The following is a 72089-nucleotide window of genomic DNA, read 5'->3' as shown; positions in this document are numbered from 1 at the left end:
GACACCCCAGGTTTTCGGAGGAGACGCTCAGGGTTATGGTGGAAGAAATCGTCCAGGTAGATCCACAGCTATTTGGATCACAGGTGCAGCACACCTCTATAGCTAGGAAGATGGAGCTATGGTGAAGAATCGTGGACAGGGTCAACACAGTGGGACAGCATCCAAGAAATCGGGAGGACAACAGGAAGAGGTGGAATGACCTACGGGGGAAGGTGCGTTCTGTGGTCTCCAGGCACAACATCGCGGTTCAGCGGACTGGCCGCGGAACCCCACCACCTCCCCCACAACTAACAACATGGGAGGAGCAGGTCTTGACCAGCATGCATCCTGAGGGCCTCGGAGGAGTCGGTGGAAGAATGGACACTAGTAAGTCAAATCTTAACTATCATATCCCCACCCTACCTGCATGCTATCACACACCTCCACCCTCACCCCCTCCCCTATCACTCCAACTCCTCACTAATGTACTAATAACACAAACCACCCATCCCAACACCAAGCCATGCATGACACAACAAAGCATAGACACCCATCACTAAAGCATGCCCACTGCACATACCCATAACACCCCCCTCAACCATCATCACACAAGCCCTCACGCAGGAATGCTAGCACTGGGGTACACGGTCACCCACCCATTGCACACCATGACACACACAGATGCAATAATCATGCTTTTATACCCCTGCAGGACCACTACCTAACGTCACCAGACAGGAGGGTCCAGACATCTCTACCCCACCCACAGAAGAGGCCCACAGTGATGACAGCAGCTCTGGCCAAGTGGATCCAGATGACCAGCCCAGACCATCGTGGGCATCGGGACAGTCGGTTCCCCTCGCACAGGCAGAGCCCAACACTGACCTTCCACCCTCCAGTAACACCCGCACAGCACCCACCCAGCGGGCCCATTCCTCCGTACCCAGGACACGTCAATCAGCTGTGTGTCCACCACTACAGGGAACCCAGGATAAGCCTCCACCCCAACAACAACAGGGACCTGGGGGCAGTGGTAGTGGGCACACGGTCTAGGGGACAGAGGCCCAGGAACACAGGGGAACTGAGAGGGCTGCTGTGCGACAGGGGGCAGACAGGCCCAGGGAACCCACTCTCCATGAGGCCCTCTCCTACATCATGGGAGCATACCACCACTCCCAGGAGACGATGGCTACGGTCCTGGCCAAGTTTCAGGAGGCCCAGCGCATGAAGGAGGAACAGTATTTGGGGTTCAGGGAGGAGATCAGAACCATCAGCTCCACCCTGGGCACCATCGTAGGGGTGCTGAAGGACATACAGAACACCATGAGGGACACCGTGGCACTCCAAGGGCCCCCTGACACTAGCCTGGACAATGAACTGCCCACCACCTCTGCCTGCGCTAATGGACAGGACGTCCCGCCACAGGACCACCACATTAGCACCCCACCCCCTGCAGACGGAGAACCACCCCGCAAGCTGTCCCTGAGATCCAGGAACAGGACAGAGCATGATGGCAAGACCCCCGCCAAGAAATGAGATCACCCTGATTGTCATCCCACTGTCCCACTTTGTTACCCTGTCCATATTCGAACTGCCCCAGCTCCACTTCCTATGCCCATATGGGCAGTGCTCCTGTGAGACTAGTAGACTGGACTCTGCCATGGACATTCCTCCACCATCACCCATCACCATTTTGCCACCCCCTCCAATAGTTAGCACTTCAATAAACACCGTTGAACCACAAAACAATCTGGAGTCAGTCTGTGATTTTTAAAATGTGTATTATCTATGACAATGACATAATCCTTTCAAAAATGTGATGTCAACATACCTATGTCACACATCACAAGTCCATGAAGGATGCAAGCAGATGACACACGTTGGTAACCACACCTGTGAAACCGTAATGGAAATGTACAACTCAGTTACCAAATACTGCTTCAAATTGACAGACAGGATAGAGGTAGAAGTGTGAAAGGAAATGTACTAGTAAAGAAATTGTTCTCACCTTTGTGTCACTGGAAATATTGCTGTATGACAGAGTCCCTGTTGTCAATGTCTTCTTCCTCAGCTTCCTCCTCATCACTGTCCACAGGCTTCACAGCTGCCACAACACCGTCATCTGGACCATCCTCCTGCAGAAAAGGCACCTGGCGTCGCAAAGCAAGATTGTGAAGCATAGAGCAGGTGATGGTGATCTGGCACACCTTCCTTGGTGAGTAAAATAGGGAACCACCTGTCCTATGGAGGCACCTGAACCTGGCCTTCAGGAGGCTGAAGGTGCGTTCGATCACCCTCCTAGTCCGCCCATGGGCCTCATTGTAGCGTTCCTCTGCCCTGGTCCTGGGATTCCTCACTGGGTCAATAGCCATGACAGGTTGGGGTAACCAGAGTCACCTAATAGCCACACCCGGTGCCTCTGGAGTTGACCCATCACATAAGGGATGCTGCTATTCCGCAGGATGTAGGCGTCATGCACTGAGCCAGGGAACATAGCATTTACCTGCGAGATGTACTGGTCTGCCAAACATACCATCTGTACATTCATCGAATGATAACTCTTCCGGTTCCTGTACACCTGTTCACTCCTGTGGGGGGGGGACCAGAGCTACATGGGTCCCATCAATGGCACCTATGATGTTAGGGATATGTCCCAGGGCATAGAAAACACCTTTAACTGTAGCCAAATTCTCCACCTGAGGGAAAACGATGTAGCTCCTCATGTGTTTCAGCAGGGCAGACAACACTCTGGACAACACGTTGGAAAACATAGGCTGGGACATCCCTGATGCCATGGCCACTGTTGTTTGAAATGACCCACTTGCTAGGAAATGGAGTACTGATAGCACCTGCACTTGAGGGGGGATTCCTGAGGGATGGCGGATTGGTGACATAAGGTCTGGCTCCAACTGGGTAGACAGTTCCTGGATTGTGGCACGGTCAAACCTGTAGGTGATGATTAAATGTCGCTCCTCCATTGTCAACAGGTCCACCAGCGGTCGGTACGCCAGAGGATTCTGCCATCTCCTCACATGTCCCAGCTGACGGTGCCTAGGAAGGACAACAGCGACCACAGAGTCAAGCAACTCAGAGGTATGTACCCACAGCTACACAGAACACAAAACAAAATCCAAAAAGTTATCTGTATGTGTGTTGAGTCAAGGCCTAGGTATGTGTGACGCAGTAGAAAATGAAGCCATGTGGGCCCCTGAAATGGCAGCTGCCTGACCTCTAAACTGGGACAATGGGATGTGAGGTAACTGCGCTGGCGTTGTACACCGTCGCTGTAGGCGGTCGAAGACCTCAGCGCAATGCTGCATTGGTTAACATTGGACCCTATGGGTCCCAGGAGCCAATGACGAAGTGCGCCGGTGGTGATGATACGCACCGCTGCGGACATCACCGCCGCGGACGTGACCGCCATTTTCTATCTGTTCAATCACTCGATACCTGATCTTTGACAGGAGAGGACCTACACTGCAAGTGCTGCTGTGACCTCGGTCTGGAAGAGACAATGGCACGTGCATCTGGGGAAAGGGCCCCTCCCTTCACTGCACAGGAGTTGGAGAAGCTCGTGGACGGAGTCCTCCCCCAGTACACGTTACTCTATGGTCCTCCAGACCAACAGGTGAGTACATAGGGTGCAAGTTGTATGGGCTATGCCTGGGTGGAGAGGGCTGGATGTAAGAATGAAGGGGCCAGAGTTTTGCGAGCATGAAGGACTGTGAATGCATGTGCCACATGGCAAGGGTAGGGATGTGGGCCACTCACTTCGACGGTGCAGTTGCTAATGGCTTCTCTTCTTCCCCTGTACATGTCATGTAGGTCAGCGCCCACCAGAAGAAGGATATTTGGCGTGCCATCGCCAAGGACGTCCGGACCCTGGGGGTCTACCAGAGACGGAGCACCCACTGCCGGAAAAGATGGGAGGACATTTGCTGCTGGAGCAAAAAGACAGCGGAGGCTCAGCTGGGGATGGCCACCCAACGTGGGAGGGGTGCCCATCGCACAATGACCCCCCTGATGTTCAGGATCCTGGCGGTGGCTTACCCTGAGTTGGATGGGCGCATGAGGGCATCACAGCAGACACAAGGGGGTGAGTACACTCTCATTCTGCTGACTTTGCGCGCAGTGGAGGGGTCTGGGTGGGGGAGGAGGGCTGTGGGTTTCCCTAGGACAGGGCGAGTTCCATAGGCTAGGCCCCTCTGTCATGCAGGCCATGTGGCACTCCACCCCACCTCTGTAGAGTGCCAAGTACAGGTATGCATGACCCTGTGTCATCTATGTGTGCAAATGTCCACCATAGCCATGTAGGCCATATCCCAGGAACTGCATCTGTAGAGCCCAAGAGCGCGGCGTAGTGTAGGGGGCTGCTGTGTCTGTATTGTCCGCCAACGGTAGCGGTAAGCCATGCACTCAACCTGTCTTTCTTCTGTTTCCCCCCCCTTTTTGTGCTCTCCCTGTTCTTTTGTGCATCAGCATCATCAGTCGGAGGTACAGGGGCACCGGAGCATGAGGGGGCTGCATCCCACATGGCCATGGAGGGCCACACCACGGACTCTGAATACAGCAGTGGGACAGAGGGTGAGGGGAGCTTCACGGAGGTCACCGGATCAGCAACCAGCGACACGGACTCGTCCTCCGATGGGAGCTCCCTTGTGGTGGCGGCACCATCTGTGCCCCCCACTTCTACAGGTACAGCCGCCACCCCCCCTACCAGCACCGCCCTCCCAGCAGCCCCTCAGCCTTCACCCCGTGCCCGCTCATCCAGGAGGGTGGGCATCACCTTCGCCCCAGGCACCTCAGCCCCTGCCCCTGTCACCCCTGCTGCCCTCAGTGAGGAGGCCATTGACCTCCTCAGGTCACTCACTGTTGGGCAGTCTACCATTGTGAATGCCATCCAGGGTGTAGAAAGGGAGTTGCAACACACTAATGTATTCCTGGAGGGCATTCATTCTGGTCAGGTTGCCCATCATCGAACCCTGCAATCTCTGGCCTCAGCACTGATGGCAGCCATTGTCCCTGTGTCTAACTTCCCCCCTCCAACTTCCTTCACCCAGACCCAATCCCCTGTACCTCAGCCTATCCCAAGCACACCATCAGACCAGCCTGCACACACGTCAACACACAAGGGCAGCTCAGGCAAACATAGGCACCACACATCCCGCAGGCACTCACACAAGCATCACCCACATACAGACACAGCAACATCCACTGCCTCCACTGTGTCCCCCTCCTCGTCATCTCCTTCCTCCCTCCCAGTGTTGTCTTCACTCTCACCTGCATGCACTACCACTACAGCCACTCGGACTCGCACCAGAACACCCCGCACCACACCCCACTCACCTGCACTCACCACCCCCACTACCATTTACACGTCCCCTGTGTCCTCTCCCAGTGTGTCTGTGACGCCCCCTCCCAAAGTACACAAACGCGGGCACACACACACCCAACATCCATCCACCTCACAACAGCCTCCAGAACATGCACCTGCACCCAAAGCATCAAAAGTTACACCTCCTACAACCACCTCCTCTTCCTCCACTCCCAGACCCCCTCCAACTACCCGCCCCAGTGTTCGTCAGAAACTTTTCCTGAGCAACCTTGACCTCTGTCCCACCACCCCCCCACCTCCAATTCATAGGTCCCGTAGTAGCACCTCAGCCAAAAAAAGTCCGGTACCAGTGGTGCCTGTAAGAGGTATGTGGAGTGCACTGGGCACCAGGGCAGCCAGTGTGACACGGAGTCAAAGCACTGCCAGTCCCCCCCGTGAAGCACCAGAAGTTGGACAGTGCCCAACGGGAGAGGGTGAAGACTCCTGCCGGCAAAACCGCTCACAAGGGTCCCGGGGGGAGTGTCAAGTCAGCTATGACTCCCCCCAAGGTGGGGAAGGGGCAGAAGAAGTCGCCAAAGTCTGGGAAGAGCAGCACGGCGGAGAAGGCCGCCATCCTCCCCGCTGCCCAGGACTCCACCGCCAGCTCCATCATCACTGGTCCGGAGACCACCACCAGAGTCAGTGCCCAGGAGGGCAGCACAGTCGTCACTGGTCCGGGGACCACCGCCAGAGTCAGTGCCCAGGAGGGGAGCACAATCATCACTGGTCCGCAGACCACCGCCAGAGTCAGTGCCCAGGAGGGCAGCACAGTCGTCACTGGTCCGGAAACCACTGCCAGAGTCAGTGCCCAGGAGGGCAGCACAGTCGTCACTGGTCCGGAGACCACCGCCAGAGTCAGTGCCCAGGAGGGCAGCACAGTCGTCACTCATCCGGAGACCACCGCCAGAGTCAGTGCGCAGGAGGGCCCCGGCAGCCACAGCCCCGCTGGGCAATGAGGGACCGCCATGGCACACACCGCTGAACAGGGCAAAGACTGCCATGGCAAGCACCGCTGAACAGGTCAGAAACTGCAAAGTCAAACACCGCTGAACAGGGCAAGCACCGCTCAACAGGGCAAGCACCGCTGAACAGGGCAAAGACCGCCATGGCAAGCACCGCTGAACAGGGCAAAGACCGCCATGGCAAGCACCACTGAACAGGGCAAGCACCGCCAACTCAAGCATTGTTAGCCCATGTGCGGCAGGGGCAATGATGGAACTGGGACCATCACGGGGAGCGTGATGCACTCTGGGCACCAGTCCCCCTCCAGAACCAGTGGAGAACAGCATCCACTACCTGAGTCCTTAACAGGATGAAGCACTCTGGGCACCAGTCTCCCTCCAGAACCAGTGGAGAACAGCATCCACTACCTGAGTCCTTAACAGGATGAAGCACTCTGGGCACCAGTCCCCCTCCAGAACCAATGGAGACTGTTATCCACTTGAGAGTCTGTGGCCTTGCACTCCCCAGGATGGTCCAGTGGGCAAACCACCCACTGCAAAGACTTGTGAGACTGTGGCTTTGCACTCCCCAGGATGGTCCAGTGGGCAAACCACCCACTGCAATGACTTGTGAGACTGTGGCTTTGCACTCCCCAGGATGGTCCAGTGGGAAAACCACCCACTGCAATGACTTGTGAGACTGTGGCTTTGCACTCCCCAGGATGGTCCAGTAGGCAAACCACCCACTGCAAAGACTTGTGAGACTGTGGCTTTGCACTCCCCAGGATGGTACAGGGGGCAACCCACCCACTGAATAGACTTGTGAGACTGTGGCTTTGCACTCCCCAGGATGGCCCAGTGGGCAAACCACCCACTGCAAAGACTTGTGAGACTGTGGCTTTGCACTCCCCAGGATGGTCCAGTGGGCAAACCACCCACTGCAATGACTTGTGAGACTGTGGCTTTGCACTCCCCAGGATGGTCCAGTGGGCAAACCACCCACTGCAATGACTTGTGAGACTGTGGCTTTGCACTCCCCAGGATGGTCCAGTGGGCAAACCACCCACTGAAATGACTTGTGAGACTGTGGCTTTGCACTCCCCAGGATGGTACAGGGGGCAACCCACCCACTGAATAGACTTGTGAGACTGTGGCTTTGCACTCCCCAGGATACATCAATGGGCATGGAGCCCCATCGTGGATCTGGCATGGTGCTGTCATCTGGCTGAGGTGCCCCCCCTTCCTTTCCCCCTGAGGTGCCTGTTGTATTTCTATCTGATGCCCCTGCAGTGTTCTCTCCATTTCTGGACAAGTATCGTGTGTTGGCCTCGCCCATGCATTTTGGGCCCAGTGGTCCACAGACATTGAAATGTGCATACCTGCACTACTAATCGTGATGTATATATTTGGAATGTGCATGTATTTATGTATATATGAGCTTACTGTATTTTGGTACATTACAATGGTTGCACTGAATTCCCTTTTGTCTTTGCATTCTTCTGGGGGGGTTGGGGGTTGTTTCTGTGATGTTTGGAAATGCATTGGTGTGTGTGTTGTAGTGTGCGAGGGTTGGGGTGGGGGTGTTGCGTGTGTGTGTCCCTGACTTTTGCCTGCCCCCTCCCCTATGTCGTAGGTGCAGTACTCACCGTTGTCTTCGGCGCCCCCGTTGCTGATGTTCGTAGAGGAGCAGCAACACTATCGCAGGGAGTATTTGGAGTTCCGGCTCCATGGTGCCCTCCTTCCTCGTGGAGTGTGTTAAGGTGAGTGTTTTCCCATTGCAAAAGCTGTTTCTGCCGTGTTTTTATGCACGGTGAATCCGCCCCGGAAAAGGTGGCGGATTGGCCTGTTGTAATACTGTGGGCGGTACTTTGTCTTCCGCCTGTCTGTTGGCGGTTACCACCGCGCTGCTTGTTTGTACCGCCGTGGCGGTCAGAGTGTTAAATTGGCTGTCTATGTTGGCGGTTTCCGCCACGGTCATAATTCCCTTTTTTGTTCCGCCAGCCTGTTTGTGGTATTACCGCCACTATAACACCGTCCGCCAGGGTTGTAATGACCCCCAAAATGTCTTTAAAATTCCAAAAGGCAGAACTGCTGACATTGCACATTGTCAGCAGTGGAGAATAAGTAAAGCCAAGGTTCTCTCCATTTGCAGAAAAGAACTTGTGCCACCTCTGGATGTAATCGCCACTTGTGATCTGCTAGGCATTGATGTCTGAGTGTGTCTACTCTGGCATTCAAAGATCCTGCCAGATGGTTCATTACTAGGAAAATTCCTTGATTGTTCAGCCTTTTCCAGGTGTGTAGTGCCTCCTGACACTGTGACCATGACCACACCTCACCCTGAGTGTTGCAATACCGCATGATGGTGGTGGTCCAGTGTAGGAAATCCTCCTTTTTGCCCTGGTCATCCCCAAACATTTTGGACAGGTACTGGTGGTTACTGACTCTTGGCTGTGCTCTGGGAACTGCTTACCAGCCCCAGGGCCAGTGCTCTGTGTAAAGTGTATATGCAAATTAGGCTAATTATAATTGGCAAAATTAACCTACCTATAAGTCCCTAGTATATGGTAGGGCATGGAGGTTTAGGGATCCCAGCATAGGCAGTTCCCCCATAGGTGCACTGCTGCAGTGCCCAGTGTCATTTTAAAGGCAGACCTGCCTTGCTGGCTGCCTTTAAATTAAAGTTACATGCAAATGTGACTTTGGAATTAAAAGTAGTTCCAAAGCCTTAAACTACCTTTTTTTTAACCTATAAGCCACCTTCCAGTTGTGGGATTTAACATAACTTGTTCAGGTAAAGAGTTTTAAACTTTACCTGCAAAGTTGTCAACTTCAGTCCTGCAGTGTTTTGGCTGCTGTGCTCTGATTGGCCAGCCTCTGCCTGGATGAGGTGTGAAGTGGCCTGGCTCAGCACAAAGAGATGTGCCTGGCAGATGGTGAAGCAGGAAGGGGGAGGGCTGCCAAACTGGTCTTCAAAGGCAGAGAAGGACATTTGGAGCAACCCAGCAACCCCCTCACATCCTGCAAACCCAGACAATTAGGTACCACCTTGATTAGATTAGGAGAGGGCAGGAGAGGGGTGCATTTAGGATTTTTAGCCACACCAGTGGGTGGGCTCAGGCAGATGTAGCCTCCAAATATCACTTTCAGCCATGATGGATTTTTGAGGAATGTTGCTCCCTGGGATTGATTTTTGCCACACTTTCCAGGAAGTGGTCATCATAGGGGCAAGTACCCTGCCCCCGAATGGAGAACCAGGACCCCCTGTTTTTCACCCAGGAGAAAGGATAAAACTGGCAGACCTGCGCCCACACCTCAGATCCCCATCTGATTCTAACTAGGAAGAACTACAGCAGAAGAAGGACTGCCCTGCTGGATCCCTGGCCTGCACCTGGACCCTGCACTCTGAAGGACTGCACCAGCTGCACACTTGGGCTTCACCACAAGAAGGACTTTGCCGGGCTTCAACTGGTTCATGGAGGGACTCCCTGTTTGCTACAGGTGAAAACTTTCTAACCAGAGTCCCCTGCACCTACTCCTAAAGAAACCAACCAGCTGACCACTGTCCAGTGGCCAAAAAGGAGTTTGCGCCAGGTGCATTCTGGGAGTTGTAGTAGACACCCCCAAGGAGCATCTCAGAGCTTCTGGAACCTTGGGGTGAGCTGTGGACCTCAAAAGAATATTCAAAGAACATCTAGAAGAAGATCCAGAAGTTTGGAGAAGTTTGGAGAACTTTTGGAAAAAAGCTCCATAGAGGGACTGATCACTCTAGCCAGCTTGCCTCAACCATGACCCGGCCTTACTTGCAGGTTCATCCCAGTGAAGAAAATCTCCAAAAAAGAGACTAAGGCCCGTATTTATACTTTTTGACGCTAAACTGCGCTAACGCAGTTTAGCGTCAAAATATTTTGCGCCGGCTAACGCCATTCTGAAGCGCCATGCGGGCGCCGTATTTATTGAATGGCGTTAGCCGGCGCAAGCAGACCGGCGCTGCCTGGTGTGCGTGGAAAAAAACCACATACACCAGGCAGCGCCGGCGTTGGGAAAAATGGCGCTAGGGCGTCTTAAAAATGGTGCAAGTCAGGTTGATGCAAAAAATCGCCTCCACCCGATTTGCGCCATTTTTAACGACGCCCAGACGCCATTTACATGACTCCTGTCTTAGTAAAGACAGGAGTCATGCCCCCTTGCCCAATGGCCATGCCCAGGGGACTTATGTCCCCTGGGCATGGTCATTGGGCATTGAGGCATGTAGGGGGGCACAAATCAGGCCCCCCTATGCCAAAAAAATAAATAAAAAAAATATATATATATACTTACCTGAACTTACCTGAATGTCCCTGGGGTGGGTCCCTCCAGCCTTGGGTGTCCTCCTGGGGTGGGCAAGGGTGGCAGCTGTGGGCTCATTTTGAGCCCACAGGTCCCTTAACGCCTGCCCTGACCCAGGCGCTAAAATCCGGCGCAAATGCGGGGTTTTTTGCCCCGCCCACTCCCGGGCGTGATTTTTGCCCGGGAGTATAAATACGACGCATTTGCGGCGTAGTCATTTTTTTAGACGGGAACGCCTACCTTGCATCTCATTAACGCAAGGAAGGCGTTCACGCAAAAAAATGACGCTCTTTCCTCATACTTTGGCGCTAGACGCGTCTAACGCCAAAGTATAAATATGGCGTTAGTTTTGCGCTGAATTTGCGTTAAAAAAAACGACGCTAATTCAGCGCAAACGGAGTATAAATATGCCCCTAAGTCCGAACATAAGAAGTTGACCGGGTCCTCCCAGCAAGCATATCCGAGGAGGGCTCCAAGGACGTCGGATCAAGATCCAGGTTTGCCCCGGTCGAAGGATTATTACCTCGAAAAAACGACTAAGTCCGAAGGTAAAAATCTCCACCCAGGACGCCCGCGACGCGTATCCGAGGAAGAGTTCCAGGAGGTCGGATTGAACTGGCAGGTTCATCCCGCTGAAGAAATTCGTCAGAAAAACGACTAGGGGCCAGATGTATCAAGCCTATTTGCATTCGCAAACGGTGCGAATGCCCGTTTGCGAATGCAAAAATGCCCTTCAGTATTTATGAAAGGCATTCGCTACGCAAATTTAAGGAATCGCTAAACTAGCGATTCCTTAAATTTGCAAGCCTGTTTAGAGAATCGCAAATTGCAATTCTCTAAATAAGAAATCGTAAATAAGGAATCCTTATTTGTGATTTCGAAACCACATGTAACAAGCAATTCCTTAATGCGAATTGGGCATTAAGGAATCGCTATTACCACCAAGTTGAACTTGGTGGTAAACATGTGCAAATTTTAAAAATGCATTAAAAATGCATTGTTAAAATTGACATGTAACGCTCACATGCCCCTTTGGCATGTGTGCGCCTTACATGTCCTTAAAAAACTTCTTGGGGTGCAGCAGAGAGGGCCTTAGGCCCCCAGCACCCTGGGGTTTGCATTTCCCAAATTTATGAATTCCAGTTAGGAATTCTCAATTTGGGAAATGCAAAATATTCTCAAATATGGGCCTACAGGCTCATAGGTGCGAATGGGGCCGGTATTGCAATTTGGGATTTGGTAATAGCATTTGCGAATTTTAGGAAATCGCTATTACCAAATCGCAAATATGATACATTGCATTTTGCGAATCAGAGATAGCGATTTTTTTAAAATCGCTATTTCCGAATCGCAAATGCCTTTTTTGTTACATCTGGCCCTAAGTCCTAAGGTAAACTTTTGACTGAGGCCTCCCGCGGGCTGTAGCCAAGCCGGGCTCCATCACGGTCAGCCTTAAACTTTGACTTTGCCCCGGTCGAGGTGCGACCAGATGTCCAGATTGGCGCTTTTTGTTTCTAAGCGCTAGAAAACAATAATTCTTTAAAAATGTATATCTCTGGTTCCCCTTATCCAATTTTATTTGTTGTGGTGTCATTTTAAAGCTAAAAATATCACCTATTTTTATAAATTGATTTTGGATTTTTAAACAGTTTCCTGTGTTTTATTTAATTACTGTTTTGTGATATTTGAATGCTTTCTGCTTTGTCTCCTAAGTTAAGCCTTGTCGCTCATTGCCAAGCTAACAAGAGTTGAGCTGGGTTTAATTTACTGAGACCTAACTGGACCGAAGTGGAGGTTAGTGGCCTATTGCTAAGTGTAGGTACTTACCTGCCCTTACCAATAACCCATTTTCCAACATCTGTAAACACCTCTACCAGCCTTCTTTTGATGGATGGAAGAAGGCTTTCAATGCTCAATGGATGGCCCTCAGCCTCAAAAGGATGATACTGACCTTGGACACCACTAAAGACCAGAGGCTTCTGAACTCCACCTCTAACAGGTGGCCATTCCAACCCATAAGTGAAGTATCAGTCACACTGCCAGCTCTGGGTTGGGTAGGGAGAAGAGTCTGCTGCTGACCCAATAGTGGTCTACTCTCCACCACCTCCCATCTGTCACAGTCTCTGACAAAACCTGGATGTGGTTGGAAAGGCCCCTTGATTTTGGGCCCCCTGTGACTTACCATTCAACTGCAGAGCCAGCATATGCCACCAAGCCTGCTAACCAGCAGGATGAAGGAGGCCATCAGTCCTAGAAGCCTCAGCATTGACCTTAGTGAAATCCAGGACAGTGTCTGAAAGATCAGGATCATAGCCTGAATGTCCTGGACTCTCATTTCTGTGGGAAAGGCACAAACACAAACTGTGTGCAGAATGGAGCCACTGAAGGGGAGCATCTGAGAAGGAGTCAGGTGTGACTTCAGCACATTGATAGTGAACTCCAAGGATAACAGGAAGATCACCATAGTTTGACAGGTATGAGCATGCCTTCAAAAAACAGTCATTGAGGTAGGGGAAGACAGGGACCCATGACCTTAAAAAATATGCTGCTACTATCACCATTACTTTCGTAACCGCAACCAAGGGGCAATGGGGGAACCAAAAGGAAGCACAATAAACTGAAAATGCTCCTGTCCCATCACAAACCACAAGAAGTGTTGATGGGCTTGCAGGATGGGTATATTGAAATAGGCTTTTTGCACATCAAACTCAATCACCCTGTCTCCAAGGTTGATGGCAGACAAGCATTATTAATTTTTTCCTCAAGAGAAGGGTGTGGAGAGGGCACAAGTCTAAAATAGGATGAAGGCGTCTTTCCTTCTTTGAGGCCAGAAATAGAGGGAATAACAACCACAACCCACTTCTGGTACAGTAGGCTCCCTGTTGACAGCCTGCTTGGATGAAAGGGCTTACACTTCTTGCCTTAAGACAAGTTTATGGCCCTTTGCAGTCATTCTGGAGAAGACAGAAGGTGCGGTGGAGTGGCTACAAAGGGTGAGGCATATGCCTTCTGAACAATCTGCATGACCCACCTGTCCAATGTTATGGCCTGCTAATGTGGAAAGAATTTTGGATCCTGCCTCCAACCGGGTGGATTTGCTCCGCTAAGGGCATGCTAAAGGGATTTGGTATGAAGGGGTGGGCAGTAGTTTGTCCATAGTCAAGGGGTTGGTGGTTGCCACAGCCTCAACTATGAAACTGCTGGGAACCTCGCTGAGGCTGAAGTGACAGTCAGTGAGGAATACCAAAGCCACAAAGAACAACGAGTTGATGCCGCTGGTGAGGCAGGGCAGATAAGCTCAGAGATAATGCTGTGGCACTGCACATTTTGAATCCATCAGAGCAGAATCTGGCTTTTCTCCTAAAAAGATGAGTACTGTCAAAGGGCAGGCCCATAAGAGATCATTTGAAAAATCGGTCTCCCAATGGAATCTGTAGTATTCAGACCACAACAAATTGTAAATTCTGTAGAATCACAGCCATCCTGTATGACTTGGTTGAGGAAAGGACAGAGGCCTTCCATGACACCTAGGAGGACGTGTGCAACTGAATCTCAGAGAGTGTTGCAATAGTGGAACAGAAGGCAACTAGCATGGGCCAACATGAGAGTCAAACTAGTGGAAGATATTACTTTCTTTCCAAAGGTTTCCAATTTCTTGGATTCCCTATTAGGGAGAGAAGTCGGAAAAGCATTTGGATTAATCCAATTGGTGTAAGACAGAACCACCAAGTTTCAGAAGAGAGTGCTGAGACAAAAAAGCAGGATCACCAGGGGTGGGTTTGTGGCACCTTGCAATTTGGCTATTGACTGAGAGCCCAAAGAATGGTTTGGACTAGGCCCCCATGAGGGCATCAGTGAATGGCTCTTTCAAAGGAAATAGGCCCTCAGTAGTGGTTTTCCCTGGCTGGAGTACTTCACTCAGGACATTGGTTTTGATGTCTATTGTAGGGAGATAAAGGTAGAGGATTTCAGCCACCCTCCACATAACCACTGCAAAAGAAGCATTCCCTTCAGTGGCAGTGCCAGGGGGTGAGAGAAGGTCAGAAGGTCAAGACCACTGGCATCCAGGATCATACCATTTGTCTTCATGGTAGGGTCGGCCTATTTCATCTCCTGCATCATTGTCATCGTCAGAATCTGTCCTGAACAAGGAATGCAATGTTTGAGATCTACCTGTGGAACATTAAATGAAGCAGGTTGCACCTTAGTGGAAACCGATAGTGGCCATGGTCGAGGTGAGAGCGGTGCAAACTCGGAACGAACACTGGACACTTCATCTTCTGCCGCCGGTGAATTGACATGGGTATGCCTGATGCTCCCGAAAGTGGCATGGATCCTGCAGCTGTAGACAGAGATGGTGCAGGATCTGTTAGAGCGCCCATGATGGATTCAGAGGGTCCAACTGCCACTGAGGGCAAACCAACTGGCAGCATCCCAGATGGAGGGTGTCTTTGGTTCTTCAGGCCCTCAGACATGTCAGAAGGAGTCAGAAGGGAATGACTCACTAAGCTATTTATGTGCCTTTGTATTGCAGCCAACCTGGGAAACGTAGGTTCCACCCGGACAAGGTGCGGGATGGGCTCTGACATTGATTGACTTCAGGTGTGAGAATGAGATGCATGGCAACACCTCTGTGTCTTCTCAGGAGTGCAAGAGTAGAGAGAAGAGGTTGAGCCCCACTTAGATATTTAATGTTTTTTTCTTCAATTTACCCTATGATTTGAAAAGGGATGATGATTGGCCTGATTGGGAACGGTACTAAAACCAACCCTTGACCAGTCATAACACAGTGTCTTACAATGTTTGGTCTCACCAATCCTTATGGCCTTCGGGTTCATTGACGCGCATTCACTGCAGACATTGGTGTAACTGAAAGTCTTCTTAAACAGGACAAAATGAAAAATCAAATTAAGAGAATTGAAGAGGTAAACAAAATGATACATATATTTGAAATAATGAAACCCATGTGAAATTGAGTATCTATATTTGTTTAGCTTCTTTTCAAACCTATGGCTGTTGAGTACATTTTTATATGAGTTATGCAGAGGATTCTAAAGTCTCTCACCACTTTTCTGTGATTTTAGGAATTTCCCAGTGATCAGGATGAAAATTGCTTGGCACGCCAAGAAAGTAATGGATTGTGTCATTAGCATATCTTTAGTCTCTATAAATTGTAGCCAATTTATGTGAAGTATGTGCTGGCAAATGCACCTTTTGACTCCATTCTATTCAGATTTCCTCAGGACTAGTATCCACCAAATCCTTTTAGAAAATGTTGTGCTTGCTCAAGTGATGCAATTTGAGGTGGATACGTACACACCACCACTTTCAAACATTACAAGTTGCTACTGGCCTCAAATCTCCATCTACAGCAGGCTTCAGTGTTTCACTATTAGCAAGTAGCCCACCACAGTGTCTAATGAATTTTGTTTGTTTCACCTGTCATATACATTAAATACAACACCATTCTGGAGGTGATGACATGTAAGTCACAGGCAGCATAGAATGCCAAATAGAAGCTGGGCACAAGTCATTCAATCAGACATAATCTTTCTGGCTTATGAATGACATGTATTCATAACCTAAGTGATTAGAATATAATATTTACTATATTATCTAACAATGTTTTAAAAGATAAGTCCTGGAATTTTGCACAAGCAGAATCATGTATTCTTAATTTCAAATTGAAGTCTTAATTAGATCTAGGAAATTGACAGAAGTCCACAAGAAGCAGAATTCAACTATGAGTCTGTAATGCCTATCATTTAGCTATTCTGGTAGCATTGAAGCAATTATGTCATAATGCATATTGCTGCCGCAAACTAAACAATGAAACCTGACATTATCAGTGCATTATCTCAAATTGATGATGGCCTAACAAGTTTTGATTGTGGGGCTTGCTCAGTGAATCTCTTCAGAGGAATAAGATTTAAAGAATCAAGACTAAATTACATATTTAGATGTTTAATACTGTTGATCTAATCATTCCCCATTTACCCCCCCGCCTCGTTCTTCTCCTTTTGTTTCTTGGTGTTTCTTGACATATTTATGCGAAGGTGTATATGTAAAGCACCTTAATACCTCTCCAGAAAACAAAGCACTGTATAAAACAACTCAATTAATAGATAGCATTTGTCTGCCAACTACTTGTCTACTATATCAAACATCAACCAAATGTCTTTGCAGAGGAGATAGGAGCCTACTCAAAGTCTTGATTTACCTTGAAACTGGAGCAGCATGAACAAGGGATTTTTGTAGGTTTTCAACCACCAGAGAGGAAAAAAGTATCAAGCTGATGCTGAAAAAATAACAATTCCAGCCCTTGTGTTAGGTACATTGGCCACATATGATTAGAATGCGTATGGTTGCGTCTTATCAAATCAAATCATTTAAATGTTGCTCAAGTTTCAAGATATTGTTGATTTTTCTAGCACGTCATTTTACTTTAAGTTTGCCTCCATGTTTTAATGAGATGGAAAGGAGATCAAAAGGAGAGACTGGGCGAAGGGGAGGAAGGGAAACAAAAGAGCACCACAAGCTCTGTAATTGGAGCGGTGTAGTAAAAAAACAGAATGTAAGTCAGAATAATGTTGCAAATAACCAACAAACAGAGATGGAGCTTGCTTGTGCACAGTTTATCCACAGTTTGACCTAAGCTAAACATTGAATGAGCTGCACAAGTTTCTGGAATCCTGCAAACACTGCCTTTCTTTCATCCTCACCTTTGCTGCAACATGCTCACCAGTCAAACCTGTGTGCACTGAGCAAGATAAGATGATGGCAAACTGGTTCAATGGAGTAACATCTAGAAACAAAAGTTGCTTTTCGGGCCCAAGTTACAATGTGAAGAAGTGTAATCAGACCGACAAACCATTAGCTTCTCCTCCCTTTACCTAGTACATGATTCCAGTTTAACAGAGTAGGGGGGTGTGCTATATCAAAGCAAAGTTTTTGCATTTGCTATTCCCAGACTGTTAGCATCACAAGAGAAATTACAAGCACAAATAATTATAAGGTGCAACATTAATAGTGAAGGCTGACAATGTTCTTTTAATCAAAATTAACATAAGAGTTATGTTTGATGCTGGTGGCCAATTGTCAGCTAGCTACTCTATCTTAATGAATACCAGCTCTATTAATGGCCTGGGAATGTGAAACATGGTTTATGATTCCCTTTTCTAGAAGCCAGTAACCCAGAGATCCAGATGAAATTTTGGTGGAACTATTAGCTATCAAAATTAAAGTTAATTTTTAGAGGCATAAAGCACGATCATCCTGTTAAGCAATTGGATTTCAGTTCTTGAGGGTCTTGGAACATGCTGTGGGTCCCCTTTAACAACATAATGTAAAATAATGCAAAATCACATGCTTGAATCTGGGAACACTACCCCTTCTACACAATGACGATACTGGAATAAAGCAGCTGAGAGATCCTACAATGTCTGAGGATCTGAATTCCAAAATGTTTGGACAACCATTAACTTTGATCACATACAGATCAGGGAGGGAGAGCTCCCCTTTCCATAACTAGCAACATCTAATATGAATAGTATTGTCCAGAAAAAAACAGCCATTATATTCAATTCACTGTCAGTAGATGGCACTGCAGCAATCTTATGGTAAAAAATACCACTGGAAAAACTGATTTTTGAGGTTAGGTTAGCTGATTCAGAATGTCAGAGGTGTGGCAGGATGCTCCATATAATGGAGAAGCTCTCCACCTAAACTTGGGAAATACAAAGAGTTCCCAGCTTCTTTTCACTTTAAGCCTAAAAGGATATTGTCTCAACTGGCCGTTCCCTTGTGTCTGGTTAAGGCTAAGCCAGTCTGATGAGCTCTAATTGGAGTGAAATACATGTCAGGGGTTGCTTTTATACATTATAGGTTTCCTTGGGTGGTATTTAACCTCTCTGTACCCTAAAGGTTTCTGGTGAGCTCTAGTTAGAAAACCACATGTAACAGGAATTGTTTTTATTCATTCCACGTTGGCTTGGATAGTGTTTTTAAAATTTAAACCTGTAATACTATGCCTCGAGTCATAAAAGGCATTTGACATTAGCTATTCCAATGCTTAAAGACTTTTCTGTAAAAATGGCAAAAGGCTTTGTTTCTTTTTAGCTCAGTGTGGATGGCATTGTGCTAGTCCTATGCTTAAAAACTCTTTTGGAAAAACAGGCATTGATGTGGCAGATTCAGAGTATCTGTGGTGGATGTTGCAGGGTGCTCTGTATAAAGAAGCTGCGCTTTATGTAAACGTGGGACCTACCCAGATTTTTCCTCTTCTTTTTTTGCTTAAATAATGCAGCATTCTGAGCCTAAAAGGGTATTGTCATGACTTATAATGGGTGCTCCCTTCTGTTTGGAAAGGTATACCTCTCGGATGAGCTCTAATTAGAGCAAAATATATGTCAGTGGTTTTATTCATTTCAGGTTAGCATGGATGGGATGTAACCTCTATATACTGTATAACTCTCTGATGCGCTCTAAGTAGAGTGCAACACATATGTCAGGGGATGCTTTTATTAATTCCAGGTTACCTTGGATGGTAATTTACAAATTCTAAGTTGTAATACTGTGCCTGGAGTGGTAAAAGGCTTTTATGATTTTCCAGCTTGGCATGGATGGTCCTCAATAATCCTATGGCTAATGATTTTGCTGTAAATATGTCAAAAGGCTTTTCCCCCTCTAACTTAGCTTAGATGGTATTGGGAAAATCATATGCTTAAAAACTCTGTTGGAAAAACAAACATTTGAGGTGAGCAGTTTGAGAGTATCAGTGGTGTTGCAGGGTGTTCTATATAAAGGAGCAGCTCTCCACCTAAACTTGAGAATGAAAACTACCCAGAGTTCCATACTCCCATTTTTGTAGATATAGGTAGGTATAGTGATATAGATATAGATTACCCAGTGGCAACAGATATAGTTCCAACCACATTTCAATAGGTAAGCATTCTTTGCTTTACTTATAACTTTGGCACCATTTGACAAATCGTCAGAAAACTTTCCCCCAAAAAAGTCTAACTCTCCTCAGCTCCTTTCTGGAAAGTTTCAGGGTGATTCATCAATCGGGGCTGAGAAAAAAGGGGGGGGGGGTCTAAAATGCATTTTGCCCATTTATCTTTCTATAGGAAGACTGAACAGAGTACCTAAAAAACTGCTGAATGGATTTACACCAAATGCAGCAGAAAGCTAGATCTTGGTTGAGAAAGTATGCTTTTGTGATTTAGTAAAAATCCGTTTAGTAGTTTTCGAGAAATTAAGGATCAAAAACTTTGTATTTATCTTACCACCTGTGATCCACAAAATAAAGATCTTAAGATAATATGTGATTGGCTGCCACCATATCAGTAAAGAAGTAGTGTCATTTTAGGACTCGGAGACCCTGTCCTGGAAATAAGTTTCAAAAAGATATAAAACACCTACAAAACAAATGTTACTGCAAAGTCACAGTGAAACTGCTTTATTTAAAAAAAAAAAAAAAAATGAGTGGGGTGGGGCCCAGTGGTAGGGGGGCAGTGTTATTATAGTTCAGGGAAGGAGGACATGCAGCCCCCCCTTTCTCAAGCCTTTCAAGACTCTGGGGACCCCATTTTATGGGATCATTTGTATAATTATTGAAGGCAGCATGCAGACCCCTTTGCCGAGCCAGGTTGGCCCCTCGAGGACCCAATCCACAAGGGCCCAATCCAAGCAGTGTCCTGGGGACCACATCCCCCAGGTCACCTCCGTCTTATATCTGGGAGAGGGTGGCCACACCCTGCCTGCATTCTCCTGGGCAGAAAACAGAACTTTGCTCCTGCCCTGGCTGGAGCACAGAACACTGACAGGAGCAAAGAAGAATGGAGCCAGTTGCCACCAGCACCACAATGGGTGCTGGCCGGGGAGCCACCAGGGGTAATGGACTCATTGGGGCCCCCCTCATCATGCCCAACAAATGGGCACCCACTTTTAACAAACAAAAATAAATAGCTAGCTTCTGCCATGGTAGTAGCTGTGGAGCCGTCTGCAAGGGCCTTGATCCCCCCGCGGTTCCCAACAATAAAATCCGGCATGGGTGCCTAGATTGGGCACTGGGGCACATCAAAAAAGGAAAAAAATATTGAAATAAAAGAAAGAATAAATGAGCGGCAGTAGTCGCTCATTTATTACTCTTGACTCCAGAAAGGGAGCAGCACATAATGCCCTGCAAAATCTTTCAAATATATATTTGTGTTGCCTGGTGATACTCTTAAAATGCACAAGAGCACCACCAAACATTTTTATAATGCTGTGGTGGGGTTGTAAGGAGTGCAGCAGCCCTCCAGCAATATTAAAAACACATAGTAAGTCTCCAGGGTCATTTAATCCATGAGCCCAGGAGAGTTTACTATATCTTTTCTAGCACTCTAAGCTGGAGCTGAATGCTCTTCACTTCAGGGCCCCCTTGTGGTAGATTCTTTGCCAGCACTTTATGGCCTGAAAAATGTTTAAAAAAGACTCAAATACATGATTTTTTAATAAGGCTTTAGTACACAATCTTTATAACTAGCACTTTGATTTAACATTGCCATGTATGAATTCTTATTGTACATTTCAATATAATTAATAATGAGTTTTTGACCAAGATAATTGGTCTAATTTATACTTGTTACTATGCTGGACCCTTCATAAAGCCAACAGGTTCACTTTTTATATTTTGGAGTTTTAACTCTTTGGCATATTCAGTAGGCCTGCCTTACTGAGAATGACACTCTTTACATTGCAACATCACATAGTTAACTATGTGCATCATCGGAATATACTCAACCCCATGCCACAGATGGCGATTTACATCTTACTCTAATTTACAAAAATATCAAAAGGTTAAAGTGACTATATAGTTAGAAATTGTAATTAGGGGCCTCATTACAAAGACCGCCAGGGCTGTTTTGTCGATTTCACTGCCAACAGGCTGGTGGTGCAATCTTGGGAATTACGACCGCGGCGGAAGTGCCGCAGTCGCACCGCCGGGACCGGCGGTTTTCTGCCATGCTGGTACCGGCGGATTTAATCCTCCAGTGCAGCGCTGCATGCAGTGCTGCCGAGGGGATTACGAGTCCCCCTCCCGCCTGCCTTTTCATGGCGATCGGAACTGCCATGAAAAGGCTGGCGGAAAGGGGAGTCGCGGGGCCCCTGTGGGCCCCTGCACTGCACATGCCTCTGGCAAGTGCTAGGAAACAGACTTCCTACTTAGGCAACACTAAAAGGGTTATCACAATATGGAATTTTTATGAAATAGCCATGCAGAGAGTGGAAATTTAGCAACACTGATATAGATCTCATCAGTGCAGTATCTCATTCTTCACAATGCATGGTTTATCTTTCTCACACCTAGCAGAAGGCACATAGCGCTTCTTTGCACCACATTAGAGTCATTTTGTTATGCTAGTGTGGCAAAAATTGGTGCGCCATATTTACAAAATGGCGCAATGCTTGCATTGTGCCACTTTGTAACCCTTTGTGCCACATTATGCCTGCGCCAGGCATAATGTACGCAAAAGGGGCGTTCCCCCATTAGGGGGACTGAAAAAAATGGCGCTAGGAAATCTAACAGATTTTCTTACGTAATTTTTTGGGGCACTTTTAATACCTGCTCAGAGCAGCCATTAAAAGGGGGCCCAACATTGTATAAAATGGGTCTGTATGTATTCTGAAGGAGTAGCAACAAAATATTGGCACTACCCCTGCAGAGTACATCAATAGTGTCATAAACAATGCCTTTCTTACCACCTCTGACCTGGGTATTAATCTTATGATGATTGATAGAATCACTTCTGGAATTCCCATACTTCCCAGAACTGACTATGGTTTATGTCTAGAGATTGAATCGAAGGTCAATTTTAAGTCAACAAAGACTATGTATGAATGGCCCTTCTCTTTTATCACTGCCTTTTAGTAGAGTGTACACATACTATATGTGTGGTCCATAGTGCTTATGTTCTGTTGGAAGCCAGCTGGGAAATCAGAGAATATTTTGTTTTCCTGCACCCACTGAACTAACTTCCCCAAGATTTTGCAACAGAAACGTTTTTCCAACCTGTTAATCAAGCTGATTGGCCCGTAAATTCAGGTATCATACCAATTACTTTTTCTATATCTAGGGACTATCTCTGCTAATTGCCATGACTTTGATAAAGGGCAACCTCTCGAAATAGAATTGGATAAAAGATTTAAATAGGGTCCGCAAACTAGTGGTTTTGCAACAAATAGATCACCAGGTATGCAATTGGGGCAATGGCTTTCCCTGGAACTATAGCTTCCATGGCCTCAAGAGACTCTCTGAAATTTAAAGGATGTCCTGCCATTCTTTGGGATTGGGTAGATCCAGGCTGGTGTTGTCAGTAGGGGATGATTCCCTATCAGAGTAGAGCATTTTAAAATGGGCATCCCCATGCTTTAAGCAGGATGAAATAGTTGACAGAAGTTACTGCAAATTTCCTACCATTGGCTACAATATTCCAAAAGGATATAGGCACATATCTATACTCTGCTTGCGCCGGATTTGCGTCATTTTTACTTACGCAAATTCAGCGCAGAGCTAACACCATATTTATAATTTGATGCTAGACCCGTCTAAAGTCAAAATATCTCAGTGTGTGTCATTTTCTGGAAGCGTGAAACCGCCTTGCGGTAATGAGATACAAGGTAGGCGTTCCCGTTCAAACATTTACTAAAACACCCATGCGCCATATTTATCCAACCTTGCAAAAAGGCTGCACGGCTGGGAGGCAGAGCCGGAAAATGAGGCAAATCCAGATTTGCACCAAAAATTAATGCCTGGGTCAGAGCAGGCGTTAAAATGGGACAAACACACCAGTACTTAAGGAAAAACCACAGAAGCAACATCAGAGCTCTAAAAGGAAGACATGAAGGTGCTATTCATCCAGCATGCATGAAGACGCAGAGCACAGGAGCAACAGCAGCAGCTTCCACCACACCAACAGGGACCCCAAAGGCAATGCCGAAGACAGGAGAGGATATTCCAGACCAGGACGACCCTTCAGGGCCTCAGGGAACATGACATCATCCAGAGGTACAGACTAAACTGGCAAGCCATACAGCAGCTGCTGCGCCACATTGAGCCACAGTTGGCACCCAGCTTGCAGACACCCAACATCATTCCACCAGAGACCAAGCTGCTAGCTGTTCTGCACATGTTGGCAAGTACCTCTTTTCAAACCACTGGTGCCCTGGTTGCCGAAATCTCACAGCCTTCATTCTCTGCCTTCTTTCCCAGGGTACTGGATTCCATCATCTCCATCATACCCCATCACATCAGCTTCCCCAACACACAGCAGAAGCAGCAGTAGACCAAACAGGGCTTCTATCAAGTCAATTGTCTATCAAGACACGTGTTTGGTGCCATTGACTGCACACATGTACGGATTGTGCCACCTGCTGCAACAGAGCATCCATACTGCATAAGGAAGCACACACACTCTATCAATGTGCAGGCCATTATGGATCACCGGGGATTGATCTCCAACATCGTGGCAAAGTATCCTGGGAGTGTACATGAATCATTCATCTTCCGCCACAGCACAATCAATCTACACTTCCAGGATGGATGATATGGCAATGGCCTACTTGTTGGTAAGTACAGAAACCTAGTTATATACACACAGCAACCCTGTAGGACACAGAACACATACACCACTACATTGACACGTGGCCAGGAAGACACTGAGGTTGTGACACTACTAGTCATGTTTGTTATCCTGACCCAATGGGATACACACCTATGGACAAATGACAGATGCAAATAACAACAGATGCCACTCCAGAGCCACAAGGGACCAATTTAAAACCACATAGTGACAATGACATGGCCTTAAATGGCAGAACAACTTGGAAGATGAATCTTCAAATATCACATCAATAAAACTCAATGACACACCCTTCTAAGAAATATGTACTGTGTAAGGGGTGTGTAATGTGTTTCGCTGCAGGTCAAACACCATGAAACACATAGCATGATGATGCTGACTCTAATGAAGGTGACATGGAATCATTGAGGCAGTACCAACATCTCGCGTCACTCCTGGGGTGACATTGCCAGCTAGCAATAAGGAAGTGGACTTTGCTATGAACACATATCGATGTGACACTAATACAAAGTGCACACTGCTACACATACAAATTGAGACAATTACACATATACATAACAGATGTACAGGCACACGGACCTTCTGACACTTAAACCTTCAACCCCACAACCAAGTTAGCCAGCTTAACTGGAGCAGGTTCAGTAGTGTAGGTACAAGTTTGCACATGAGCCAACTCGGTGAGGGCACAAAAATAGGTTTGCCTAGAACTTGTCACACATGGAATATGTGTGCATTGTCAATTGTGAACACTTCAGTACTGCCAACTTATGGAGATGTGTTATACATTGTCAGCTACCCAAATCATAGGGCCACACTGTTATATTTCACATGCAATAACATACGTTGAATTGGATGGGATGTCAGGCCTTAAAGTGGAACCATGTTACCACAACAATGGAATCAATTGTGTGTGTGTGGAAGTATCATGTCACCTCCAGTAAAGGCACGTGGACACTTCTTTCACATGGCATAATGCATGGGAGATAAACAATGAACTGCAAGTTTACAAATATACCGCTGATATCAGGTCAATCAGCCAAACATTAGTTTTGATAGTTAAGCAACCGAATGCAGAAAGAACATCACAGAGGCCTAGGATCCCAAACAATAACACAATCAGACATGAGTCACAGACGACACAAGATAACAACTTCCATGCAAAGTGATAATCAAGGTGCAACCAACGTCCAAATATTTACACTCATTTTCTCTTTCAACTGATCAGGGTTACGAGATCCAGCCATGGATCATGGCCCTATTTGCCAACCCAAGCACAGCAGTAGAGCATGCCTATAATGAGGCATTTCGTAGGACATGCACCATAGTTGAGAGGACTTTTGGCATCTTGAAGTCCAGATTCAGGTGCCTCGACATCACCGGAGGCAGCCTCCTATATTCACCTGAAATGGTCTGCAAGATGATTTTGACCTGTGCCATCCTGTACAACATTTGTGTAAGGAGGAACATTCCCCTCTATGAACCAGACCCACAAATGCATGAAAAGGATGAAAAGGAGGATGCTGTCCGTGAAAATGAGGGAGACCATCCAAACACTGCAGCAGGATTGCGTTGGAGACAACACATTGTACAAAACTTCTTCTAACTATGGTCACCATCATCACTTTGTTATCATATGTCATTAAACAACTACCTTCATCACTCAATCATGCTCTGGGTAATATTTATGCATCACATGATCCCTAGGAATCATAATCAGAGTTAGGCACATGGAGCATTGCAGAAATACAGATTAGGATACTGAAAAAGCCACATCACATTTGATGGGTATGAATGTACAACCAACATCACACACAGAGTAAATGACATATATCATGTCTATTTCACATGTGAAGGGCAATATCAGAGGACCACAGCTATGAGACACATCCATGTTGCCAACATGGTCCATTGCAGCACATTGCACACAACTAAGACACCATCAATCATAAGGGAAAAAAGTGTCTCATACATGAGGCAGTGGATGTGCTATTGCACTGGTAGCAGGAATGTATGACCAGACCCTTGACAGCAGTAAGTGTGACATCAGCTATCTCTGCAAGGAGCATGTGTGACAAGAAGTCCACCTAGGCTGAAAAAGGATAGCACGAGTGCCCCAAGTATGACAAGCGTTGCTCACAAAATATGCCCCATCGCAGTCCATCCCAGGTAATACGTCCTGCTGCTGTCATGTTTTAAGTCTCTCTCAACACTTTTCTAGGGGGCCCTGAAAATAGACTATCTGCAGCCTGAGATTCCTCAGCTACACACACCCAGACTCCCATTCTGACTCCTGTGTGATTCCCACTTCAGGATGGCATGCAATAGTCATAGTTCATCAGTCTGCATGGACTTCAGGTCAAGTAATGCACTGTCTGGTAGTCGGTAAGACCTGTAATCAGCTGTTCATTGCTTCCCAGGTGGAAGGTCTACCTTGCACTTTAAACTTAATTATCAACAACACAACTTGTGAGAGACTGAAGCTTCATACACCTGTGAGCACTACCATGCAGACCAGGCATTTGACTCTGCCCTGCCCTTGCTGCTGCCTGGATTTGCTTAGAAGCTGCCATTTTCAGAATCTCCTTGTTGTGCATTGGCGTAAAAATCACTTGTGTACCAGAGCCCTTGGGGGATTGTGTAACAGTGAAGACCACATCAGAAACATTTTTTTTTGTTCCCACAGTTGTTCCTGCTTGTCCCAGTCAGAATCTGCTCACTGTGTATTTGCCTTGTTCATGTTTGTCCTTGACAGAGCCTGCATCCTGTTAACCAGACTGGTTCCAGTCTTTGCGTTAACCATAGAGGTTCCCTGTGGCTGCATTTGTCTCATAATTGCTTTCCATGCCCTATCTTTACTCCTGGGGTATTGTGTCTGGTAGGTCTACAATGCATCCTCAAATGTACAGTATAGTTTAATCATTTTACTTATTGTATTCTGTTCTGGGACATTCAAATGGCCTACTGCCGCACCCATCCCTTGTCTAGTTTTGCATATATTCATTAGTGCCAAACAGTGATGACAGTGTGCTATGGCTGTATGCATGGATTTGGTACGTGCCTACAGCACAACAAACAAGGGCTGCTAATGTGTATGTAAGGACAAAACATGTGTGTGCCCTGACGGTCCAGACACAGATTCACTTCTGCCACCACCTTCTAATGGGGCTTCCGTGGTGACTAGCTGTGAGATTAATCAGCACAGAGGCACTGATGTTCCCTGTTGCAGTGGGAAGTTTAGAGCCCACCCTGTGTACAAATGTTGTGAAGAAACCTGCCTGTTTCAAATTACTGATCTATAATGTATTTGAGCACACCAAGGTTGCTCTATCGTCAGCCTTCTAAAAGGTCTGCTGTGCCATAGCTGGGCTGTCACCTTGTGTGTCATTAGTTTTTCTTTGGTTTTAGGGCAAATCTGCTTTGAAGGATACTCTGTTAATTGAGGGAATGGCTCCACAGACTCATGACTAGACCTGCACATAACTATGACAACATGGAGGCCAATACTGACACAGGATATACATGGCCACATACTTGAACTGGACACCTTTGTGCAATGAACCACTGGAAATATGTAAACACATGCAGCATGGTCTGCTGGTCCTCCACAGCCACAGCAGAAACATAGGTCGTTTACATGACTCAAACTGTGGTATACCAACATTTTTTGGGATAGGAGTTGGGACTCTGTGCCACAAACACTGTACCTACCTAGCACGTTCAAATGCCTGACTCATGGGTAGCATACACACAAGTGACCATGAAGTGGTATCCAACATTCCATTACATGTGATGGCTTACATTTTTTATATTGCCATTCTCAACCGTCCTCTCTCTATCCTGTGTATAGTTTGTCATGGGAAATGTTTTGTCCCCAAAGCCATGGAAATTCACACAGCATAAGATGCAACAGATATGACAAACATATATCATGACTGATGTACCTCAATAAATGGCATCTGATGGTTATCCACAATTACAACACATGCATACAAGCACATTATGCAAAACACGTCTTGTGACGTTCACACAGAGGCCCAACAACAATTAAAATAGCCAATTCACAGACATAAACACACAGGCCAAGAGTGAATGTTTTAAGTTGCGTAGACTTGCTATCCTCTATTGATGCAACACCTGCTCAAACTAGGAAAGTCCAATTTTAATCCCAATAGTTTGTGTTGCTGTTGCATCATTTAAGAGTGCTAATCTGGCACAACAACATGAGTATTATGGTCCACAGTAGTGTAGTCTGCCACATGTGCCCAAACACTAGAACACACACAGCAGGCCCTAACAGCCTATCTTTTGTATAGTTATTGCTTTCAGGTATGTTAAAAAAGAGAAAAATGACATAAAGACAGTTATAGACAGATATTTTGATGCAAAAGCGTAAACAATTACGCATATGCGTCAAAATATGACTCATATGCATTAACAAATGATGCTCACACCCATTATATATCGATTGGTCCCTAGCGTTAATTCTAACTCTGCACCCCATGAAATCGGTTTTCTATGAAAAAATATATTGATCCTTGAATGCGGGGGAATTTTGAACCATATGCGTAAAAAATTATTGATGCAAAGCCCGTAAGCGTCATAAAATTCCACGCATCATAATAAAAATGCACCACATTTGAGACAGGAAGTGATGTAATCGGATATCCTGTTTACATAAATGGTACAGTGGGTGTACTTTCACTTTGCAGTCTGTGATTCTTCTAGACTGTGTGGCTGTGTAGACAGTTGTGTCTGTTAATATTGTGCTTTTGTCTCCTGTGTGCCATTTCCATTGTCATATGTTGTTTTTGTAAGTGTCTGTGTAAATCAGTGTTATTGTGTTTTTGACATTTTTTGTGCTTAAATTTGTCTTTGTACTGTTGGGAGTGTGTGGTGGGTATTGTTAGTTGGGGGATTGTTGGGCTGTTTGTGGGTTCTTTAAGTTTCATTTCCATACCTCCTTTCCCTGTATTTCCCTCTTTTCCCTTTCCTATCCCTATTATTTTTGAGATGTTGGGAAGGCCACGTCTGGGGAGAATGGGTGAGGAGGAGCTGGGGGCTTTCATTTGGCTGGTGTGCCACTTCCTCCCCCTGATGTTAGAGGCTGGTGGCAGGGTGATACAGGGGTATCGCACCTAGGTGAGGAGGCTCAGGTGGTCCAAGGTACTGTTCCACCTGAAGAGAGTATTCAACAGCCACCGCAACCACCACCAACCTAAACAACGCTGGGCTGACCTGGTGGACAGAGAGCAAGACCTGCTCGACCTCCTGGGTGTGGTGATTGGTGGCCCTGTTGGTGTAGACAAATTAGACTAATGTGTACAGCAAATGCTCTGTAGTGACAGTAGCAGATTTTGTGACATGCTGCATGCAATGTTTGTGGACATGTGGAATGCAAGTTGAACATACAGTGGCCCAGATTTATACAATTTGTGCAGCGCATTACCATCATTTGCTGACGCAAGAGCTGCACAAACTTACAAAAGACAAAACTTTATCTTGTAAATTAGTGCTGCTTTGACATCAATAGATGATCGTAATGCGGCACAAACAAAAGTATTATTCAGGGCCTGTGAGTGTACCAGGAATGAGATGCATTTCACATGCTAATGCAAGGAACCAATGTAGTCCCCAATTTTTTTAATACATGTCTGAACAGTCTTCATGGCCATACTTACAAAGATCTCCCTAACCTCTGGTAATATCTTAGGCTGATATTTCGACTTGGTTTGTGCAGTATTTAAATTAATTATGGATACCAAAGTAATACACAATTGATAATATCTAAATAATTTGTGCTACTTTCCATAGCTGTAGCGTAAAAGAATGGAGCAAATGATACACATAAAAAAAAGAACATCTGGCCCTAAGTTCATTGTTACTGTGTGTTTTATTTTGACTTGGGCACAATTGCTGGCACAGAGCTGGTGCATTTGCCATCTGTGTCACATTTTAGCCAAACAATTTTCTAAAGTTAATGGGTCATCATGGGATCCCTGAACTTTGTGAATGCATGGTCACAAATTATTTATTTGCATTATGTTGTGCAAGGGACCTCTGACTGCTTCCATCATACATTTAAAGTGCCAAAATAGTTTGGTAGTTCACGTTTGGTACACCCTGCTGATCTAGTGCAGCATATGTACAATTGTTAACTTCTCAGTATGAAGGCTATCACAGACATGGGTGTATGCTAAGATCAGCAGGCCAGCATTCCTGTGAGTGCCACCATTCCCAAGGTGCATAAAAATACAGACCTACGCCATCAAGATTGCAGAAGTAGGACATTTGCTAAACCATATTTCAATTAGGGGACAGTGTTACTTCAGTTGTATAACCACAGATCACCCAACTTGGCAAATGTAAGATAATGAATGTGGCTAACTGTGATATACAATACCTGATATAGGTACACAGGGCCCTGAGTAACACATTTCAGGTGCAATGACTACACCTGTGCCCATGCATTCTGTCACGGATGATCAAATTAGACACTGTCAGCATATATTTCTTTGTTGTTTTGATTTAGATAAATGGCCAATCCATGTTTAGTGTAACATTGTCATCAAGTAACACACAGGATCCCTGCCATCATGGTGTCATAAGGGGCATATACGGCTCTGGGTACACTGCCAATGTGGCATATGTAACCTACACACAACACAGGCACACATATACTGGACCATAGAAAGCACATTAATTCCTGAACAAAACTCAACCCACATGAGAATCACACAGTAACTCCCTTGATGCACAAGCCACAATACCTGAGTGACTGGTATTGCAGTGCACCAAGAATGTGGCTTTGCATGTCTCTCATAACAACAATGAAATGATGAAATGGAATACCCTCTAGAATTAAATCTGCACAAAATTGAACAATCATGCTTGGCACCACATGATTATTAGGGCCAGTGCATGTGTGCATATGTGTGTCTATCACTCACTGGAATGACAGGGTCAATACATGTTTGAAGTAATATGTCTGTTGGGGTGTCTACATGCCTGAGGTACTGCTCTATCATATAACATGTCACACACAGTGATGTGTTGTTCCAAGTTTTGTACAGTGAGCAGACATTGAGCACATTTCACCCTTCCATGTTTTACAGGTGGACCAGCCCCCTACACAATTGGAAAAGTGGCTCCATTTGCGGACCCAGACATCTCCAGTAAGTGTTGATATGTTATTCCTGTGTTTTGTTTGCAGCTGTTGTGTGATTGACTCATGTGTGTTGGACTCATTGCAAGGTATGATATGCTGGCACATGATCTGATATATGACTTGGCTTCAGTTTGACATTTTGCTCCATGTTTGAGTTGGACAATCAGTGGCTGAGAGTCATATATTGGGATTCTAGTGCTGCACTATAGACATGGGCAGGTGAATAGGGTGATATTTGTTGCTACATGTATGGCAATGATTACGTTTGAGGTGACCATTTTCATGATATAGTCAGCAAGTCTTATCCTGATTCACACAGACCAGTGATGCCGAAGTATCACACACAGACTTGAGCCTCCATGTTAACTAATGAACATGTAGGACTATATATTTCACTTCCTAGCAGCATCTAGCTCCACATGTTGTGCTCCGTTTATGTGGCACTTGAGTAGAATGTCATAGGTGTGCATGCAGCTCAAGGCCAGATGGGTGCCTGCATCTATGAGCTTGTTTTTGGAAGGGTATCAGTGAGATCAAATGATGTTGACAATTTGCCGCATTTTGAAACATAAATGTGGATGTGATTTTCCAATGTTTGAGTCAATCCAAGTTAGTAGCCCTCCTTATCTGTGGCGGACTGACTAAACCCATGGACAGCTGTCCAAAGCTTCCTGGCTGTCCTTGATGTTTGAAAGTATGTGTTGCATGTCCATCATCCCCTGAGGCACAGGGTTAGGGTTATGAAATATGTGTACCTAGGTGTGAGGATCCCAAAGTAGAAGACAGACAAGTAATTCCAACATTCATTTGTTCCAACCTAGGATACCCCTCTCATGATTAGTAACTGCATACCATCCAGGCAATTACATTTACAAATCACAGGTCTTGTGGGCCTTGATTGTAATCCAGAAGATAGTCATTAGTTGGCCTGTCACATGTGGAGTACTTACAGCATTTGTTATGTGACTAATAGCAGTACAATGATGCACAGATCATTTAAGTAGGTACACACATTTTGTAGCATTGCTGTGCAGTTAGATAGTAGATGTGTAGGCAGCATTGGCCTGTCATTCCTCAGGGACATTCTATGATCTGTACTGTGATTTGGGCTGTTTCAGCTATTTTTGAGGAATTGTTACACTATCATCTGTAGATGTATCACACAATGATGTCACTAATGTTTGGCTTTCTCTATTTTTACAGCTGCCAAAATGAATGCCCATGAGATCAGGGAATTCCAGAGGGGGGCAATGCGTTACCGCCACATACTAGATGTGGAGTCTGGGTTCCGCAATATGGCACGGTGTAATCGCCATGAGAGAGCCACAGGGGTCTGCAAGGCATTTGCCCAAGGGGGGGCATCCTTGCCGCCCACAACAGCTACCACCACCAGCACAACAGCTCAGACCACAGTCCCCCAAAGGATGACAGCCACTGTTGCAGGTCCATCAACCTCATCTGCTCCAGGCCCACAGAAAGCAGCTCCTGCACCTCCCCCTCCAAGCACGGCACCGGCACCAGAAGTACCAATAACTAGTGGAACACAGACAACCCCAGCTGCTGTGATAGACAATGCAGAATTTCAGTCAATGAGACGTGACGTGCAACGGATGTTCCACAGGATGGACAGGCTGCAGCAGGAGGTGTCCCGCAATAGCAGGAGACTGCGGGGGATGAAGAAGATCCTGCGGAGGGCAAATTTGTGAATTTTGGACCCTGGCCATGATTCCATCCCCTCTCTCCTCTTTCCTGGTTCTTATCTTTAGTGGGTTAATGGGGCTTAGTGTTAGGTTAGAGTAGGCTGTTAGTTTAGTTAGTATAAGTGGGTTGGGGTGGACGGGTTATATTATTACATGTGTTTTTTTGTGAGAGGGTGGGGGATGATGCTGGGATTTATGTGTATAAAAAAAGAAAAAAATAAATAAAACAAAATCCCCAAAATATATATTTGTTTAGGGGAAGATAGCATGTATTTAGAATAGTATAGCTGTCCTACATGTGTCCCGTCACATAAGAGGGGTGGGGGGTTGATGTTTAGAGTGTTTAGTTACATGTGATAAGTAAGTTTAGCTTAGGGTAGTTAGGGCAAGTTGTGGGTATTGTATAGTTAGGATAGGTTAGGTTAGTTAAGGTGTTTCCCCTTGTTTAAGTTTCCTTTATTACTGTAAAATAAAGTTTTAGGTACTCCTTTACAATATGTGTCATATGCTTGGGGATCAGGGCTTTGGCATGGGTGTACAGTGTCAATTTAGTATTTGCATTTCTGTTCCATCCTGCATTAGAATCCCATTATTGACATGTTATTCCTAATTTCAAATGAGCTGTCACATTGGCAGCTACACCAAAGATACTTCTCTATGCATCTGCCATCCATTGCACCCACCACTCAAGATTACTATGGTTCCCAATGTGTTGGGAAGTTTGGTTGTGTTTTTAAATCTGTCATCGTCTGAGACCTGAATTGGAATCTTGGGCACTGTGGTACATCTGCCTGCAGCCTGATATTCATCTGAACCCTCAGAAGCTGAGTGATGTTATAATCTTAGGTAGTATTGTATACATAAATCACACCTATCATTTCTTACATTGTACTCCCAGGTTACATATTTGTCCATACACTCAAACACGTGTGATGAAAGTTTATAGTCAGATGTCACATACATAAAGATTGTCTTGAAGGGAATGTTGGCCACATTGATTTTCATCTTATACATACCCTGAAGAGGACTTTTTCAGTCCAACACAGCATTTACTTCAGAAATAAGCACAAGAAGCGCAGATGATGATACAATCCAGACCCCAGTGCATACTTATCAGCCCATAATCTTTGTATTGACATTCTATGGCCATTGACATGTGACATACATCACTAATCTCCTACACAGTTGATGTGCCACATTACACAGAGACAAAGTGGTTGTGTAAGTGCTATTCATTTTAAAGTGCTGGAGCGCAATAATTCCATAGTCCAGGATAGTGAGTCCATTAGTGTGACACCTTCCATTGTGATGCAACACAAGTGCAATGAGACATGTCATTGGACATGCTGGGGTGAAGTATCATACAGTGCAGAGGAACATGAATCGCCGATGAGGTAGTGAGAGACAATCACAGAGCATAGTGTCAAGGTAAACAGTGTGCTGGAGAACAGTGCAGGTGACCAACTGTAGCAAGACTGGCATGTTAACAAGCACAGGATGTAGGAAATCAGTGCCCATGTGGCATGGACTGGTGCTACCGGGTACTCCTACGGGTGAAGGTGATCTGTTCCACGTCTTCATCTTCTGATGTGTGTCATCTCCTCTGCCCTTGGTGGTGGTGGGTTTGAAGGGGCAACACACACTTCAGTGTTTGAAGATGTGGAGTCAGAATTCCCGGTAGCTGCCAACTGTGGGTCTATTGAGGGCATTACTGCAGCACAGAGGAGCTGCTGTTTCTTGAGTATAGCAGCTACATCACTGTGGTAGGCAGCCAGGTCGGCCCTGAGAGGGTAATGATTGCATTCGTGCACGCTGTGAAAGGTTTGGGATGCCTGGTGTTGTGGCAAATCCCTTACTGATGTGGTGAATTCCCTTACACTTTGTTGAAGTCCTTGCAGGATGGATGTTAGCGCTTGCATGGCTTCTGACTGTTCTGCAGATGACATCATGCACGTACGCATCCCCTCAAGAATGGCTACTATATTTTGCATTCAAACCCACACCTCCTTGGCCAGCTCCCGCTGTACTCCAACTACAGTCCTCTCAAAGGTGGTACCAGTGTCCTCAGAGTCCTCAGCTGGGTTGGAGCTGGCAGGTTGTACTATTGGGGTGGTGGGTGGGTCCTCTGTGATGGCTGCTACTTGTGTGCTCCTCTTTGTGACTGAAGGTGGGGTCTGGAGGGTTCAAAGGACACCTTGGAGGGTCTGCTGACTAATGTTTGTCAGCTCGCCATCCATGTCATCAGGGAGGTCCAGGACAGGCATATCCCCAGGAGAGCCATCGTCCTCTGCAATGAGATATTGTACAATTAGTGTGTCTGTGTTGTGGCATTGGTAATGTGACGTTACTGACTTCCTTTCCTATTAGTGGAACATAGTTATCTTGGTTCCTGTTTATTGTTCCGATCATTAAGATTAGCATTCTCACTGGCCTATGCCCCACCTGCATATCACATGTAGTGTGGGCAGTTTGGGGAATTGTCTGCATCACATCCTCTAGGTGTAGGTTCTGTCCAAATTGTATGTTGTCACCTTCTTGTCCTACTCAACCCTCTGTCTTCTTCCATTAGCATGGTGAGGCCTTGCAATGGCTGTGGGTGTTCTGATGCCACTTGCACCACACTTAACAATCTGGAACTGACCCAGTCTCAGATATTTCACATCCACCTATATGTTGCTGAGACCTAGCATATACTATGTATTGCATTGGAATGTCACGATACAGGTGTCAGCATTGTTTTTTTTTTTTTTTTTTTAAACATATTTTTATTGATTCTTCAAAAGAACCATACATTGTACTTCATACAGGTGTTATCCATGACAGGATGATGATGGTTTCAATAGGTCATTAGGTTCTCACAGATTTAGATTAACAAACAACTAAAGACATTCGTACACTTCCGGGTCTGAGCAGTCTGATCAACATAATTGGATTTGCCTGCGCAAGTAATTCATGTTGTTGACGTGTGTGTGTGTGCATCCCCTGACAGAATGCTGTATTGTAGCTTGGCTCGAGCCCGCGAACACCTGGGCAGGCACGGCTATCCATGGTTCAAGGGGGTTTTTCATCGTTTTTTGCCTCTAGCCTTGAGACTAATGCGCTCCAGGTTTCGCAACCCGCGTGTCGCAGTCCCCCCGCGCCAGGTTGACTAGTACCTGGTGCTCAGCGCGAGCCCATCGCAGTGTGAGGGTGAGCCAGGCTTTCAGGTTGGGTGCATTAAGGGCTTTCCAGTTCATGGCTATCAGTCGTTTGTACATTGCATAAGCTAGGTCCACAAACCTGTGTAAGTGTTTGTGTGTTTTCGTCCTTGTCCTAAGGCCAAGTAGGCAGGATTTAGGATTCGCGTCCAGGTCGAGACCCGTCATTTCTGTTAGTACCTTAACCACCCCAGCCCATTCCCCTTGTACCCGTGGGCACTCCAAGACCATGTGGTAGAACTGCGCTACTGGTGTTTTGCATCTGGGGCAGGTCGGGTCCGTCCCGGGAAACATGCGTTTGATCCTGGCTGGTGTTAAATATGTCTGGTGTATGTAATTAAACTGTGTGTATCGGAATCTGGGGTTTCTTGAGACCTCACGTGTGTGGCTCAGGGCTTTCGGCCATTCTGCCCCTGAGATCGGGGTAGGCAGTACGGCGTTCCGTCTCTCCCAGGCTTTTAGCAAATTGGGTTCCGGGGGCTTATTCAGGAGTTTATATGAGTTTGAGACTGCTTTGGCCTGGGTATCGCAACTCAGCATATGATGTAGGGTAGCTGAGGTGTCTGGTTCTAGATCTCCAGACGCCCATGTTTTTCTAATTGCGTGGCATATAGCGTGGTAGGCCAGGAATTGTCCCAAGCTCACTGCTGTGAGGGCTTGCATGGATTCGAAGGACATTAATTTTCCTTCTTCGAAGCAGTCTCCCACTGTGTATATGCCCGCATCCATCCAGGTTGCGGGCGAGTATGATCCAGTCTGGGTCCACCCGGGAAGCCGCTCTAGTGGAAGAAGCGGTGAATAGGGAAGTTCTTTTGCGTCTTTTTGAATATACCTCTTCCAGTATGCGTGTGCCGCTGCCATCAGTAGGTTTTCGCGTGAGCTTTTGGCTTGCCTATTCGTAAGCCATACGAGCAGAGGGACTCCCTGAAGTCGGGACTTCAGCCAAACGGATTCCGCTGAGCTGGGCCTGTGGATCCAGTTCAGTATCCACTGCAACTGTGCAGCCGTGGAGTAGAGCTCAAAGATTGGGGCGCACGGCCCTCCGGCAGCCACCGGGCAATGTAGTGTGGTGAGTGCGACCCGCCTTCTACCCTCTCCCCACACAAGTTGCAGTAGGATAGCGTTCAGACTGTTAAAAAAACTTTGGGGAATAATGAGTGGCAAGGCCGCAAAGTGATACAACAATCTGGGTAGTATCAGCATGTTTGCTAAAGCCACCTTGCCCAATGGTGAAAATTGTAGTTTATTTCAGAATCACATTGAGCCCTTCATAGAGGCCACCGCTCTCCCCAGATTACCATCCCTGAGGTCCTCTGTTCTGTGGTAGATGTTGACCCCTAGGTATCTAAATGTGTCGAAGCACCATTTCAAATGGCCTGCCGGGGCATTCTCTTGTTTCGCTGAGGGACAAATGGCTAGTGGGAATATACAAGATTTTCCCCAGTTGACTGTTAGGCCGGAGATCCCTCCAAACTCAGATAGCAGCGACATCACCGAGGGCAACACCTCTTCCCCTCTACGTATGTATATCAAGGCATCGTCTGCATATAGCGATATGGCGTGGAGGGTCCTGCTCCTTACTACCCCCCATTCTTCTTTTTTGGCACGAACGTGCGCGGCCAGCGGTTCCATCACCAAGGCGAATAAGAGGGGGGACAGGGGGCATCCCTGTCTTGTACCCCTACTGATCGAGAAGCTCCCTGATATGACTCCACTTGTTTTCACCCTGGCCTGTGGGTCAGTGTACAGTATGCGTACCCAGCGCGTGAATTTTGGGCCAATACCCATTTGCTGCATGGTGGCGAACAGAAAATCCCATTCTAGCGTATCGAACGCTTTTTCGATGTCAAGTGAGATCTCCGCTTCCTCCGATGCATTTGCGAGAGTGTCGCTCATTACGCTCAGCAGCCTTCGGATGTTTAGAAAAGTGTTGGGATGAATCCGTTCTGGTCCTTGTGTACCAGGGTGTGCATGTAGGGGGCTAACCTATTGGCAAGAATTTTACCAAGTATTTTGCAGTCTAGATTCAGCAATGATAGGGGCCTGTAGGATTTAACGTCAGTGCGGTCGCATCCTTTTTCGGGAGGACCACTATCATTGCCTCCCTCATTGTGGGGGGTAGAGTCCCATTAGTCCATTCCTCTTCAAATACTTTCAGGAGGTGTGCGTTAAGGTGTGTTGCAAAGGTAGAATAGTATTCAGACGGAAGGCCGTCTGCACCTGGAGCTTTATTCCTAGGTAGTTGTTCAAGGGCCTTATTGAGTTCTCCTAATGTCAGGGGAGCCTCTAGTGCCTCTCTATCTGTTTGTATAAGTTGGGGCAGGGGTGATTCTGCCAAAAAGGACCTAAGTTGCCGGGTGGTGCATGATGTGCGTTTAGTGTATAATTTTGTGTAATATTCCCTGAACGCGTCGTTTATTTCTTCCTGTGTGGTTGCCAGTGTACCTGGGCCTATCTCTATTGCCCCAAATGGGGGGGCGCTGCCGGTCCTCGCACAGGAGCCATGCAAGTAGTCTACACGATCTGTCTCCTTCCATTTGTAGTCGGGCCAAGTGGTATTTGTGATCGTGAAGGCGTAGTGTGGTGTCGGCGGTGGCATATTCTGCGCGCGCATCTTTTAATGTCGTGTATGGTGTATCGTTGCGGGCCACTGCATTTTCTAGTGCTCTTAATTTCTTCTCCAGTTTACCGACCTCTGCGTGGAGTGTACGTCTCACCCCCCATGTGGTGGAGATACAGTGGCCACGAATCACTACTTTGTGTGCGTCCCACTCCACTGCTCTTAAGTTTGCGGTGCCAGTGTTTAATTCCCAGTACTGTTTTAGCGCTTTTCTCAGTGTGTCTGTGAATGCTGGGTCCTGTAGGGCTTCCACTTGAAGCCTCCATGTTGGGATCGCTTGGTGCCTCCTACCCTAGTCCAGGGTTATTTTGAGCGGTGAGTGGTCCGATAGTGTCTTAGCTAAGTATTCTATCCCGCTGGCTGTTGTGCAGATTTCCTGAGTGCCCCACAGTAAGTCTATCCTGGTGTGCACCTTCTGTAGTATTGAGTAGAATGAATATTCCCTATGTAACGGATGCTTCATGCACCATATGTCATGGAGGCCCATATCACTGGCCCATGCTAACAGTGGGCGTCTGGTGTATCTGTTAGCTGTCGCTGGTGTGGGGGGGGTTAGACCTGTCCAGTGCCGGGTCCGGTGTACAATTAAAGTCCCCACCCCATATAGCAGGTGTTTCAGGATTCACTAATAGTGCTGGGGTGAGCGTACTCAGGAACTCGGGCAGCGCGTTATTGGGAGCATATATCCCTATAAGTGATAGTTGTTTGCCGTCTAGTCTGCCCTCCACTACCACATACCTGCCTCCCTGGTCTATCCTGTGTGATGTTTGGAGGAAGGGGACATTCCCCGCTATCCATATGACAACCCCTCTCGCAAAAGTTGAGTAAGATGTACCTACCATCTGACCTCCCCATTTACTCCGCAGTTCTTGCAGGTCTGGATCTTGGAGGTGAGTCTCTTGTAGGATTGCGATGTGTGTGCCCTGGCGTTTGAGTCGTGCGTGCACCCTGGATCTTTTGCTCGGGGTCCCAAGTCCCCTGACATTCCAGGTAACTATATCATATTTGTGTGTGCTATAGGCTGTGGGTTGGGCCATGTTTTATTTTGTTAGGGTATGTCTGGCACCCCACCCACCAACAGGACCCTGCCGATTCCCCCCACCCCCGTCGCATCAGCAGTTGGGCTGCCCTGTCTTGGCAATGTTCCCAGTGTTACGAACAGACCTGCAGTGTACGGACTAGTGATTACCCTCTTTCCCTCCCCCACTGGATCCCATCCGCAACTGTGAACTCGTAACAAACTACACACCCCCTTGGGGTGCGAACAAAACTGTGTCCATGTGGATATCTGTGGGGGAGCGATGTTACTGTCTGGGTGCTGCTCGTTTTAGGGCTTGCATCCTTCTGCAGACCCAGTCTGTGGATGTTTTGGGGCGCTCCCGGGGTAGCCAATCCCTCCCCTCCCCCTGTGTGCCCCCGCCGCCAGCTGTGCGCAGTTTGAGTATGGGAACTATTTCCAAGAGTAGAAAAAAAAGAGGATACATAAGTTCAGGTGTAATAACCACCCACTTCCCGTGGGGGACGTGAAGATCAGTTCTACTCCTCGGTTGTGGCGGCCGGTCCCAACGGGGGGTAGGTCGGTGATACTCATTCAAAGTGTGTCTGCGGTCCTAGGGGTGAGCTCCGGGCCCCTCAATGCCTCCTTTAATGTGGAGTCCGAGCTGATCGATTCCGACTCCGAGCCTTCCTCCAGATGTGTCCTGAGAGTCTCGAAGGAGTTCTGTGTCAGCAGGGGGGCTTCTTTCAGGACCCTGGCTCTCTCTTCTGCGGCCTGTTGCTCTGTGGGTTGTCCCCTGGGGCGCCTCTTGGAGCGTTTCTGAGACGAGGTTGTTGACCAGTTCACGTCGGTGGCAGTTGCATCGCGGGGGTGGGCGAGCCCCTTGGCATGCATCCACGTTCAAGCGTTCTCTGGCGAAGTGAACACATGGGTGCGTTCATCTACTGAGACTCTCAATTTGGCTGGGAATAATAGTGCATACTTTATGTCATGTTCACGGAGGCGTTGCTTTATTTGGACATAGGAGTTGCGTTGCTTTTGCACTTCCTGAGTGAAGTCTGGGTAAGCGTGGACAGTTAAGTCTTCATATTTGAATGGGCCTTTGTTACGGAACTGTTGCAGTATAGCATCACTGTCTCTGAAATTCAGGAACCTGGCTATCAGCGGTCTTGGGGGTTGGCCCGGTATCAGGGGTCGTCCAGGGACCCTGTGCTCTCTTTCTACAGAAAATAATTTTGATGGGGCTCCATTCAGAACCTCTTTAATTAACCAGTATTCCAACAAGTGTTCTGAGTTTTGGTCCAATGATTTTTCAGAGAATCCGAGGAACCGTATGTTGTTACAGCGGGATCTACCCTCCGCCTCTTCTGCTCTTTTCAGCAGTGTTTTTACGTCTGCGCCTAAGCGGAGAATTTGTTTTTGGTTGTCAGCCACTGTGGGGGCCAGTTCACTTAGCGCCTCTTCGGTTGACTTCACCTTTTCGGATAATTTGCTGTGGTCTACTCTAAGGATATTCAGGTCTTGCGACACCGTGTCTATCTTGCTCTCCAGTGAGGATTTAGTATCCATGATTGCCTGTAGCACTTTCTCGAATTGTGAGGAATGTGCCTGGAGTGTGGTTTCCAGCGACTGCAGGGTAGGTATAGATTGTTGATCGCCAGGTGCCGGTCCGTGCGTGTTCCGGTCCTGGCTTTTCACCGACTTGGACTTCCCGGCCATTTTGCTTTGTCCGTAGTTGTCCCTTAAGTGGATATACTGCTCCACCAGGTGCACCCAAGCAGCTGAGCTCGTTGATAGCACACCTGCGCCTCTTTCGTGTGCGTCCACATTTCACTTGCACCCACATGGTCACTCACGTTCCCCGGACCGTTCGGGCGGGGGGGGGTTACATGTCCACCCGGGTCAACGCCGGCGCGCACTTGAATTTTTGGGGAATTTCAGCCCTCCTGTTGGTCTCCAAGAGAAGTTCTGGTCCAGGCGGGCAGGGGCTTCCCGCCACTGGGCCAATCAACCAGCGTGGGCAGAAGAGAGGCGGAGGGGGGGGAGCAAGGCCCGCGTGCCTGCACCAGCCTCCCCGCTGAAAGCCAATCCTGAGCCCTAGATCCTCCAACAAGATGGGGTGGAGAGGGTCCTTCCCTTTGGTATGTGCTGAGCAAGCTCCGGGCGCTCGCGGGTCCCCCGCAGTAGTCTGGCGCTCACACGGTGGGGCGGCGCCCCTCGCCTTGTCTAGGCCTGGTCCAGTCCGGCCGCTGGTGCCCTACAGGCCGTGATAGCAGGTTCCTCCTACAGCCCCCACGTCCTATCCAAGGGGGCATGCTTCGCCAGCGGCCAGTGAAAAGGGGGCACCCTCAGGGGTCCCAGGCGGATGGTTCCCCGGATCCTTGGTGACCGGAGGGGGGAGGGGGAGATCAGAGGGCAAAGCAGGGCCTAGCTGTGGGCTCACTACCCCCCAGAGCGGGTCCCCCCCCACCGCCACGCACCCACCTCGCTTTCTGGTCCTCCGGCCGGAGTTCGGGGCACCACCTCAGAGAAGATGGCGGCCGCAGCTCCTCCGACGGAGCCGGCTCTTCGGCGGCCTCCCGCCTGGGATCGACGCAGCTGTTGGTGGGCAGGGGGTATCCGGAGCGGGTCCCCCCTCAGCCTCTGGGTGTTGACGCCACGGGAGCACCTTGTGGAAGCGCTGCGGCGAGGCCGAGGCGGGGCCCCGCCCCGTGGATGATGGCCACCGCGGCTCCTCGAGGAAGCCGATTCTTCGGCAGCCGCGCCTCACGGCCGCTCAGCTGCGCTCAGTGCTGCTGTTAGGAGGCGTGGGGCACACAAAGCGGATCCCTCCTCCGCTGCTGGATTTTGGCGCCCTGCAGATATAAAACGGTGAGCCCGGGACGGAGCGCTTAACTAAGCGTCCTTCCCGGTCGCCATCTTGGCTCCTCCCCCACAGGTGTCAGCATTGGTAACGTGTAATGCTGATGTTGGGGAATGTGTGCTACATAGGATTGCAGTGATGGTTCTGGCAGTGTTCCATTTCCTCATGACTGTGCGTATTACTTTAACTAGCTAGACACATATGTCCTCCCCCTCAGTGCTGATGTCTTAGCAGTATGACAGTAGGGGATGTTGTAAGGTGGCAGTGCAGCTATTGTAAGACAGGCACAAGGTAGACCCTGAAATGTGCAGCATGGGTATGACATTACTGCTGTGTACTTCATAATGTTAATGACAATACCTGATGTTTATAGCGCCTATATACATGATCATTTGACACGATTTGCTCTTTGTTAGGAATTACAGGGGATTGATAACGTCGTCATCCTGAACCCTCTATTTTGGGTGTGCTTGATCCATGGGCACATAACTGCAATAAGCTACTTAACCTAGCACAGGTGGTAGTGGCAACTGTTGTCAATGGTAAATACCACTTGCTGATATGGCCTGAGACTGGAAATTGAGCCCTAGTTCATGTAGCGACAATGCCAGCTGTTGTGTGACAGCAGGCCAGTTTTACCTTGTACCATTCCCTCCTGGACTGCCTTTGCCTTTCAAAACATCCTTGGCATGGCAGAGTACCGCCACGCAAAGTTTGTTTGTGTAGTGTTGTGCTGTGCCCCAGGTTTCCCCTGCACAGCCCATGCACCCAAGCCATGTCCCTTTGACCTTTCCACTACCTGATTATCATGGCTGACATGCATTGTGTAGTAGGTATGTCCCCCCCTGCTTGCAGTTAACATTTGGGCATTTTTGTCCCCTATGCAACGTACCCTGCATCTCTGTTGTTTCCTGGTAGTCTGCACTGTCCTGTCCTTGAATTCCTGTGACGATCTCCTCAGGGATGAGAGCTGCCACCATCTCCTCCATCTGGTCCAGGGCCTCCTGCGGTGCTGGACTTCCACCTCCAGTCTGCAGTGCTGCATTCCTGTTTATTGCCATCTTTTCCTTGGTCTTGCGCTTGCAGTCATGCCAGCATTTCTTGCATTCAGTGACTTTTCTCTGTACTTCTGCCACACTTTTTATCTTGTCGACAATTTGTTGCCAAATTGCCTTTTCCTCCCAATTGCCAATTTTGAGGTGACAAAAAGTTGATGCTGGTGTTCCGTCACCTCTTTCACCAGTACTTCATGCTCCTCTGCACTGAACCGGCACCTCCTTTTCTTCTTCTCCCTCTCCTGGGTCTTGTCTGCGTCCTCCTGGCTGGTTCCTGGTCGGTTGAAGTCTTCTTGGGGTCTCTCATGGCTTCTGGGATCCATTTTGGGGCTCCTTTGTAAATTTTGCATGTTTTCACCGCTTTTTGACTCTATTGCTGTGAAAAAGGCATGTATCTGGTTTGCGACGTCGTAAACCGGATAAAATTCATTTTCTCTGCGTTAACGTTGTTTTTCTTTACGACGTGGCGCAATGGTTTGAGAAAAACAATGACTCTAACCCATGGTTTGCGCCACGGAGCGTCAAAGTATAAATTAGTCGGCATTAAACATTTTGACGCAAAACAGCATCAGCGCAGTTTTTTGTCAAAAACTATAAATATGACCCTTAGTGTCCCCATCTCTAACTGCTGTGACAAAGTCATCCCACACCTCAGTCTCCCATGCTGATCTCACTGTTTTAACTGGTGTTTGTACTCCCTTCTTGCTTTTACAACTGGACCCTTTTATTTGACATAATAGTGTCAATTACATCTGTCTTGTCTAACCTGCTGAACCATGGGTGCTTATTTCCTCCTTTGGAAGGCACTTTATCCACTCTATAAAAAACATGCCTAACTGGTCAAAGAAATCATCATGGAGTTTTATTTGTACCACTGGGTTGCTTCCTCAGTTCAAGACTAACCAATTGCTCAATGGAATCTGCAACCCTCTTGTATATATCTGAGTCCTCGTGGCAAGGTCACAGGAAATTAAAGGCCACTTTAAAGCTTGCTAATTGTTGGTGAGAGCAATCATCCACAGTTACCTAGATAAAAACCATCCTGTCATTGAGCTGGAGTGTCCAGAGAGACCCTAAATTGGTGCTCCTACATTTCACGAATGAACATGGATGCACACAATACAAAAGGGCACTCCTGTGGTTGGGCCTCATAATTGCTAAGAAGGATATTGGGAAGGCCTGGAATGATGTGACCATCCCCTTAGTAGAAGGCTGGGCCAAAGGCATTGATTTTTACATTGGGCTAGAACAATCTAAGCAGAAGCATTATTAAATATGAAAAGGTTTGGAAGAGGCATGGGGAATACACTTGGAGCCAGGCCCAGACAAACCATGTGCAATGGAAAACGTAGGAGAGAAATATGGGGCGGAATGTAGAAGCAATCGATATCAGGGGGGTGGGGTACATGATGACTCTGCTATTCTTTGTTTTCAAGATATGCACCGTTGAGATACTGATTTGTGCTGCTGGTATGCCTACTGCTACGTTTTTAAACACCTGCTCAGAGAAGGTGTTAAACTGTCTCATGCTTTCTCCTTTGAGATCCTTCCTCACAGGACTGGACGAGCGTCATGGTTGGTGCTAGTCCAGCAATGAGTCAGTTTAGCACCACAGATGCGTCAGAATTTCTGACAAATCTGTGCAAACGAGCACCATGGAGCTCTGTTTAGTAAATACAGCACATCCATGGCATCATTAGGGAATTGTTAGGCAGCGCAAGAAATCTGACCCATTGGGTCAATGTGTCAGTTTCTTGTAAATTAGGCCCCTAGTCTCTTGCTAAATGCAAATTTCAAATGAGTCTATAAAGTTTTCCTCAATCTGGATCAGCATATTTAAATTGGAAACCAGCTATGTTCCATGATAAAATGTTACAATCATCAGGGATAGAATGTTGGGGCTGCAGGCCTTTGGAATGCAGGGTTGGTAGCCACTATTTGTTTCCTCAGGTCAGTCCCAATTGTATTAGTCAACAGCTACTTGTAGCAGCAAGAGCACATCTAAGCTCTGGGGTTAGGAAGTTTAGTTTAATAGCAGATGAGGATGTACTCACTGACCACACTTCCCAGGCTTTAAGTACCTTTTTACAGTGATTTAGAGATTCAAAGGATCTCACCATGATCATAGGTGGCACCAGACCATGATGGTGAGTAACCCTTTTGACATTTGAGCAAACAATTGATAAAACAATTTGCGAATGCTATGCAGTCAATGGGTCATTTTGATGATGAAGTAGTCTGTGTCTTTTATAGCCCCTTCTGGGAGTTTAAAAACATTATGCATAAACACTGGTCTAGCTGCTCTCCCACTCTAAGAGCCTTAATCCTTAAACAAAAGAGTTCTAGCTGTAGATTGTGTAAATTCAAGGTTATGGGTTGTAAATTCTTAATGTTTAGTTGATATTAAAGTGGGTTGCGCTGGTCTAACAGGTGTTGCGAGAGCCCTTGTTCCTGCTAAAGGAGGGACTGCAGGGAAAACTGGGATTTCCTGTTGAGGGCCCTGTGGTGCAAAGCCAAAGTTCTTCTGTATTCTGCCCTGATGCAGAAACAATAGATTGGATTCTTGTGGGTTGGATGTACTAAAATTAGTGCCTGATTGAAAGTTATGGACAACTACAGTAACCATTTTGCCTCTGGGACATTGATTTAAAGTGCTTTCGTAGGTGTAGAGAGTAGGAGGAAGAAATGGTTGATGCCAAAGATGAATCAAGGAGAAACTTGAGCTGTCAATATCTTCACCTGCTTTTTAGGATCTCTCACCCCTATTTTTAGAGCGTTCATAGTCCTTACCACATCCCTATTATTTAGTGACCCTTGACGTTGACCTTGAATTCCAGGACAAGGCACTACAATATCAATGTCCTTATCAGCCAGTGGGGTAAGCGATTTTCAGAATGAATTTGGATTCTGGAGGAAACACTAGAAGAGACTTGATTTTTAGCTCTCTCCTGAGATCTAGCCCTCTTAGTGATCCCATTATGGGAATTTTGTGTATGTGTTGAATGGGGATCTTGTAACTTTTCTGCAGATTGTTTTTCTTCCCTTTCAGTTTAAATCTATTTGCCAGAGGTTTCCTCTTGTTTTCCAGATCGTGCAGGATCATAGGTTTAACCCCTTCGTTGCCAGGCCTTTTCCCCTCTGGTGCCAGGCATTTTTTTGGCTGTTTGGAGAGTTTGTGCTAAGGCCCTCATAACTTTTTGTCCACATAAGCTACCCACACCAAATTTGCGTTCTTTCTTTCCAACATCCTAGGGATTCCAGAGGTACCCAGACTTTGTGGGTTCCCCTGAAGGAGACCAAGAAATTAGACAAAATACAGTTACAATTTCATTTTTTTTTTAATATGGGAAAAAAGGGCTGCAGAAGAAGGCTTGTGTTTTTTTTTCCCTGAAAATGGCATCAACAAAGGGTTTGCGGTGCTAAAATGAACAGCTTAACAGCTTTCAGAAACAGGCAGACTTGAATCAGAAACCCCATTTTCACACAATTTTGGCATTTTACTTGGACATACCCCATTTTTACTATTTTTTGTGCTTTTAGCCTCCTTCCAGTTAGTGACAGAAATGGGTTTGAAACCAATGCTTGATCCCAGAAAGCTAAACATTTCTGAAAGTAAACAAAATTCTGAATTCAGCAAGGGGTAATTTGTGTAGATCTTACAAGGTTTTCCTACAGAAAATAAGAGCTGAAATAAAAAAATATTGAAATTGAGATAAAAAACAGCAATTTTTCTCAATGTTTTAGACTGTAACTTTTTCCTGCAATGTCAGATTTTTCAAAGCAATATACTGTTACATCTGCTGGACTCTTCTGTTTGCGAGGATATTTAGGGCTTGTAGGTTCATCAAGAACCCTAGATACTCAGAGCCAATAAATGAGATTCACCTTGCAATGGGTTTTCATTCTCTAACAAGTGTACAGCAAATCATTTGCTGAAATATAAAGAGTGAAAAATAGGTATCAAGAAAACCTTTGTACTTCCAAAATGGACACAAGATAAGGTATTGAGAAGCAGTGGTTATTTGCACATTTCTGAATTCCGGGGTGCCCGTACTAGCATGTGAATTACAGGGTATCTCTCAAATAGATATCTTTTTTATGCACTGTCTTACATTTGGAAGGACAAAATGTAGAGAAAGACAAGGGGCCATAACACTTGTTTTGCTACTCTGTGTTCCCCCAAGTCTCCCGATAAAAATGGTATCTCACTTGCGTGGGTAGGTCTAATGCTCGTGACAGGAAACAAACATGGACACATCACATTTTTACATTCAAATGTGAAATGTTTTTTGCAAAGTGCCTAGCTGTGGTTTTGGCTTCTAGCTCAGCCGGCACATAGGGAAACCTACCAAATCTGCACATTTTTTAAAACTAGACAGCTAGAGGAATTCAAGATGGGGTGACTTGTGGGCTCTCACCAGGTTCTGTTACCCAGAATTCTTTGCAAACCTCAAAATGTTAACAAGAAACCTGTTTTCCTCATATTTTGGTAACAGAAAGTTTTGGAATCTGAGGGGAGCAACAAATTTCCTTCCACCCAGCGTTTCCGCAAGTGTCCCGATAAAAATGGTACCTCACTTGTGAGGGTAGGCCTAGCGTCCGCGACAGGAAATGCCCCAAAACACACAGTGGACACATAACATTCTCCCAAAGGAAACAGACCTGTTTTTTGCAAAGTGCCTAGCTGTGGATTTTGGCCTCTATCTCAGCCGGCACCTAAGAAACCCTACCCAACCTGCACATTTGTGAAAACTAGACACCTAGGGGAATCCAAGATGGGGTGACTTGTGGAGCTCTCACCATGTTCTGGTACCCAGAATCCTTGGCAAACCTCAAAATATGGCCAAAAAACACTTTTTCCTCATATTTTGGTGACTGTTCTAGAATCTGAGAAGAGCCACAAACTTCCTTCCACCCAGCATTAATAGACACATCTACCGATACAAATGGTACCTCATTTGTGTGGGTAGGCCTAGCTCCGGGACAGGAAATGCCCCAAAACACAACATGGACACATCACATTTTCCCAAAGAAAACAGGGCTGTTTTTTGGAAAGTGCCTAGCTGTGGATTTTGGCCTCTAGCTCAGCCGGCACCTAGGAAAACCTACCAAACCTGTGCATTTTTAAAAACTAGACACCTAGGGGAATCCAAGATGGGGGGACTTGTGGGGCTCTCACCAGGTTCTGTTACCCAGAATCCTTTGCAAAACTCAAAATTTGGCTAAAAAAACACTTTTTCCTCATATTTCGGTGACACAAAGTTCTGGAATGTGAGAGGAGCCACACATTTCCTTCCATCCAGTGTTCCTCCACATCTCCTGATAAAAATGGTACCTCACTTGTGTGGGTAGGCCTAGTGCCCGCAACAGGAAATGCCCCAAAACACAACATGGACACATCACATTTTCCCAAAGTAAACAGAGGTGTTTTTTGGAAAGTGCCTAACTGTGGATTTTGGCCTCTAGATCAGGAAACCTACCAAACCTATGCATTTAAGAAAACTTCGCACCTAGGTAAATCCAAGATGGGGTGACCTGTGGGGCTCTCACCGGGTTCTGTTACCCAGAATCCTTTGCAAACCTCTAAATTTGGCCAAAAAACAACTTTTTACTCACATTTCAGTGACAGAAAGTTCTGAAATCTGAGGGGAGCCACAAATGTCCTTCCACCCAGCATTCCCTCAAGTCTCCCGATAAAAATGGTAACTCACTTGTGTGGGTAGGCCTAGCGTCCGTGACAGGAAATGCCCCAAAACACAACATTGACTCATCTCATTTTCCCAAAGAAAACAGAGCAGTTTTTTTGAAAGTGCCTAGCTGTGGATTTTGGCCTCTAGCTCAGCCGGCACCTAGGAATGCCACAAAACCTGCACATTTTTTTAAACTAGACACCTGGGGGAATTCAAGATGGGGTGACTTGTGGGGCTCTGACCAGGTTCTGTTATCCAAAAGCCTTTGCAAACATCAAAATATGTCTAAAAAACACTTTTCCTTCATATTTTGGTGACAGAAAGTTCTGGAATCTGAGAGGAGCCACAGATTTCCTTCCACCCAGTGTTCCCACAAGTCTCCTGATAAAAATGGTACCTCACTTGTGTGGGTAGGCCTAGCGCCCGTGACAGAAGATGCCCCAAAACACAACATGGACACATCACATTTTCTTAAAGAAAACAGAGCTGTTTTTTGGAAAGTGCCCAGCTGTGGATTGTGGCCTCTAGCTCAGCCGGCCCTTAATGAAATTGACCAAACCTGTGCATTTTTAAAAATTAGACACCTAGGGTAATCCAAGATAGGGTGACTTGTGGGGCTCTCACGATGTTCCGTTCCGCAGAATCCTTTGCAAACCTCAATATGTGGCCAAAAAAACATTTTGTTCTCACATTTCGGTGACAGAAAGTTCTGGAATCTGAGAGGAGCCACAAATTTCTACCACCCAGCATTCCCCCAAGTCTCCCGATAAAAATGGTACCTCAATGTCTGAGTAGGCCTAGTGCTGTGAAAGAAAATGCCCCAAAACCCCAAAAAAATCAAATGTCCTCTTGCTTGCGGTGGGATAAGATGTTTTAGTGTGCGGGGGAGAGCTGAGAGACTGTTACCCCCTTCAGTTGGGGTGGGGGCATAACCAGGACCATACTGGTTAGTAGCCACCACCCCACTATTTTATATTTTTTTAATTCCCTTGCATCTAGTATGCTTTCTGCCCCCTAGGGGGGTAATTGCCCCATCTGCCCACCACTGGGCAGAACAACTTGGCCCTATTTATTTGGGGTGAGGGTATGGCTATACCCCCCACCTTATTATTTTTGAAAATAAATCTTCCCTGGTCTCTGGTGGGCTTTCTGCCCAGGAGCTTCCAAAAATAGGCTGATCTGGCTCTGGTGGGGGGGGACAGGTATGGCCAACAGTAATGTGCCCCCCCATGGGAAGTGACCCTTGCCCAACGGGCTGCCCCCCCAAACAAAACACACATATACACACACACCAATCCCTGGTGCCTAATTGGTTTCTGCCCCCCTCTGGGGGCAGATCGGCCTAATAGAAATAGGCCAATCTGCCCCCAAAGGGAGCAGAAATGGCCTAAAATAAATCCCCCCCCCCCCCAGGAGAGCGACCCATGCTTAAGCGGTTGCCCCCCTTGAGTGAAATTTACGCAAAAAAATCCCTGGTGCCTAGTGGTTTCTGCCCCCCTTGGGGGCAGATCGGCCTAATAAAAATAGGCTGATCTGCCCCCAAGGGGGGCATAAATGGCCTAAAGACCATTTGCCACCCAGGGGAACGACCCCTGCCTAAGGGGTCGCTCCCCACACATAAAAAAATAAAATAAACCAGAAAAATAAATCCCTGGTGTCTAGGGTTTTCTGCTCCCCCTGTGGGCAGACCAGCCTAATTAGAATAGGCTAATCTGCCCCCAAGGGGGGGCAGAAATGGCCTACAATAAATTTGCCTCCCAAGTGAGTGACCCTTGCTTAAGGGGTAGTTAAGTTTCCCTGTAGTGAAACTGACACAAAAACAATCCCAGGTGTCTAGTGGTTTCTGCACCCTTGGGGGCAGATTGGTCCAATAAAAATAGGCTGATCTACCCCCAAGAGGGACAGAAATGACCTAAAATTAAATTTGCCCCCAAGGGAGTGACCCTTGCCCAATGCTCCCCTTACGCATTAAAAAAAACAACAAAAAAAATGGTGTCAAGTGCAGATAGAGATATGAAAGGAGAGGAAAGACCTTTCCTCTCCTTTATGCCTCTCTCGCCCCCTCCACATGATCGGAGGAGAAATGCTTTTGCTGAGCTTCCAGCGTGGAGGGGCAGCCTCTGATGAGGTCAGTGCGTGATCGTGTGCTGATGTCATCAGATGCCACGGGGGTCAGGGGGGGGGCGGGTTGGAAGGGGAAGCAATTCCCCTTCCATCTCTGCCCAGGGGAGGGTGGTGCCAGGCCCCCGGGGGGAGTGCTAGTGCTTCCCCTGTAGTCTCAGGTCTGGACGTAATGGGCACGTCTTGGGCACTCGAGTGGTGCTGCCCAGGATGTAACTGTTACGTGCAGAGCACCCGAGGGTTTAAAAATGAATTCCACCTCTTCTAATAAATTGTCTAATTTCTTTAATGATTCTGCATCAGGGGTTTTCTTAAGAGCCTTTTTGGGAAGCAACATACCATGCAAGGTCTCAGAAGCCTTTTTCTTCCCCATTAAGCACTGATCACCTAAAATGAAACAGCAAGAACTATCCCTGCATTAGCTTTTATAAGAAAGGAGCTCCTTACTTTCAAAGTCAAGAGGGGTGGCCCAGCCTGTGTCATACAGCTACAGATGGGCAGGCACCCAGGCATGTGCATCCCGTGATGAGGGTGTCTGAAGGTGCTTTATGAGTGGTATCAAAGGAAGGCCCCGCCTCATTGGCAGCAGTATCATGGGGGATAAATTCTCACCCCATGGAAAAGCAACAGATGGACTGCAGCCATAGAAAGCATACTGTAAGAGGCTGAATGGGCTTTATGTACAGCATCAGAGAAAGGACCCTCAGGGCATTAGCTTGCATGGCAAAGATGTCAGCAGTGTTTTAGCGAAGCTCTTCATTCATCCTCCCAAACTCAATCATCATTCCTCCCCCCCCATGCCATTCACAAAACATCATCTGCGCTATCGATGGCCAAAGCTGTAGGAATCCTGGAGAGCCATCTTTGAATGACTGCACAGCCCAGAATCAGAGGAAGATACCAACCTCCCTGGATGTGGCCTCTCTCACTATCAGAGCCGTGAGACGCGGGCTGCCAGACACTGTAACACCTATTTACTGCTCATTACTGCGGTCCTGAACATAATAGCCACACTGGCAAGGAAACAGCGCACTATGGGTGGGCCCTGCCAGAGGACATAGGGCCTGATTCTAACTTTGGAGGACGGTGTTAAACCGTCCCAAAAGTGGCGGATATACCACCTACCGTATTACGAGTTCCATAGGATATAATGGACTCGTAATACGGTAGGTGGTATATCCGCCACTTTTGGGACGGTTTAACACCGTCCTCCAAAGTTAGAATCAGGCCCATAGTCTCTGGCCTAAAAGCACTAATCAGCTAGAGGTCTGGTTTTGCTTGCCTCCCTTACTTAGCCCACTAGACCTCTTCACAGCCACTCCCCCACCTGTCTGGTTGGCATGCAGAAGACGCTGCAGAGAAGCACACCACTTCTCGGACGCAGCCTTCCACCCTGTTAGAATAGGTCAATTCAGGCTACCAGCTGCAACGAGTCCTGCTCACGATTTACTACCATGGACCCTGGAACTTACAGCATGATAGCAAGGTGAGCAGCTTGTTTGCACAGGGCCCTCCCCACCCGCGAGTTCCTGACACAGACAGAGACAGAGCCATCTTAGGGTAGGGATTCCCTCTCCCAGAGGACATTGTGACTAACGGCACTGCTCGGCTTGGGCTGACACTGCTTAACTTTGCAACCAGCTCTGCTGGGTTTCTGATTCCCTCCATATGCCTAGGGGTCTGGCTTTTCCCAGGCCTCCAGACAGTACCGCCATCCTAGCACCGATATCTTGACCGAGTGCAATGACACACAGCCCCACAGCATGTGCCTGCCCCTGCAGCAAGGTATTAAATCTTGGATTGTAATATCATGTCCCATCCATTGGCCCATCATGCCGCATATTATACAGGCCCTAACTTATCATCATGCTTCTGTGCCTGCAACAGATTATTGGCACTTGGATATGTTTTATACAACGTGCTCCCACACCTTACAGGGCCCAAAATAATTTAGCATACTGCTGTCTCAATGAACTGGATTTTCTGTGAGGATCTGATATCACCCTATAACTTGGAAGCATGCCACAAACCCTGTCATCTTGGGAGCTGACTGGCACACATCTGCTAACTTTCGCACTTCCTGTATCTGTAGAACACATCAGGACCTCCCAAGCTGCCTCAGCTAAGTGCCATGTTGGTAGAGAAATAACTGGGAATACCCACTATAAATTCTGCTGGATTTCCTGAGTGCTCCAGTGACCTTGTCTTACTCCTGTGGGGTTGCTCGTGCTGCACACTCTCTGCTGAATGGCAGTACAAGTGGGCCCCGGCTCACCTAAATCCTCTAAGTTCTGATACAAGTACCTAGCCACTGTATCGTGCCTTCTACTGCACCCATCCTCCTATACGAACTGCTACCTTCTACCTTTCACTAAGAGCTACAAACTGAATTGCTCATGCTGGGCAGTGCTGTATTGTTCACTTGACACTCACAAGTGGGCCCAGACCACTGGTGTGCATTTTCCACTGGATCTCATTCTTCACCACAGGACGCCTAAGGTCAGAAACCCAAAATCCTTCTGCGTCTTCCAAGAAAGACTGCGCCATCTACCTTGGGTTCCACCCCCACTAGATCAAGACAATGGTGCTGCTTCCATAGGCAGCAAATCTGAAGCAGTTTTGGCAGCTATTGAAAGATCTCAAACCTAGTTAGAGCAACAAATTGACACTGTAGCTGCAGGAATCCCACCTGATGTTAACCAAGGCTATACATCTGCAAAGACAAAGACGTGGGCAAATATTTTCTACAAATGTCTCTACATACCCTAGAGGAGACTTGATTTGTATTAGAGCTAATACCCTTTTCATAATACTAACATCACTCGCAGATCCCAAAGGCTGTTATATTTTTGCTGAAGGGCACCTCGAGGGGCACCACTTTCTCTTCAGCTCCACCTAATCACCCGACTCTCAACAAGGGCTTCTTGCTTATTTGATGAGTGGGCTTTAATGATGGAATGGGATCCTATGGTTCCTTGGCGGAGACTTCAATATTGTGCTTGTCATACACTTGGACCACTTCCGGGACGGCGGCCATCGGGTAGGTCTTCGGGGGGGGGACCATGCTTCAAATTAGCGTCACTGGTCGTAAAGTCCCCATTGTCTTAAGGAACCCGATTCCTAATACAGGAGGGTTCCCCTACTTAGGTTGGAAGTAGTGTAGCGTTTTATGTGAGTAAGTCTCTAAACTATCCTCATTAATATATATATTGCAGCTTAGGGGTTATTTCCATTTTTTAGGTCCTGATGAAGTGCCACACAATCTGTAGAGACATTTAGCGCACAAAACATGTTGACCAGATCACCAGCTAAAAGGAAATTACCCTTTTTAAGATGATATTGATAGTTGAGTGGTGGAACCTTATTCCTTCTCCATTCCTGTTAATTTTTAACCTTGACCGAGGGCCTTCACACCAAGTAAACTAGTTATTCACAGGCCCCTGAGCCAATTTCAATGTTTCCTTTCTCTCCTGCTCTTTATTGACGATAGGTCTAAATTGAGTCCTACCCTGCACACACTTCTGAATAAAGATCTCTGGTAAAGTGCCCCCTTTGTGGAGCTCGTCAGGCATTGCAGCGCCGGCCTGATGAGGAGCTGGCCCTATGATGAAGCATGACATCCATTGGGTGTGTGAGAGCTCTTGCTTCTAATTTAAAAAGTGCCTCTTTGAACCTGGGCTCCTTGTCTCCTTTCTTCTATGGGAACAGTGTACCCATTTTGTAGTAATAAACTTGGACCTCTCGTTTGCTTCTCCTCCTCCCCACATTGTTACCTTCTCTAATGCTCAGGCATTGATTGATTGGCTCACATACTGGCAGTTGTCCGACATTCGGAGACTCTGTAATCAGCAGTCTAGAATGTGCTCCTTTTACTCCAGCCCCCACAAATTGCATGTTTGCATTGATTGCCTTGTAGGCTCACCAGATGTATTCTCTTAGGTCAGACCCACTCAGCCCTCAAACCCCAGCACCTCTGTTTGAGCTGGGATATAGCCTCTCCTCCAATCCCTACATGGTGACTACAACCAACAACCCTAGATGACCCCCCCTTGGAGTCTGCAATAGGAGACCACTTTGAACTGTGGCCATTGCCTGGGGTGCACATGGAATATGAGGCAGACACTTGATAGAGGCATTACCTGTATTGAAAGGGATCTCCTAACTCTTTAATCACAAGCGGTTGTGGACCCAGCACACAAATAAAGACTCCTCTTGGCATAACTCGAACATGTGGGGCTGCTGCATTAATTTACGCTGCACACACTGCCAAGACTCATGCAACAGCGGACAAAGTAGGCTTGCTTCTGGCATGGCTTATTTCCCAGGAACATCCGTGATACCTCATATTAGCACTCTGCTTGCCTGAGGGCACTATCCTATATACCCAGACAGCAATTAACACTGAGATGATGAAACATTACACTATGATGTACACACAAACCACAGACAAGAACTTAGACACTATTGATTCCTTCCTATCTGCTACGCCTTTGCCCAACATATCCCTTGAAAAGAGAGCTGAATTAGGCAACACCATTACTTTATTCCAGATACAGGAGGCTATATGGGCACTGGCCATGGGTAAAGAATCTAGGACAAGGCAGTCTTCTGATCATGTTTTGTAAGACATATGCCCCACTCCTGGCTCCCCAACTTCAAACACTTTACGATGAAGCCCTCCAAGCCACGTGTTTGCCACCCTTGCGCTGTGAGGCGCTGCTTATCTCCTTGCCGAAGACAGACCACAATCAGATGGCCCTCAGCTCATACCACCCCTTGCGCACCTTAATACTGATTATATAATACTTGTCAAACTGCTAGCAGACTGTCTGGCTCCTCTGGTACCCTCAATTATACACTGTGGGTTTGCCCCTGCCCGGAGGACCTAATTAAACCTGCACAGATTCTTCACAACTATGGAAAACGCTCTCCAGGCTTGGCCAGCATCCAGATGCCTGGTCCTTGATCTGGAGAAGGTTTTTTATTCCCTGGAGTGGGATTTTCTATGTGAGGTTTTGCCTCGATATGGACTGGACCATAAGTTTATTAAATTGGTAAAATGATTATCCACCCAGCCCACAGGGAGAGTAAAAACTTTCTCATCCCATCATGATCTAAAAAGATATCTAGCAGGGCTGTCCTCTCTCCACTCGACTCTTCTCACTGGCTATTTACCACTGACCATTGCCTTTCATGCACATTGTTAGGCCTGGGTTACACCACTAGGCGATGGATGCTGAAGATCTGCTTCTTTACCATTGGGATGTCCATGGGATCCCCCCTGAGTTAGCACCCATATTTCATTGATTTGCAATACTTTCCAGGCTTAAGGTTAACAGGGAGAAATCATGTCTCCTTCACTGCTAACATTTCAGAAAACACACTTTCTGCTTTTGGCTCCTGCTTTACATGGCAACTTGTCACATTCAGGTATCCAGACATCCCACTTTACGGCGACCGTACTGACTTATTTGATGGTAATCTCACCTGTGCAGTGTCCTTGATACACTTTTAGTCACTATTTTGGAGAACCCTCCCTCTCTCTGTAGCTGGGAAAGCAGCACTTGTCAAGATGGTTATACTCCCCGTCTATTATATCACTTCACTAACCTCCTACTATATATTCTTACATTCTTTTTTCACGCACTTGACAGACTCACCAATTATATTCTTTGGCACATCACGAGGTGTAGAGTGGCCCTTCACAAGCTCAAATTACCAACCACAGGAGGAGGCTTGGCAGTCCCTAACTTTAAGCATTACTACCTGGCCTCTCAGTTGCAATAGGTGGCCAAGTGGATATCACGGCTCCAGTTATCTGACATTGCCACCACTGCTTCACCCTGGGGTCACTCACATATTCTGCATCTATTCCACCCTTGTTCCAAACAACAAACTTCAATGTCTTTATTGTTATGAGTAGCATTTAACTGCTTTAAGAGCAGCATCCTCAAAACCACATTACACACCCATACACCCTTGGCATTCCCTTGCTGGGCACCCAGAGAACAGACCTGATCACGACTGAAAGCGAACTTGCTGCCTGGCACAAAATATGTTTACACACACTGGGGGACCTTTATTGCGATAGCACTCTTATCTTGTGTTGATTATTGATGCCCAACAATGATGCGCAAGAAATCTGGGTGCATGGTTTTGGAAAACGCGCTGCGTGTGGTTTGCAGGTGGTATATCTAAATTTTCCTTGCACGGTGTTCTGTATGTGAATTTCAGTCTTTCTTCTGCCAATTTCACCTCTCAAGTGCCACAAGACTGGACAGCGCACCACTTGGCAGGGCAGGAGTCTCAGCAGTGTCCAGGTGCTGGCAGAGGAAGTCCTTAATGGCCCTGAGACTTCAGAACAGGAGGCAAGCTCAATCCAAGCTCTAGAAGATTCTTAGCAAGCAGGAATATACCACAAAGGTAAGTATTTGTCCTGACCCAGACAGAGAATACACAAGCAGGCAGAGTCACACAATGGTTTAAGCAAGAAAATGCCCACTTTCACAAAGTAACATTTTCAAACTGACAATTTAAAAAACAACTTTAGCGAAAGATGTATTTTAAAATTTTGAGTTCAGAGACACCAAACTCCATCTTTCTATCTGCTCTCAAAGGACACTGCACTTAAAAGATATTTAAAGGCAGCTCCCATGTTAACCTATGATAGGCTTTGCAGCAATGAAAACCAAATTTGGCAGTATTTTACTGTTACGACATGCAAAACACATCAGTACATGACCCACCTTTAATATACACTGCACCCTGCCCATGCGGCTACCTAGGGCCTACCTTAGGGGTGCTTTACATGTATCAAAAGGTAAGTTCTGGGCCTGGCAAGTGGATATACTTACCAGGTCGAACTGGCAGGTTAAAACTGCACACGCAGACACTGCAGAGGCAGGTTTGAGCTATGTTTACAGGGCTACTCATGGGGGTGGCACAACCAGTGCTGCAGGCCCACTAGTAGCATTTGATTTACAGTCTCGAGTGAGGGCAGCTGTAAATCTAGAAACTGAGGTGGCTGCTGGACCATCACTGCGAATGGGCTGCTTTCTTCTGCTGCTGGCTCTAGTGGCAAGCCAAACCCTTCCACAAGGGAGGAATCAAGCCCACTAGCCTTTTTTTAAATTCATGTGAAAGTTATCTGTGTAATGAGTAGGGAGAAGATCATCTCCTTTCCCACTTCATCTCCATCCTGGGGGTGCACTGACAGAGTCAGAGCCAAAAAGATAAAGGAGCTGCTGCTGTCTAATCAACGCTGATAGAGGCACTGAGTCAGAGTCGGTATGTATGAAGACCAGATGCACTTTTGTAATTATGTAGTATGGCATTGGTCAAAATTAAGCAAAAGTCAGTTCCGCGCCTGACATTGAAATCAATACTGTATTCTCCTTCAGCACTGGTGACATTGGATCTGGTGTTGACATGGAATGCCCAACACAGGTCTTGGATCCAATATGGAAGTTTGTGCCAGACTTGGCTTGGTGCCCAAAGTGGGTCAAAAGGGATCATAAGGTGCAGAGCGAGGATCCACTAGCACTAACCTGACTGGGGGCCCCTTGGGTTTCTTGGGACCCAAGGGTGCACCAAAGGGGACTGGAGACACACAAGAAATCTCCAGTTTACCCCGTTAAAGGCTTAAACCTACTGAGGTATCTCTCATGACCTGGGGAACTTGGGGTACACAGGGATCAGATAAGGAATCACTTCAAGGACCTGAGACTTCGAAAGTGAATGACTGACATCATCACGCCTTTCACCTTTTTTTTGGAGTGGTGGGATAGGGTCAATTTTTTACATGCTTTTCTATGCTTTTGTTTGGACTTCACCTTAGACTTACAAGAAAAATTGGAGGTAAAATTGACTGCTTGCAGGAACCACCTGTCAGCACCTGTGTCTTGGAAAGGGATTTACATGAAGGAGCAACTTCTTGTGTTTGGTGAAATACAGCTACCTATTCAGGTCCATGATCACCTTCTGAGGCATGTGAGTGCACACTACCTTGAGTTGTTGTGTGAGGCCGTGAAACCAGAGAAACGCCTTGTGTGGGTCTATTAACAGCATTTGTTTTCTGCAGTTATGGCATTGTTTGGAACTTGCAGTTTTAAGTAGGGGCATCATTCCCTAGCACAGTGGAGTTCAATCTAGAAATTGTCATATGAAAGACATTATTGGGAGCGGAGCTCTGGATCTGAATTGGAAGGCATAGAAAAAAGGTACTAATGTCAGTGCGCAAGGGTTTTGCTTCTCTGCATCTCTGCTGTATCCACGGTGATATAGAGCCAAAGCGTGCCACACCGCATCGCCTAATTGAGCAATGGAGCATTGCTCTAAAAGGTTTCTGAGTACACTCTGGGGGTCATTCTGACCCTGGCGGTCACCAACCGCCAGGGCCAACGACCGCGGAAGCACCGCCAACAGGCTGGCGGTGCTTCCTGGCCCATTCTGACCGCGGCGGTAAAGCCGCGGTCAGAAAAGGGGGACTGGCGGTTTCCCGCCGGTTTTCCCCTGGCCCAGGGAATCCGCCATGGCGGCACTGCTTGCAGCGCCGCCATGGGGATTCCGACCCCCTTCCCGCCATCCCGTTCCTGCCGGTTTCTACCGCCAGGAACAGGATGGCGGGAACGGGTGTCGTGGGGCCCCTGGGGGTCCCTGCACTGCCCATGCCACTGGCATGGGCAGTGCAGGGGCCCCCTAACAGGGCCCCATAATGATTTTCAGTGTCTGCTTTGCAGACACCGAAAATCGCGATGGGTGCCACTGCACCCGTCGCACCCCAGCAACTCTGCCGGCTCCATTCGGAGCCGGCTTCATCGTTGCTGGGTCTTTCCAGCTGGGCCGGCGGGCGGCCTTTTGGAATGACCCCCTCTGTCACCTGGGAAGTATATTAAGTTGAGGAATCTCTGGTTGTAAATATCCATTAGAAGCCATTATTTTACAAAAGAGCACAAAGACCTCCAGAAATCTAGTTTCTTCACCATAAACACAAGACAGCTGAATATTGAATTACGAAAAAATGGGTAGAGAACTGACTGTGATGTTGTTTATCAGTTCCACTGGAAGCCTGTATGCAATGACCAGATCAGAATCTTGTTATTCACTGTAGTAATGCCACAATGATGTTTAACAAAACTGGTTAACCACTTGTTGCATCTTCTTGAGGAAGCGCTTGCTTCCCCTTTGTTCTGCTGCCTTGCCTTTTCTTCAGAGACTTGAGTGCAGCAGCAAAAAGGCGGTCTCAACCATCTCTTCTGGGTCTCTACAGACTCAAGGGAGACAAGTTAATGTCTTCTCCTCTGTCAGCGCGGATCTTTGCAGACCAGTGCTTAGGAGGTAAATAAAACTACCTTAACAAGCAGCTGTCACAGAACCACTGTCAGTGTGGTTCCAGCTCTCCACTCAGTGTGAGAATAGGGAGCACAGCTTTGGCCAGGATGGTGGTGGGATCACACAGAGGGTTATTGGTGCCAGATGACAAGTTTTTTTTTATTTTTATATCTTTGTGTGTAATCTTCAAATAATCCCTGCCATTGATCTTATAGACCCTTGCTCATCGAGAAGGAGATGTGAAAAGGAGCAATCATTTACATGAATCCCATATAATCATTAAATTATTTAAGACTTTAGTACAGTCAATAAAGAGAATTTGTGTGAGTAAAAAGGTTGTATTATTCAATTGACTTGAGTTTTCATTATTTATTTAATAAATATTAGTCATTTAAGCACTAGTATAAAAAACAAATATAATCCAATAATCAATATTTCAATATAAGAAAGAACACAATATTGCTGAAACCTATTGTTAAAATAGTAATAATGCAACAAGCGTGTTCAATACATGAATTTCCCTAATCTAAATTCAATTTTTAAATGGAATAGTAGAAAATGTCAGTTTAGAAACCCAATAAAGAGTTCTGACAAGAGGTTAAATTAAGCATAATGTCTTTGCAATTCAAATAAAGAATGGGTCAGGCTGGAAAGTATTCTCAGCTGTAAATCAGCAGATATCTAATACAACAGGGAATAGGCTCAAAAGTATTCTCCCACGAAAAGAGATATGGGAAAACCCTCTACCCTCTTCTCCTGCTCTAGGAACACGTACTAATATAAACACAATAGTTTGCATATTGGATTTTTTTTTATACATTCCAGTAAACCGTTGGGAGTAGGTTAACTCCCCAGTTTCTTACCTCTTTACAATGGGCTACAGACACAAGTCCTTGAAAATTACTTCATTCTTATTTTGCAGTTCAGACAGTTCTTCCCATGAATCTTCCTTCTTGTTGTCTCCTGTCCTCTGGTGAGAGCCTCACTGTCAATTGTCTAATACAAAACACATGCCTATTCACTAACTAATGGAAGGCTTCTGGGAAGTTATGACATCTGCAGCGAAAGAGAAAAACATCTTGTGCAAAACAGCAGCTCAATGTGGAAAACAGGCCTTTCAATGCTAGTGTATTATTTTTGTTACTATGGCATCGACAGTTAAGCTTACTTAAATCAGCACATTATTATTTCTTATATGTTTATATTGTTTAAGTATGAGTACCTACTACAATGTATTATTCATAGTACTTATTTTATAGAACATAGGGCCTGATTTAGATTTTGGAATAGGATATAATGGCATTTAGATTTCAGTGCATGGCTAACCATCACGGGTGTGACAGAGTAACCTACCCACCGAAATCTAAATCAGGCCCTTAGACTTTTGCACTTTTTACATGACGGTGTTTTTTATTCACAGAAGGGAAATTGGCAGCAGCACAGCAGGTCAGGGTATTATTTTTTTTAATTTTTCAAAGGGTTGGGGTGGAGAGTGACAAGAAGCAGGTATTTTTTGGTTACAGGTTGTTGGGTAAAAGTGAGGAGCATAAATGCAGATAGTGGTATAGGTGGGTGGCAGGAGGCCCGACTTTTTTTTAATAGTTTGTTATAAGTGAGACAAGGTTCTTTTCAGAGGGCAATAGAGGTGTCCCAGCTCAAAGTATACCTCTGCTACTATCTACAGTTTTATTAGATGGCCCCACTAAATCATTTGCCCTGTTTTCAAGAGCTAAATAGGGGTTGAGGAGTAAAGGGCAGCATACAGAACCTAGGCTCACCTGCATCAACCATTTACCCTGCGATATAACTGGTACCTACTATTTGTTTCTTTCCCACAAAAAATTAAGAAAAAATACTTGGCATCTTGGCACTCTCCCACACTATCTTCAGCATTAATCCTCCCCTCGCCCGTCTAAATAGAAAAAAGTACCTAGTTTTCAGGTATCCATCGAACCCACTCTCTGCAAATATTTTCCCTAAATTCTTAGACAAAATAGCTAAGAAACATAGGGGCATATTTATACTCCGTTTGCGCCGAATTTGCGTCGTTTTTTTCGACGCAAATTCGACGCAAAACTAACTCCATATTTATACTTTGGCGTTAGACACGTCTAGCGCCAAAGTTCATGGAGTTAGCGTCATTTTTTTGCGTGAACACCTTCCTTGCGTTAATGATATGCAAGGTAGGCGTTCCCGCCTAAAAAAATGACTCCGATGCTATTGCGTCGGATTTATACTCCCAGGCAAAAATGACGCCCGGGAGTGGGCGGGACTAAAAAACCAGCATTTGTGCCGGATTTTAGCGCCTGGGTCAGGGCAGGCGTTAAGGGACCTGTGGGCTCAGAATGAGCCCAGAGGTGCCCTCCCAAGCCCCCAGGGACACCCCCTGCCACCCTTGCCCACCCCAGGAGGACACCCAAGGATGGAGGGACCCACCCCAGGGAAGAAAAGGTAAGTTGTGGTAAGTATTTTTTTTATATATTTTTTTGGCATAGGGGGGCCTGATTTGTGCCCCCCTACATGCCATTATTCCCAATGACCATGCCCAGTGGACAGAAGTCCCCTGGGCATGGCCATTGGGCAAGGGGGCATGACTCCTGTCTTTGCTAAGACAGGAGTCATGTTAATGGCGTCTGGGCGCCCCAAAAAAATTGCGCAAATCGGGTTAAGAAGTTTTTTTTGCCTCAGCCTGACTTGCCCCATTTTTGGACGCCCAAACGCCATTTTTCCCTACGCCGGCGCTGCCTGGTGTACGTGGTTTTTTTTCACGCACACCAGGCTGCGCCGGTCGGCTAACGCCATTCAATAAATACGGCGCCCGCATGGTGCTTCAGAATGGCGTTAGCCGGCGCTAGTTTTTTTGGCGCTAAACTGCGTTAGCGCAGTTTTGCGTCAAAAAGTATAAATATGGGCCATAGTGGTTCTTCTCACCAAAATTGCAAAAAAAACAAATACCTGATTTTAAGCCAACTGCACCTTCCCTCACAGACTCAAAGCTGTGCTCTGCACTTACCATAACTGTCAAGCCGCTATCACTCTGATAGCAGCTATTTAAGATATCCTTGTCAGTGTATCATGTTTTTCTCAGTCAGCATGGGTCACAATAGAACTGTGCAGATAGGGAATGGGGCACTAGATGCAGACAGTGTGCCACCAACATTCTTCTTGCTCTTTTGAGCTAGAGAACTAGAAGAGGAAGTAGAAGGTGGGTAAGATCACTACCACTACTTCCTCAACTATTTTTTTGTACCAGTACTTACTAAATGAGGTGTCTATTCTCTTCCCAGACACCGTGTGACTTAGCTAAAGCCAAATAAAATTGTCAAAATAAAACATACCCTACCCCTCCTCCATGCCCCTCCCATTAATATGGGAATAAAGTGGAATGGAGCTCGCCACGCTTCCTGTTTATTTTGTCTGGTCTTTGGTGTCACAAATAGAGCCTGTTAGAACGTTAAAGATAAGCTCTCTCTTAAGGTGTTTGAGCCTCTTGGGGTTTGAGTTCCATACAAAGTGCCTGATCCAGAGTTTGGTGGAGGGGTTACTCTATCGCAACAGTGATGGATATCTCGTTCACCAAAATAAAAATCCCCTTATACCCTATGAGATTTATATTTAGATGGAGTAGATATCTGTCACTGTTGTGATGGAGTAACCCCTCCTCCAAACTCTAAATCAGGCTCTTAATCCTCTTTTCCTTTCCAGGTACGTATAACACTATGAAGGGCACTGTGTCTGGAGAGAAAAGGGTTGAATGATTGGGGTAACCATTTTTGTTCCTCTAGGCAGTGATTGTGTGGGCTTTACTCACATAATTCTGCTTGTTTTGTTTCCCCCACCCACCTACATGTGTGCTGATGGCAGCATTTCAGAAGGAGTGTGGTGAATTCTTGCAATATGCTGGAGAGAATGTCTTCAAGCTTATCTCTCGATTCTGCACCACAGGTATGAATCAGCAGTCTCTTGCCATGGCTGTGTATGGAAGACGCAGATGACATCTTAATTCTCCTCAAGGAGGGTGCTGGCTCCTGCCACCCAGATGGTTCCAGGGGAGGCACATGTGCTCAATATTCATTCTTACTTAGGCTTGTCTGTGTCTGGAATCCCGGGAACTTGCCAACCATGCCTGTTTATGTTTGGCAATTCCTTTATATTTTACATGTTTAGTGGTTTTCTCTTGCCCTCTAGTGATACTAATACATATTTTAAATGGATGTATTATTATTATTATTATTATTATTATTATTATTATTATTATTATTATTATTATTAATAGTATTATTATTATTATTATCATTATTATCATTATTATTATGAATCCAAGTGAATTATTATCCTTTTGTGCATATCTGTAGTCTACTATAGGGTCCTTAATTCCCTGATATAAGTGCAGCTGTCCCTCAGTCCAGTGCTCGTTATCATGGAGCACAGGACACACTCCTCTAAGATACACCATTGTAAGATGGATCAGGAGGAACTTGGACATGGCAAAAAGCATAGACAGAGTTCTTCCTCTGTGCCTGCTTCTGGAGGGCTTGAATATTCAGAGAACCAAATGCGGTATCTGGCAGTGTCTTTATCAATACCTATATGTAGCGTCACAATGGTAACTCCGAACATGGCCATGTAACATGTCTAGGATCATGGAACTGTCAACCCAATACCATACTGGTATTGGGGGGACAATTTCATGCATCTCCGGGTCTCCAGCATAGAGCCCGAGTACTGCCAAGCTAACTTTCCGGGGTCTCCTCTGCAGCTACAACTACTGCCAACCCCTCAGACAGGTTCCTGCCCCCCTAGGGCCTGGGCAGACCAGTCCCAGGAAGGCGGAACAAAGGATTTCCCATGAGAGAGGGGGTTACACCCTCTCCCTTTGGAAATAGGTGTGAAGGGCCTGAGAGGAGTAGCCTCTCCTGGCCTCTGGAAATGCTTTAAAGGGCACAGATGGTGCCCTCCTTGCATAAGCCAGTCTACACCGGTTGAGGGATTCCCCCAGCCCTGCTCTGGCACAAAACTGGACAAAGGAAAGGGAAGTGCCCACTCCCCTGACCAGCACCTCCCAGGGGAGGTGACAAGAGCTCCTCCAGTGTGTCCCAGACCTCTGCCATCTTGGAAACAGAGGTGTTGGGGGCACACTGGACTGCTCTGAGTGGCCAGTGCCAGCAGGTGACGTCAGAGACCCCTCCTGATAGGTGCTTACCTTTCTCTGTAGCCAATCCTCCTCTGTGGGCTATTTAGGGTCTCTCCTGTAGGTATCTCACCAGATAACGAATGCAAGAGCTCGCCCCCTCTTTGACTTCTGCCAAGGATCGACCACTGACTGCTCCAGGACGCCTGCATAACCGCAACAAAGTAGCAAGAAGACTACCAGCAACATTGTAGCGCCTGCCGGCTTTCTCGACTGTTTCCTGGTAGTGCATGCTCTGAGGGCTGTCTGCCTTCACCCTGCACTGGAAGCCAAGAAGAAATCTCCCATGGGTCGACTGAATCTTCCCCCTGCTAATGCAGGTACCAAACTTCTGAATCACCGGTCCTCTGGGTCCCTGGAACACAGGAGCTGGGTCCAATTGTCTTCGACAGTCCAGTGGCCCTTCTGTCCAAATTTGGTGGATGTAAGTCCTTGCCTCCCCACGACAGACAGTAATCCTGTGTACTGCGTGAACTGCAGCTGCTCGGGCTTCTGTTCACTTTTGCTAGACTTCCGTTGTGCACAGCCTAGCCCAGGTCCCCAGCACTCCGTCCTGCATTGCCCAACTCGCTGAGTTGGACTCCGACGTCGTGGGACCCACTTTTGTTGCTCTGAGTCAACCGTCCTCCTCAGATCTTCTAAGTGCCTGTTCAGGTGCTTCTGCGGGTGCTGCCTGCTTCTATGTGGGCTCTCCATGTTGCGGAGTGCCCCCTCTGTCTCCTCCTCCAAGGAGCGGCCTCCTGTTCCTTCCTGGGCCCTGGCAGCACCCAAAATCCTCAACCGTGACTCTTGCAGCTAGCAAGGCTTGTTGGCGGTATTTCTGTGTGGAAGCAACTCTGCATCCTCCAGCACGCCGTGGGACATCTGCTAACCAAAGGAGAAGTTCCTGGCCCCTTTTGTTGTTGCAGAATCTTCAGCTTCTTCCACCCAGAGGCAGCCCTTTTGCACCTTCATCCGGGGTTTAGTGGGCTCCTGCCCCCCCTGGACACTTGCATGACTCTTGGTCTTGGTTCCCTTCCTTTACAGGTCCTCAGGTCCAGGAATCCGTCTTCAGTGCTTTGCAGTCAGTTGTTGTCCTTGCAGAATCCCCTATCTCGACTTTACCGTCTTTCTGGGGCAGTAGGGTAACTTCACTCCTACTTTTCAGGGTCTTGGGGTGGGGTATCTTGGACACCCTTAGTGTTTTCTTACACACCCAGTGACCCTCTACACACTACACTAGGCCTGGGTCCATTCGTAGTTCGCATTCCACTTTTGGACTATATTGTTTGGTTTGCCCCTAGGCCTATTTCTCCCTATTGATTTCTATTGTGATTCTACATTGTTTGCACTACTTTTCTAACTGTTACTTACCTGATATTGGTTTGTGTGTATATATGTTGTGTATATTACTTACCTTCAAAGGGAGTATATCCTCTGAGATACTTTTGGCACATTGTCATTAAAATAAGGTACCTTTACTTTTAGTAACTCTGAGTATTGTGTTTTCTTATGATATAGTGCTAAGTGATATAAGTGGTATAGTAGGAGCTTTGCATGTCTCCTAGTTTAGCCTAAGCTGCTCTGTTATAGCTACCTCTATCAGCCTAAGCTGCTAGAACACCTCTAATCTACTAATAAGGGATAACTTGACCTGGTACAAGGTGTTAGTACCACTAGGTACCCACTATAAGCCAGGCCAGCCTCCTACATTGGTGGTACAGCGGTGGGATAGGTACTTGTAACTGCTTTACCACTTTGTCATTGGTGCTTTTCATGAGAAAAACATATACCAAATATTTCAATAAATACACATTGAACCAAACAGTCTAACTGTTCTGCTCTAAAACTTTCTAAAAAGTTTCTGAAAAGTTTTGAAAACTTTTTGTAAGTTTTCAAAAAGGTTGAAAAAGTTTTTTCTCTGTACTTTTAAAAGTTATAAAACTTTTTATCTCTCTGTCCTAAACCTTTTCTATCATGTCTGCAGTAGAACACACTCCCATAATTGTTCAAGCAACCTATGAGAGTTTAAACTTTAAACGTTTGATGGGACTCTGCATAGAAAGAGGTTTAAGCATTGGCAAGAATCCTACCAAATACTTTTTCTTTAACCTTCTCCTAGAAAGTGACCAGAACTAGTCTGGCACATCCCAGGAACAGGAGGTAGGAGGGGATGGTACCCAGTCAGACTCAGATGAGTTCCCTGAAGAGAGAGGGGAGGGTTCTTTCAAAGACCTGCCATCTAGCAGGCCATCTTGTGACACTGGTATTGGGAGGGGGTCACACATTAGTGGGGCACCTTTCACTCCTAAAGGCCAGGTTACTAGGGTCCAGCCAGTTAGGGACAGGTCTCTCTCTGCCAATTCCCAAATTTCCTCTGTATCTCACCATTCCCAAGCCTCCCACCCTGAGGATAACTTAATGGAAAGGGAACTCAGAAAGCAGAGGTTGGAAGAGGCCAGGCTGAAGCTTAAACAGCAGCAGCTGGCCTTAGACAGGGAATCTCTGGATGTAGAGAGGGAAAGGCAGAGATTGGGGTTAGCTCCCCATGGTGGCAGCAGCAGTGTTTTTGATAGCAATCCTGTTAGAGAGCAAGATTCCAGAAACCTGCATAAGATAATCCCCCCTTACAGGGAGAAGGATGACATTAACAAGTGGTTTGTTGCACTTGAGAGGGCCTGTAAGGTACAGTTGGTCCCTCAAAGGCAGTGGGCTGCTATCTGCAAAACATAATTTTGCCAGAACCAAGGCTTGTAGGAGAAATCCAGCACCACAACTCGCCTGCTTCCAACTTCATGCCATGGGACATCCTTTGCATCACGCAGAAACCCTCTGGCATCTTTCTAGGGTGCATTTCTGTAGTATTCGTCCAACTGGGGACTCTTCTTTTGCATCCTGTTCTGGGTTGGCAGGGGCTCCTGTCCTCCCTGGAACTTCTTTCGACTTCTGGACTTGGTATCCTTCCTTTGCAGATCTTCAGGCCCAGGAATCCACCATTTGTTGTTTGCAGACTTGGTTGGTTCTTGCAATAACTCTAAGCACGACTTGCAGTGTGTCCTAAGGAAACTTGCAGTACTTTACTCCGGCTTTTCTGGGCTCTGGGGTGGGGTAATTTACTTACCTTTACTGTATTATTACTCTCCCAGCGATTCTGCACACAATACACTTGTCTAGGGGGGAATTTGTGATTTGCATCCCACTTTCTTAGTATATGGTTTGTGTTGCCCCTCAACCTATTTTCTCCCTTTGCATTCTAAAGGATTTCTTATTGTTTGCACTATCCTATGTCTAATTACTTGCCTTATTTTGGTGTCTAGTGTATATATTGTGTATAATACTTACCTCCAGAAGGAGTATTGCCTCTAAGATATTTTTGGTACTGTGTCACCCAAATAAACTACCTTTATTTTGGCAACACTGACTATTGTCTTTACTTGTGTATAAGTACTTTATGACTATAAGTGGTATTGCAAGAGCTTTGCATGTCTCCTAGTTCAGCCTAAGCTGTTCTGCTATAGCAACCTCTATCAGCCTAAGCTGCTAGAACACTACTACATTTCATTTAACTAATAAGGGATACCTGGACCTGGTGTAAGGTGTAAGTACCCAAGGTACCCACTACAAACTAGGATAGCCTCCTACTTTGGCATAAAAAAACATTTGGATGGGACAATAGTGGGATAGCCATAAGACTGGGGCACAGGCTGGGAGAGTGAATATTAGAATGGGAACAGAGGTGTATGGAACCATGAAGGTAGCTGGCTAATGGAGTGCAGGAGAAGGGCATGAATACAGGACATACATTATGGGATGGAACTGTCTACCTGAGTGATTACAAGCAAGAAGGCAGAAATTGGGCAACACAAGGACAGCAATAAACTTGCAACTGTTCTTTCTCCTTTTCTCTTTCCATGCAGCCCTTTTCATGCCCTCCATTGTCTGTATATCTCCTCTCTCCCAGCATAGGCTACTCTGAGTCGAATACCTGTCTGCCTTGTTCTCTATTACTGAGTGTCTGCAAACTTCCCACACATTATTTAATAAAACATGTCTCCTTTGAAACCATATCCCTGCAATCTAACAATGCCTAAGCTCCCCGAGGCTAGCTACTAATCTCATCAACCACTTGCATGTACTCATATAGCCGGAACAAGTGCTCATCTCCTAACTTCTATTAATTTAATCAACCTTAAAGAAATTCGAGTAAATGCTTGGAATGATTTCCTTTGGAGCATAGGGCTAATTCCAATACCCATTGGATAAACCACTATCCCTTGCTTCTCAAGTAGCATGGTACTCACATAAAGTTCTTCAACGCCTTGCCAGGAGAAGTAAGTCCTATATAAAAGCATTTACAATACATCATCTACTAAGATGTTGCTCTGTTGATCTCTCCTCCTAAATTAGCCTACTTTATGCTACTATGTCCCACTCAAACACCCTTGAAACATATTGCTTGACTGTGGATGTGATTTTTAGCATTGGGTTTGTACTGGAAGGGTATCTTTCCAGTTCAAAAGTCTATGCTTAGACATAGTTTTGACATAGTCTAAAATGTTTCTAAGTTGATATGTAAAATGTACAATTCAGCACATAGGCAAATTTGGAAAAGTTCAGAGGAAAGAATACATTTCTGCAACTTGAGGAGGCATACTTTCTTTCATTTTACATAAACACCAGTGTTTTACCCATGGGACACCCCTTAATGCAAAGGCACACACATTTGTGCAATGCTCTGGGTTTTTTCTGTTGGTCCACTTTTCAGCTCACATCAGGATTTGTGCTGCATAGTAAATAGTTTATCAACAGTTCGCACTGGTTTGCATCACATTTTTTGGCTTTAAACTGCCGGAAAGGCTTGATAAATCTGAACCAAAGTAAACAGTGAACTAAACTACAGGATTGTAGAAAGTGAGAATGATAAAGGTTAGGATATTACTAGAGGATGGTAAAATATTCAGGTAAACTTTGAAAAAGCCAAAATGTTCCCATAGAAATGAAAGAAAAGGAAAGGAAAAGAATGTGTGCATACCATTATCATAGAAATCTGTCTGAAAGCAAACATAGGATAAGACTTGCAGGTGAAAATGGACAAAGAGAATAGAAGGGAGCCTTAAAGAACACCTCACGTACAAAAATACCAAGCAAAGGCACCAACACAGTGTGGGCTGAACAACAAGAGTGAGCCCCATGAAGTTCCCTGATGTCCCCAAGATAGAAAATGAAATTGTACGGAGAAGGAAATGGACCAGTGTGTTGAGATCTGCAGGTGAGTGCAGAAGACATGCAATACCAGATAGAAACTAAAGGCACCAGCAAAGGGCCCAGGTCACCTTGTATAGCACGAGACAGACTTGTGGTGCAATGTGTATCTTGTGTATAAGCGCTCAAATAACATGCCTTGCTGGGTCCACCTCCTTAGATCTTGCGGAAAACAATGGATAATATACAATGGTTCACAGTATAATGACAAATGTCTGCTTCCAGCAAGTGCTCCAGGACTCCTTAACCCAGCCCTACACTCCCATTGCTGATGATTAATTTGATTGAGTATACATCTCTTTCACGTTTCAAGTCAAGTCCTTGGCATTGTCCATAGGCGCAAGCATGTAACTTAAAGAAAACCTTTTCCATTAACGCAATATAAGCTGTATCTGAGTGCCAAAAAAACGGAAGTGGTTTCTCATCTACGTTTCACTTAGGTGCACAAACACCTATATTTAAGGGCAAATTATCATTCCTGATTCAAACACCCTGCAAAAGTGGGAAGATGTACTATGGATGTGATTTAGAACATGAAACCCTGCCAATATATTGAATTTTCAGTGTGAGCAATTCGAGTATTAGAAGCCAGTTTCTACATGCCCTGAGATGGACAAAAAACAAAAGTTGTAATTCTAGGTCCAATTCTTCTGGTAATCGCTAATAGTGCT

The sequence above is a fragment of the Pleurodeles waltl genome, chromosome 6 (assembly GCF_031143425.1).
Source record: "Pleurodeles waltl isolate 20211129_DDA chromosome 6, aPleWal1.hap1.20221129, whole genome shotgun sequence".
In the NCBI taxonomy this organism is placed as follows: Eukaryota; Metazoa; Chordata; class Amphibia; order Caudata; family Salamandridae; genus Pleurodeles; species Pleurodeles waltl.
This window is presented reverse-complemented; position numbering follows the sequence as displayed.